The sequence below is a fragment of the Lynx rufus genome, unplaced genomic scaffold (assembly GCF_022079265.1).
Source record: "Lynx rufus isolate CCGP_SWC_20201006 ecotype Redwood Valley unplaced genomic scaffold, mLynRuf1.p SCAF_2, whole genome shotgun sequence".
NCBI classification, from domain to species: domain Eukaryota; kingdom Metazoa; phylum Chordata; class Mammalia; order Carnivora; family Felidae; genus Lynx; species Lynx rufus.
In genome coordinates, this window is record NW_025814834.1 from 128,548,581 (window position 1) to 128,609,528 (window position 60,948).

General features: G+C 54.2%; 2 protein-coding genes across 3 annotated transcripts; one reads left to right on the forward strand and one right to left on the reverse strand.

Annotated features, from left to right (window-relative positions):
- The first annotated feature begins 26,682 nt into the window (after positions 1 to 26,682).
- Positions 26,683 to 36,559, forward strand: ALX3 (ALX homeobox 3). Its single transcript, XM_047085820.1, has 4 exons — positions 26,683 to 26,959; positions 32,167 to 32,483; positions 35,411 to 35,539; positions 35,934 to 36,559. The coding sequence occupies exons 1-4, from the start codon at positions 26,683 to 26,685 to the stop codon at positions 36,240 to 36,242; spliced, it is 1,032 nt and encodes a 343-aa protein (XP_046941776.1). The 3' UTR covers positions 36,243 to 36,559.
- A 5,814-nt stretch (positions 36,560 to 42,373) lies between these two features.
- Positions 42,374 to 60,633, reverse strand: STRIP1 (striatin interacting protein 1). Of its 2 annotated transcripts, none has more exons than XM_047083702.1 (21): positions 60,416 to 60,633; positions 57,282 to 57,351; positions 56,489 to 56,563; positions 55,922 to 56,056; positions 55,723 to 55,843; positions 55,387 to 55,455; positions 54,363 to 54,469; positions 54,122 to 54,249; positions 52,844 to 53,026; positions 52,270 to 52,487; positions 51,028 to 51,093; positions 50,841 to 50,904; positions 49,479 to 49,550; positions 48,920 to 48,994; positions 48,613 to 48,710; positions 47,329 to 47,383; positions 46,945 to 47,045; positions 46,155 to 46,221; positions 45,502 to 45,606; positions 44,724 to 44,928; positions 42,374 to 43,343 (listed from the first exon to the last, which is right to left on the reverse strand). In XM_047083702.1, the coding sequence occupies exons 1-21, from the start codon at positions 60,593 to 60,595 to the stop codon at positions 43,096 to 43,098; spliced, it is 2,442 nt and encodes an 813-aa protein (XP_046939658.1). In that variant the 5' UTR covers positions 60,596 to 60,633; the 3' UTR covers positions 42,374 to 43,095. The 2 variants fall into 2 exon arrangements, with proteins under 2 accessions (XP_046939658.1, XP_046939657.1); XM_047083701.1 differs by having other exon boundaries at positions 47,257 to 47,383; positions 60,416 to 60,632.
- Positions 60,634 to 60,948: the final 315 nt, after the last annotated feature.

The following is a 60,948-nucleotide window of genomic DNA, read 5'->3' on the forward strand; positions in this document are numbered from 1 at the left end:
AACTCCAAGGCCAAGTGTTGAGAAGGGATGTCAGAGGAAGGGGTCAGCTGAGACAAGCAGATCCTGTCTTGTTTCCAGACTAGAGAGAATAAAGGCCTCTATTCGGAGCCCCTGCCCTCCCCCTCCCCGGCTGGCTGCTCCCAGAAGGGCCTCTTGCCTCCTCCCCACTCCGGGAAGGCCCTGAAGAACTTGCCCTTCCTCCTGACCCTGCCCTGGGAACCACAGCTAAATCTTGCCCCACGATTGTCCAGCCGCACCCCGCTTGGGCCCATGGCCTCCCAGCCCCTGGGGACTTCTCGGCGGGTACCTGGTCTGGCTCTCCCCGCTGGCACAGGGAAGAATGTGCTTCTGTCATCCTATCCTCCCTCCCCGACCCTAGCCCAGTGCAGAATTGGATTAAGAACAAAAATATGAGCTGTGTTTGTTTTAATCAGCTTCAAGACATGGGGGCTTTTAAAGGGAAGGAGAGCAGGCCGGAGCTGGCCTCGGGGCAGGCAGGCCGGGCGGTGATGCCATCCCAGGGTCAGGAGCGCGCCAAGCAGGAGTGCATCCGCAGGTCAGATCCTGGGGCAGATAAGGGCTGAGAGGAGGAGACCTGGGGGCCGAGGGCCGAGGGCTGGGGCTGAGGGAGGAAGAAAAAGATGGCAGGAGGGAGGGGAAACATAGGTTCCCCCCGCCCCGAGAGTGCTGGAGTGAGGTGGGAGAGGAGGGAAGGGGGAGGCCCCTGTGGAGAAGAGCAGCAGGGAGTAATTTTTTCCAGAGGAGGGGCTTCCTCGGGGTCTCTGGAATGAGGGATGACGGGAAGGAGGTGAGGGAGGGTCAGTGATGATCTCCATCACCCATTGCAGGAAGAACCCCCACCACAGTCTGCCACTGAGCCTGAGGAATGGTGCCTGGACCTGAACTTCATGCCCTGATGTGCCAGCACTAGGGGACACAGGTGCTAACCTTAAGTCAAACATGTGGAACCCAGTGGAAAACAGGAGGTGTCAGGGCCAGACTGAGGGAACAAAGGCCTGGTCTCTGGGCAGATGGCAGATTTGATGAAGACCTGGAGGCTGTGAGGTGTGGAGGAAGGGCTCTGAGGTGGGACCAGGAGCCTGGGTGCCCAGGGATCCTGGGATATTTAGCCTCTTCTTAAGAAGAAGCCCCTGTGGCCATACAATCAAACGCTTGCTATATGAATGGCTATACTCACATTAGCTCTGTGAGCCAAGGAAAGGGGCCCAGAGAGGTTCAGGGACTGGTCCAAGATCACACAGCCAATGAGAGTAAAAGCTGGTATAGTTACCTAACGTTCAGGATAACCGGCTGGCACTCTGACCCCTGTGGGTTGAACAGTCTCGACTTGTTCTGAGGTCGAAGCATCCAGATGGAAATAATGCTGTCTGATGTCAGACATTGAGGACAGAACTCTCAGAGGCCCTCCCCAGAACCCTCCTGCTCCCCAGCCACCAGGAGAAGGGTCTGGAAGGGCCCTGCCCACACTCCAGTGCTTTGGGCCACCCTTGCCTGGAAGCAACTGTGAGGTGATGGCTGGAGTCTGGGCCAGCCTTTAGACCAGAGCATGGGCTCCTGGGGACAGATCTGGGTCTTCTAATCTGGGTTCACAGAAGGGATCTGGTCCATGATGATGCTATTACCAGTTGGAGGTAAAGGAGAAAAACCAATAGTGAATTCTTTATGCGGTTACATTCAGTTAGCTTCTAGGTTAGAAATGATATCATCCTTTTTTCTGATTTGAAATGCTCTTCCTTTCTTGTCACAAAACATAATGAAAGTAGGACTTCTAGAAAGTCTATTCTCAGCAAAATAAAAATTGTCAAACCTTTTCCTCTTTTCAGTTAAGAGCAATTTTTAACCAACTGGTCCGTATAATCCCCAAGTTTGGGAACAGCTGTATTATTTATTTGGAGATGTTCTTACCTAGCCTGAGACACAGTCCAAAGCTCTGCATGCTACAAGTGTTTAATAAATGCAGCTCACAGGAATTCTCACAGTCTAGGTCAACAGGGACATGGGTGGGGAGGTTTGGGGTCTAGAACCTCAGATGGCTGTGCAGGCCTGGGCAAATTACTGCATTTCAGCCTCAGTTTCCTCTTCTGCAAAGAGGAGGAGACAGGACCATCTGGCGACCCTGAGATGAATTTCGGTGGCAACATTCCACAAGCCAAGGAGGGGCAAGTCTGAACTCCTGGAAAACAGACAGGGCCGGTCTCAAGCACGGTGTGTGCAGCTGTGGCCCAGGCAGAAGACTTGTGGGGGGACGACAAGGGGATGTACCTGTTCAGCTGAACCGTGTGAGAGAATCTCCAGGATCAGCAACAGAGGGGCTGCTAGCCCCAAGAAAAGAGTATAACTGGACATTAGCCAGGACTCAGGCCCAAACCAAATGAACGGCCCCTTGCCCACTGTCCCGAGCCTCTGGCTGCATCTCCCCGCCCCTCCAGGCTGGGACCGGTCTCAGAGCCTCCCCTCCACCATGAGTCATGCCACCTTCTATAGGTCAAGTCCATCTGATCCGGTGCAGCAAACCTCAGCTTAGCCCCTGCTCTGATGCCAAGTGCGGGGGGCACACGCATTATCCGGGAAAACGACGCACACAGTAGTGTTCCCTCATTTTGATTTAGGATGTAAGTGTCCATGCGGATCGACTAGTAGTCAAGTCTGCTAAGAGGCAATTGGACTAAATAAAATATGACCAGTCTCTGCCCTTGAGGACCAGCTTTTGAAAAACACCCCTACCGACCTGAAAGGAATACACAGGAGAGAGGAAACCCATTCCACCCCCAGGGAGCATTCTGGCTAACGGAGAAGGTGAGTGTTCGGCACAGACCCAGTAACAAGGTAAAACCAGAGGCAGAAGGCATGGGCTGTTGGCCATCAAAGGGGCCGGACGAAGATGTCTCTCTGAGTGCTGGAGCTAGGTTAGAATCGGGAGGGGAAGGGCCGAGGCCGCTCTGCTCCTCCCTGAAGCAGGGCCCTCACACCAACCGGGGGAGGAAGGGCCTGGCCTGTCTGGGACAGGCACTGTCTCCAGGGTGTGGGTGACATTTTCCAGCTTGGGTCTGGAAAGAAGCGTCTTGGCCAGGGTCCCTGGGTGCAGGGGAGAGGGCATGACTGCCTCCACAAAGTGTGGAAAGGACAGGGAGCTGTGGGGGGATGGGGGGGGCAGTTCTGCCCCTCGGGCAGCTCAGCTCTGCACAGTCTCAGCCCCATTCCCCAGACACCAGGGGGCACCCGCTGCTGACGCCATGGCATTGGGTTTCCCCTGGGCTGGCTCAGGCTACTGTCACCAGGCCTGCCGGGAAATTGCTGCTGACACTGGGAAAGAGCCTGGGGAGTGGGGGACCTGGTCTGCGCAGTCAGCGAGCTCTGAGCAGGCACGAGATGGGCTGGAGCAGGGGGACAGCTGTGGGCTGAGGGGGTTCTAGCAGCACGGAGCTGGGCCTGCGTCTCCATCCTGGTTCTGCTCCTCTTAAGCTGTCCCCAGGGAGGCTGGGGAGCTTTGGAGCTCATGGCCAACCTGGCTGCACGGGGTGAGAAAGGGAGAGGAAGAGGCAAGGACAAGAGGGTCACAGGACCCCCTCCACTTCCCCGCCTCAGCATCCCTCCAGGAAGAAAGCCACAGCTGTCCCACCCTCACCGGACCCATGCCTGCTGCCTCAAGGTGTCCCCCTACCAGCTTTAATCTGGATGGGGATCATGTCCCCCTCCTCGTGGGTTGTCCCCTGTGCTGCTGTCCCACTGGGTCCTAGACAGCCTGCTCTGCACCCTCCCCCCCCCCGTGCCATCCCTCTCTCTCTCCCTCCCCTGCTACCTCTCTCTTCTCTGCTGTTTATTAAAATAAAAACATGCATTAGCTCCCAGGTACTCCTAAGTATTTCAAAGACCTGGGCAGAAACTGAGGAGGGCTGGGGGTAAGCGGCAGGAGGGAGCCTCAGACTGGGAGTTGAGGTCCCCCAACTGTTACTGCCCCTCTGGGTTCTCCACCACAAAGTGTGTGGTTGTTGGGGATGGAATGACCAGGGACACACAGCACTCTGGGTTCTCAGGGGCAATACTTACAGGAGGCCGGGCCCAATCCCCGCCTGCAAAGAAACATCCGTGGACTTCTCTCCCCTTTGAACTGCACTGTCCCCCACCCCACCGGAGATGAAAGCACTCCGTCCTGGACCGTGACACCCCCCGTAGCTTTGGTCCTGGACTGCCCCGGCCTAGCCGCAGCCCCAGGAGGGAGGAAGCAGAGGGTGCAGAGTAGAAGTAGGCCCAGTGGAAGTTCAGGAAGGGGCAAGTCTGTTGGGAGAAAGCCACCAGGATGCCAGGGTAAGTGTGGGGACGGAGATGGGGCTGGGGGGAGGGCAGTGAGCATCCACTGTGAATACAGGGCAGGGGTGTACGAGTCCAGCCAGGGACCCCCAGGAGGCAACGGACAGTTGATGGTACCAGTCCGGCAGCCTGAGGCACTTGATCTCATGACCCCCGACTGGGCAGGCCTCTCCCCAGGAACTTCACAAGGGCAGGGATGGACCATTCACAGAGATGATCAATCCATCCACGTACCCACCAACAGGTGTAGGTTCATGCATACCCACCACAGACCCGACACTGTGACAAACGTGCAGAAGGCCCCAAAGGCCTACTTCTTCCTCGGTCTAGGAGACTCAGGAAGGCACTTCAGAATGGGGTGGGGTTGTTGGGGTAGGGAGAGACCATTAACTTGTTGGTTCCCAAATTTGGTATTAATAGACTGTCAAATTATAATGTTCTTACTTTTCATTTAATCACAAAAGAAAAGGATTTTAACATTTGTTTTGAAAGAAGTAAAGAGGATAGAATGAGAAACAGTCCTTTTCAATATCAACTAGAGATAAAGATTCAGCTAGGGGTAGCTTTGGGGGGAAACGACTGAAAGGGACACCAGGTGGCCTGGGAGGCATGGGTCAAGTGCAAGTCCCAGATCCGGGCAGCCATCACAGAGCTATGGTACACAGAGATGTTCACCGAGCTGTCCATCTGGGAGTAGTGCACGTGACCATGTAAGTCACCCCTAAATGAAGAAAGTAAATAAGGCACAAGTCAGACATTGAGCCCAAGGAAGCTTGTGCACTTGGGGGCCACACTTCACAAATTCAAATTCCAGCTCTAACCCTTGGTATCTTTGTGACTTTGAACAAAGTAGCCTCTCCGTACCTCGGTTTCCTCATCTCTGAAATGGGAATCATAATTACACTGACCTCAAAGAGTTCCTGTGAAGATTTAATGAGTTAATGCATGTGAAACCCATCAAATGGTATTTGCCCTGTAGTAATTACTCAGTGGTATTTGTTATTATTCCAGGAAAGTGCAGCTGCCAACTTTATGCTGAAATATAAAAATAGATTGGACAACTTTGCATCAAGGAAAGAAAACATAGTGACATTTTATAGGGTGAATCACATTATGTGATATTGCTCTCTTACACAAACTTATTAGAGGCTCTCTATATGATTACTCATTCATTATTCAACAAATATTTACTGAATGTCACTAGCTTCTGAGACTGTTCCAGAGAGTGGGAATAAAGCAGTGAATCAGACAAAGTCTCTGCCCTCATGAATTTACATTCTCCCGTGGGAGATAGTCAGTAAACAAATAAGCAAATAAATGTATAATGTTAGCAGAGAATACCAGTCAGGATAAATCCCCCCAAAATTCTACATGTAGATGTACCACATTCAAACTGCAGAAAATCAGTACAAAGAGCAAATCTTGAAAGAAGCCAGAAGGAAAAATGTGTTTTGCCTATAAAGAACGACAGTAAGAGTACATTGGACTTGTCTTCAGACGCCATGCAAGCGAGATCAAAGCGGAATGCAATATTTAAAATGTTGAAATTAAAAAAAAAAAACCCACCTAGAATTTCAGAGCAAGTGAAATTATCCTTCCGAAGTGAAAGAGAAATAAAGACTTTCTCAGACAAGCCATGTCAACAGTGGTAAGTGCTGTGAGGAAAAATAAAGCAGGGTAGGGGCGCCTGGCTGGCCCAGTGGGTAGAGCATCCGACTCTTGATCTTGGGGTCATGAGTTTGAGGCCCATGTTGGATGTAGAGATTACTTAATGAAAAAAAATAAATAAATAAATAAATAAATAAAGCAGGGTGAAGGGTTAGAGAATGGTGGGGGGAGATGCTCTCTTGGGGAGGCCAGGAGACCTCTCCAAGGGGGTGCCATTTCTGTGGAGACCTGAATGAAGTGAAGGTTTGAAGCAGGAGCCATGTGAGGATCAGGGAGAGAGAGCCCCTGGCACAGGGCACTGTAGGGGCAAAGGCCCTGAGGTGGGAGGGAGTGTTGGTGCAACACGAGGAAGCCATCACGGCGGGAGCATGGCCAGCCCAGGGCAGAGGGTGTGAAGAAGGAAAGGCACAGGGCCCATGTCATGGAAGGAGTCTGGAGTTTGTTCTGCGTGCCATGAGAAGCCATTGAAGAAATTTGAACTGAGAGGTGACACAACCTGATTTATATCTTCATAGCTCACTCTTGGCTTTGGCGTGTAGAGAACAGAGAGGAGCTGTAAAGCATTGTCCAGGCCAGAGATGGCGGGGCACGGACCAGGATAGTGTCAGAAGGCGGGAGGGGTGGGGTGTGACTGGATTCTGGATATTTTTGGAAGGTGGAGCCAATCAAACAATGAATGGACTGGATAAAGGGGCCAAGTGGATATTTTGGCCTTAGCAACTGGAGAGTAGCAGTGCCTGTGGCAGACATGGGGGACCTGGAACAGAAGCAGGTCTGGGGACGGGGGGTGGGGGTGGGGGTGGCAATCAAGAGTCCTGCCCTGTTCAGCCATGTTAAGTTTAAGATGTCTCTAAGGCCCGCAACTGGGCAGAACAACTGGACAGCTAGATGCACAAGTCTAGACCTCAAGGGAGCAGGCAGAGCTGAAAATATCATTTGGGAATTGTCATCAGCCGGGAGTGTAGCTCAAATGCCCTGCTGGTTCTCATGCTTGGGGTTTTCTCATAAGCATTACAAAAATTCCCTGTAGCTCTGCTAAGGAAAGTGCAAACAGTCTTTCTAGGGTCGTCTCATTAAAGTGGGGATATTCTGGGCAACATCAGAGGTGGCGAGACCAGCACCCCTTGTCTCCAGCAACTCTGTGGGTCCTCTCGCTGAGGCCTGAAGAACATGGCTCAGTGGAAAAGATGTCTGTAGTGGAGTTCTCTCGAAGGTGTGGTCCGAAACTAGCTGAGAGGGAGGCTTTAGGCCAATGGCCAGGGGACAATTTCTCCAGGGCAGGCGCACTCAGTGCCCCGGGTGGAACCTGCAATAATCCTAGATGGTGCTTGGAAGAAAGAGTGAGACCATCATCCCTCTCCAATTCCCTTTCATATCGGATTACAATGTGCCCTCTAAGTAGCAGGGGTATCTGGTCACCAACAATGTGGCCAACGGAGCTCTGATGCCCTCTAACACTTGCTAACATTCCTGCCATAGGAAAGAAAACAAACCTTGGATTCAAAGCCTTCTGTAGGCAACAATGGAATCTAGGCACAATGGAATCACACCGCTGTGCTTCTGTTTTATTTGTTTTTATGGCTACTCCCTGTTTATAACAAGTGCTACCAGTGTTCCATTTATGATACGGATGTAAAATTTCCTTTTAAAAGATACTCTCGTGTGTGCCTACGTACACATATGTGTGTAGTGAGTTAATTTAAAGAAAAATGCTAATGGCCCAAGTGGCATTCAAATGTGGCCAAAATCACGAAGGTGCTACTTACGTAACTAAAGTCTGAAGAAAACATGGCTATGTAAGATGCAGAAATGAAAACAGCAGCCCTGAGCCTCATATTCATATACAAGGTTATAATCGCCCAAGTCACCCCAAGATCAAGGGTGGGAACATTTTCCTTTCCCTCCATAGTCCCTGCAGGCCAGAAGTGGATAAGAGTCCCTCTTCCGTGTGGCTTTTGGTATTCTGCCACGAATGGATTTCACCAAAGGGGAAAATTCTCTAAACATACAATTTTCACCATCCCAAGGCCATAAAATGATGTTGTTATCAATGAGAGCCCCCCCAAGTGCTGCAAATTCATGAAATGGCCTTTGAATCAGCAAAGATTATGACATGCCCTTTAAGTAATGGCTGCATCTGGTCATACTTCTAACCCATGGAGACAGAAGTTCTGGACAATCACTTCTGTAAACAGTGCACTCTTGAAATTAAGAAGTGGGTCTGGGCACGATTCAGGGCCTTCCAGAGCCTGGCCCCAAGCAGACCTAGGGGCTCTCTGTGCCGTGTCAGATGATAGCAAACGTGTGGGGTCCACAGACCCAGGCAGAGAACAAGCTCAGAACGTGGATAGAAGATGCTCAGAAGCTAGTCCTGCTGACCTCTTGGGACCCTGTAGAAGCCGCCACGCCCCTTTCCTGGAGCCTTTTTGGTCCAGTGATATTATCCCGTAAGTAGGAAGCGTGGGTCCTGGGTTCTCAGTACCTCCAGCTGCGGCTGGGCTGAGGGAGGCACAGCTGTCTGGCCTGAGGCTGTGTCTCTTGTGAAGGAGAAACATCCGGCCAATTCCATCAAGAATGTCAGTCAAAATGCAGGGGAGTAATGGGTCAGTTCAGCCATCCTGTCCAACAGCACTTGTATTCAGAGAGCAGGCGCCTGGACCGTCCTCGGCCAGGGAGAGGCCCACCTCCTGAGGACCGTGGCCTGAGCAGCACCCTCGTCCCAACAGTCTGCTCCCACGTGGAGCCTCGGGCTGGTGGCCTACAGCCTGGGGGTGGCACAGGGACCCTCGGGTGTGACCCAGGATGTGGGGACCCAAAGACTCAGGGAAAGCTATGCAGAGGTGAAAGGGCAAACCTGTTTCCAGTCTCCTTATCAGGAACAGCCGAGTGAAGGGAAGTGGGCGGCCCTGGAGGTCAGGCTGGGGGCCATGGCGGGGGCAGGGCTGGGCCCAGGAGACCTGAGAGAGACCCGATGGGTGGGGGAGAAAGAGAAAGGCAGGACCAGGGAAGGACTGACTGCAAACCCTTTGCCAAGGGGAGGAGCAGCTAGGAGCATCCCGTTTTGCCTGGGGCTGAAGGGCTTCCTGTAACACAGGACTTCCAGGTTTAAGACCAGATGGATGGTCACCCCAGGAGCGGCCCTGGCTGGGGGACTGTCAGAATCCCCCACACTGTCCCAGGCTCGCCTCCCCCCCGTCCCAACCACCTTTACTCATCCAATACTAAGGGATGTCTCCTCTATGCCAGGCCTGCTGCCAAGCACTGGGGGGCCATCAGTGAAAGGACAGACTTGCCCCCTGCTGTCCAGAACTTGTCTCTTATGCCTCTCTCAAAGCCCAGGCGGATGGCTCACACCCACCACCACCACTGCCCAGTCGGCCCACTGCATCATGGTTCCAGGGCATGCTTCTGGGAAGCTCTTTTCTATCTACCCAACCCCCAGGGTGGGGACTACGTCTAGTTCATGGCTCTACCTCCCACTGTGCCCGACACAGGCCCCTGTGCGGGACAGGTGCTTAATACATGTCTTTGGATGGAGCGGCTAAAGTACTGAGGACGGCTGGAAGTGGGAACACCTCAGCGACCTGTGAATGCCCGCAGCCCACCACCAGCCCGCCCCACAAGCACACACACATGTGCACACGGGGCGCACTTAGTCTATGAGGACATTCTCCCCAACCCAGCACAGTGGGGCACCCACGCTTCTCAGCTGGGGAGTGAGAGGGGGAAACACAGCGAGCCTGAGGGCAGACCCAGCCCAGGTTGGGGGAGGGTGGGCCCCGAGATGAAAGGCGGGAGGACCAATGCTGGCTTTGCCCTAAGCTGAAAGGTGTTCCTCTTGGGCTCTGCCATCCTGTTCCCTTAGGGGTCCCACCTACAGGGAGCCCACAAGAGTCAACATGCCCCGTGTGTGTCCAGGGGCATCATGGGGAGGCAGAGCCCAAGAACGTACCCTTTGTGGGCCTTGGGCCTTGCGGCTGGAGAAGCCAGCAGGAACCCGGAGGGGAGGCTAGGCAGCTGGGGCTAGGACATCCAGGACTGCTGGGGGCGGGGGCGGGGGTGGTGGTGCTGGAAGAGGTTAGGAGTTCCAGCTACAGCTCCAACAGACTCAGCTGCCCACCTAAGGAGTAGGGAATTGAATCACTGAGGTCACCATGGAACTGTAAGCCTCTTGCAGGCAGGGGCAGGGGCTGTATGCATTCATCTTAGTCTTCCCTACAGGGCAGTGTTTAGAGCAAGCTCTCCACACTTTCTCTGCACTGTGCCAAAAACAAGCCTGGCCCGGGAGAACAGGACCCCACGTTTCTGTTCTGCCCCCTGGTGGCAGTTTGTTGTATGGCAACTCACAGGATCCAACAAGCTCCCAGAAGTGGGGGTTCTGACTGCCGCTGAGCTCAGCCCCCTGAGATGGTCTTGGGGTATCATTAGGATAGGGCCCCTGGGTGTTCTGGGAACAGCTGGAACTCAGTCACTACCAACCAGCTGGGGAGTGGGAGAAAAGAACAGGATGTGGGAAGACAAGGCTGGAGAAAAGAGCAGCCTGGGACCTGATGTGTGCTCTATCCACAGGCCACAGACAGGGACTGTACAGAAGGGACTTTGCAATTATTGTCACTGAAACTCAGGTGTCCAGGATTGGAGTATGGCTTAATCACCGTCTTTGGTTCCTGATGCACTCTTATGCTTTCATTATTCAATTAGCTATTTTTTCATAACGCCCAAGAACCTATGAACAAGGCGTTTTCTTTCTTTTAAAGCAGCAGAGCTCCCCCGCCTTTTATCCCAAAGGAAATTGCACATAGAACCCCAGTACGTAAAAAGTAGAACTGCTCTGGTTGCAGCAGGGGTGGGGGCTGGCCACTAATACCTTGGCTTCCCCCTTTCTCTGCCCAGCAGCCCCAAGTAGCCCCTTGGAATTCTGTAGAACGTGATCTATACCAACAATGTCCACGAGGGCAGGAACCTGTCTCCTCCATCACTGTGCCCCACTGTACAGCAGGTGTCCAATTTGGTGCCCCGTTTCCACACCAAGTGGGTGAAATGAATTGAATGAGATACATTTGTTCCAAAGGCTATCCAAGTCTGGTCTGGGGAGGCAGCACCAAAAAATGCCTCTGTACCCCAAAGTCTCCCCCATTCACCTATCACAGTGCCTACCGTTCCCCATTACCACACAGTCTAGCCCTGCATGTCCTCCAGAACCTAGAACAGATGCTACCTCCTCCATGAAGCCTTCCCAGAATGCTGAATGCTGAAGCCACTTCGTTACACCTCTCTTCTGCATTCTTTACATGCACTCAGCCTTCAGCTCGAGTTATGTGCACGCCAGTCTCATTTCCCCAGCAATGCAGATGCGGCACCTCTTTTGCGGCACCTCAGACTGCTAGTGGGGGGGAGGGGCAGAGAGAGAAGGAGACACAGAATGTGAAGCAGGCTCCAGGCTCCGAGCTGTCAGCACAGAGCCCAATGCAGGGCTCCAAACCACGAACCGCGAGATCATGACCTGAGCCGAAATCGGACACCCAACCGACTGAGCCACCCGGGCACCCTGCAGATGCTGCACCTCTTAAGGGCCAGACACGTTTGATTGCCTTCCGCACCCATCTCAGTGCCTTCACACAGTAATATTTAATAAATCTGCAGAAGAAGGAACGTCTCCTCATGCTCCTAAGGGTACCAGGTCTCCAGAAAGCCCTGTTAAAATTCTCCAGGAGGGGCACCTGGAATCAATTTGACCTACTAAGATATTAGCATGGAGTGCTTTATCCACTCCACAAACTGTCACCAAGCAGTGCGAGTAGAAGGGGATCTAGTATAGGGAAGTTTGGGTGGAAAAGAGGCACTTAGGGCCTCACTAGTGCCAGAGACGTGCACAGCGGATGCGTCCTTGGCCCCGAGAAGGATTCAGAGAGTGTGGCCAAGGAAGAGCTAGGGGTAGAGAAGAGGAGAGAAGGTCCCTGGCTCCCACACCAGAGTTTGCCTCCCCACGCCTGTCTCTGGGGCCTCGTAGGCTGGGACACAGGGGACTGGTTCCCTTTTTCTCCCACAGAACATCTGGGGCTGCATCAGACATAACCGTCTGGTAAAGAAAATTGTTATGGAAATATGTAACCGTGAGACGTTATCAAAGGCGTCTTTAAAGTCCCTCTTCAACCCCCAGCCGGTGGAGGGGACTGGAAATTGGAAAACTGGGAGACAATCACAGGACCATCAAAGTGGCCGAAATTCAATCCAATCTGCAGGGTTGAGGATGGCTAGCAGACCCCTGCCCCAGCCCAGAAGGCTGCAAACCCACTGTTTAAAAACCAAATCAACAGCATCATCAGATCCGGGTCTGGAGCAAACAAACGGCGCCCACAAAGGCTTCCCTGGATTTCCCTTGCGTTGGGGAAATCTGAGAAGCGAGGCCCTGGGGAGGCTCCCAGCTTGCAGGGTTTTCTATCTTCTCCTCCCCACCCACCCCACCCCCAGTCTGGGCTCTGGCTCTTTGTCTCCATCCCTCTTGATATCTTTCTTCTTCACGTCTTTTTGTGCGTCTTTCTCCTCCCATCTGTCTCTCTTCTCTATATCTCTTTCCACATTTCTTTTTCTGATAGTGTTCTCTCTTCTCTGCACATTTTCCTCTCACCATCCATCTTTTTGTGACACTTCCACTTGTTTTTTGTGAATTTCCATCCCTTTCGTGTCTTTCAGCACCAGATCTGTCTCTTTTCTTTCTTTCCTTTTTTCTTTTTCTCTTTTTCTTCTTTCTTTTCTTTCTCTTTCTTTCCTTTCTTTCTTCTCTCTTTCTTTTTTTTCTTTCTGTCTCTCTCTCTCCCTCTCCCCTTCCTTCCTTTCTTCCTTCCTTCCTTCCTTCCACAGCCACAACCTTGCTTCCTTGGCTTCTTTTTACTTTTTCTGCCCCTTTTTTCTGCTTATGAATTTCCTGCAATTTCAGACTATATATAAGATGAAATCCTCTTTAACTAGTTTGTTTAACAATGTGAGTCCTGGGTATTTCCCCCCAGCTCTGCAAACACAAATGGCCCTCCATGCATGCCCATCCCGGGACCCTTCTCCCAAAGTCCATCACCATGAACTGTCCATCCCTGCGATATAACTGTGCCAGCACACACAGGCACACCAAATAGACATGTGGTTTTACCTACGAGCTGGCTCTGCAGACATGGAAATTTATGTCTGGAGGGGTGGAATGCTACAGCACATAAAACTGATACACGCTGAGAACTTTCTTAATTTACAATTTTTTTTATGGGGGGTGAAAGAAAGAGACTGTAATTTTGCTACTAATAAAGTTCTCTATATTTATCATCAGGATGTGACAGTTTCTCTTCATTCACATTTCTCGTGGCCGTGACCTTAAAGGCTCTGTTGGATTGAAGGTTTGCGATTAGACAAGAGCTCAAGTCGCGCGCGTCTCACTGGAAACGCTCGGGAGTTTCACTCCTGCAAAATTTCCCAGTGACCACGAGAAGAAAGCTCCATTTTGAGTCACCCACCTTAGAAGAATCACTTCGGGAACGGAAAGGGAAACGCACACGTATGTTTATCGAAAGATGGAACTGAGAAAGGGCAGGAGAAAACGAAAGCAGAAGCCGGGCCTGACGCCGCCGCGGGAGCCCCGGGAAGGCGCGGGAGCCCGCACGGCAGGGCGCGGACAACCGACGGAACACGACGATTCTCTGCCCGGCCGCTCACCGCGGGCGGCCCGGGAGCTGCAGCAGCGGGGTCGGAGCAGGCGACACCCGGCCGCCTGTCCGGCAGCCCGTCGGGCCATCTGTCAGTCGCAGACCCCAGGAGCCACGCTCTTGGCTAGCGCGTTTCCTGGGCCCGTCGCCTCCCGTTCGGCTCCGGGCTAGCCTGGCCGCACCGCGGACAAGCTGTGGGCTGCTGTCAAAGCACCAGGCCTCAAGTTCACGGGCACCGCGTCCGTTCGCCCGCGTGCGCGCCCCGGCCCCGCGCGGGCCCCGGTGCTGGAGTCCGAGGCCCCGGCTGGAGAGAAGACCGCGCCGGGCGGCCTCGGGCTCCACCTTCGGGACTCTCCGAGCCCCAAGGCCCCCGGCCATCCGGGAAGAAACCAAGCGCCTGTTCCCTTTGATCTGGTTTTATAGAGATTCGATGTTGACATTAAACTTTGAGTGCTTTTATCTATTTCAATCTCTTATTCCCTTTTTGGGAGGGGACTCCTGGGCCGGAGCGGCAAACAATCTCCTCCCTCGAGCGAGCAGGACTCGCGGGCACCGGGATCGGCAGATCTGGAAGCTCGAGGGTGCGGGGGCGACGCTGGTCGCAGCACCCACCCACACGCACACGCAACTCGCCTGGCGTATCCCCCTTCCCCACCCGCTCGCCTGGCTACCCCCTTTCCCCCCTTGCGCACCAGGCCGCTCTCCGCAAGGCCGGCGCGGGAGGCGGGTCGCGGTGCAGGAGTGGCGGACAGACCAGGGCTCCGGGAGGCAGGCGCAAGGCGCGGAGCTGCACAGGAACTGGGCGCCGCCACCGCCGCGCCTCGGTCCTCCCTCCGCAGCCCCCATACCCATGCCGAGAGGCTGAATTACTTTCAGGTGTGGGCCACTTAATAAAATAAATCTTCTGGGGCAGGAGGCAAGTTTCCAGGGGCCCAACTCAAATCAGCAGACTTCACATTTAGAAAGAGGGGTTTCCCTAAAATCCCTTAGGGGTTTTGTGGAACAGGGGGAAAGGGGGTTCAGGAGCAACAGGGTGTCTCTTCCCCGGGATGAAACTGTCCTGGCGGGGGAGCCGAGAGCCTCTCTCTTTGTCTTTTTTGGTCTCTCCTTGGGCTCTGGCTCTGTTCTCCCTAGTTCAGAATGGAATCAACCGCTTTGGGGACCAGATCACTAGGAAACCCACCAGAGCCCTCCAGCCCAGTCCGGAGACCCAGTGGAAACAGAAAGCTGTGTTTCCCTCCTCTCCCTCACTTCTTCTCTCTCTTTTTCTCTTTTGTCTCCATCATCCATTGCCCAACGTTCTCTTGATCTGAGATTTCCAAATCCAGTTTTGCAACACTCCAGGGAAACTCCAATTATCTCTGGGGCTTTGTGAAATGCTCAAGACGAAATAAGTTTCAATTAACTTTAATTATTTAACTGCAGGTTATGGACCTCTCGGGCAGGAGAAAGCAGAGGACAATGTTGGTGAATCAGGCAAACCATCCCAGGGTGTCACAGCTCTCTGAAGGTGAGTAATGCCAGCTTCAGAAATTTCAGGGCTCGGGAAAGAATCCCGGATTCAGGCAAAGAAAATCAAGTCCCCGGGAGGTCAGGGCCTTAGTTTAGTAAGGTTTGGGGCCATGGAAGGCTCCCCACTCTCTTCCTAACCATCTCCAGCTAGGCGTTTGAAGGAGGAAGGGAGCGGGTTTCTCCCCCACTGCCCCATTCTACTTCCATCTAAAATTCTTCGCTAAAATGCAATTTACACTGAACACAGCAGTTCCTTCACTGTTTGAATTCAGACCACAACAGAATTTTTTGCATGAACTCCCCGGGAATTTGGGCTGAATGTAAACATACTATCTGTCACGGTTCTGCTCTTGTACAAGAGTAACTCACCCAGAAGTCTTGGAGAGCCCCTCACTCCTCCTCACACCTCCAGATCCAGAAAACTGCCCTTCTCCTGAGCTCAGGGATGAGAGCCCCAAGAGGTGACCAGATGGCTGTGGCGGAGGGCAGCTCACTCTCGCGGCGTCTGACAGGAGCCCACATGTTTCCCGTACAGAGAACAAATCTGCCCCATTAAAGCGTTACTCCGTTGGGGAAAACACTGAGGCAATATTGGAAACATGCTGGGCCCACTGCGAGAGCCGGAAGGAGAGGCAGGTCTTCTATGGAAGGCAGTGAAGGCCAGTAGGCGAAACTAATCCCACTACGTCCACCCTCACTAGGCCAGGCAGATTGAGGGAGGGATTATTGACCAAAACATCTGCACGGGGCGAGTCTGATGAGGCTGGTGGTGCAGTTACAGAGAGCACATCAGGGGACAGACAGGGAAAGAAGGTGCTGGTGACTTGGGGGGCAGCTGAGGGAACCCAGCCCGGCTTCCTGGGCTTGGGGCCCAACTGGAGAGTCTACTTCCCAGAGCCTGAACTTTATGGCAAATAACTCCATGGTTGGAACAGCAACACTGCTGACCTAAGTAGCTTATTAACAAATGGAAAATATATAAACACATAACAACTGCCTCTAAGAAAAAATGTATTAACCGCCCCCCCATGTTATTTGCAAAATAAATAGCTGAGAACATATGGGTGAGGAGGGAAGTGGCTGTGTCCTAATTAGCTATATGCTCTTGGCAAAAGTTTCCTCTCTAGGCCTCCCTTCCCTTATTTTAAAATGAAGATGACAGCCTAGATCAGCGGTGCTCAATCTTTAGACTGAGTATCACCCAATGATATCGGTATCACCCAGAAAAAAGTATTAAAGTTTTCTGGGCCCCACCCCCAAGACTTTCTGGCTTGGTAGGTCTGGGGTAGGACCAGTGATCTGCCTTTCTAACAAGTTCCTTGATGCTGCCGCTGTTGCTGGCCTGAGGCCCATCCTTTGAGAACCTTTGGACTAGATGATGTTCAGGTGATGCCTTTCCAGGTCTAGCATTCTATGCCCCTGTATTTCCCCCTCACCCCCTGAAGTGTTTGGAACCAAATATGAAAGGCTTGATGTTTCTATACTCAAGCTTGTAGCCCCTGTCATCAGTACAGAATAAATCTTTCAACTGGCCAACATGGGCCGACCATCCTGCCCCCCAAGGGATTCCTGACCCCTCAGTGCACGTATTCCAGTCTGAATTAACCCCAGCTGGCTGACTGCGGGGGCCTGAATCTCCAACAGTGGCTAACGCTGGTTTCCCTTTGTACCAAGCAAGGCTGGGCCTAATCCTAACTAAATCCCGAGCAGGCCTGTTGTGTAGAGGGCTGCCTTCAGAGGGATTGGCAGGAGCCCAGGGTACATCTCCAGGCCCCTCGATGTAGCCTAGTGTCTGCCAAACATTTGCCCCAACACACACACACGCACACGCACACACTTGGCCACACGCAGAACCCCCGGTCGTCAGGAGAACTAGTTTTACTTTGATGTACCTCTCGCTGCACATTTGTTTCAGCTCCTCTCCTGGAGCCACAGCCTTATTTATCTTCTTGGCATGGGTTCTTAGAATACTTCCATTCAGGCAGCAGCAAAATCACTCAGCTCCACTGTTTTATGAAGTTTATCAAACAGCAAAATATCCGGTCTCTTTGTCCGATGGATCTGGTGTGAATGTGCCTACAGAGCTGCTTTTCCCCAGACGTCCCGGGGTCTGTGTGTGGTTACGGATACCCTCCCCTGTATGCACCCCACCAAATCCAGGGCTTGCCTGCTTCAGCTGCAAGGCCCCCCACCCCGCCCCCCTGCAAAGCAGATGCAGGCTTTGAGGCTTCTCCCAAATCGGGAGACCCAGCTACACATACTCCACACATGCACACGCCATGTTCACACCCCGCTGACAGAGCCCGAGACTCCCACAGCAGACCGGCAACCCCTGATACCCCCACCGCAGAGCCCTGGCCTGGCGCAGCACCCCCACCCCCAAAGGCAAGAGCTGCTTCTGCGACCATCACTGTCCTCTGTCCTCTCAATCCCAAGGTTTGGGACCTCTGTGGAGAGAGCCATCTTCCCTGCAGCTCAGGGCTTAGGCTCTGCCCACCCATTTAAAGGGACCAAGTGTTGGACAGTCTACACAGGTCAGTTCAGAACAGCTGCAGGCCTGGTCTTCTCCAGCGTTCCTCATCCAGCACCCAAAGCATCCTGCTTGTTTCCCAGGAATCATGCCAACCCCAGGGCTGGGCTCTCTACCTCTCCGCCCCCACTCCCTCCGGAGGCTTCCCAGCCAGGCCCCATACTCCCTGAGGGGCAAGAGAGCCAGCTCTCAGCCCTGCTCTCACTCAGAACCTTGTATGCCCAGTGCTGGCACCAGAATGGCAGTGATCACAGGATTCCAGAGCCTGGCAAGTCCACTTGGAGCCTTCCTCCCTCTGCCCCAAAGTCCAGAGAGTATCCCTGACTTCGCAGCTGGCAATGTATACTGAGTGAAGGACCCCTTTCTGGATGGACATCTGCCTCAGAGGTTCAAAATGTCCCCTGAAGGCATATCCCTGTGCCCTGTCTCTGCAGGGCCCATTCTCTGGGCTGCTGGTCATCCATACACCACAACCCCCACCCCCCACCATGGCAATCAGTCTGTCGCTTCTTCCGACTAAATATCTCTTCCTTCCAACCATCCCTCATCATTCCCTCAGCCACACCCTAGGTTCAGGCTTTAGTCACGTCATCCAGGACCACTCTCTTACACACTGACTGTGTCCCCTTCTTCCATATCCCCTGGCTACCTGGGGCAAGTGACTCTCTCTGTGCTGTAGTTTCCTCATCTTTAAAATGGAGATAATGGCGGCGGGGGGTGGGGCACTTGGGCAGCTCATCGGTTAAGCATCCTACTTGGACTCAGTCTGCTACAGTTTGCGATTTCGATCTTCGAGAGTTCAAGCCCCACATCAGGCTTGCTGCTGTCAGCATGGAGCCTGCTTCATATCCTCTGTCCCTCTCTCTCTCTCTGCCCCTCCCTCACTTGCACGCTCTCTCTCTCTCCCAAAAATAAATAAACATTAAAAAATCATATATATATATATATATATATATATATATATATATATATATGCCTAGGCTCAGCCTTGGTCACTTGACCACTTGACCTAGGTAGACTCAGCAACTACCCTTTTCTCCATCTGTCATATTTTGCTGGCCCTTCACATCTTCTCAGACCACAGCTCAGACATCTCCAAGGACTCTCTGCAAGGGGCAATGGCCCTCAGCTTTGGTCCCCAGGGCTGTGCATCTGGGAGTCCAGCGATGGGTGCTGATATGCTCATGACCACCCGGCGGTTGTCTTCTCCACCTGGAGGGGACTTGGCATACACCATGCCTTCCTGCCTGTGTTTGTTCCTCAGCAACGGCGGCCTGTCTCACACTTAGCAAACATTCTCATTTCACTAGGCAATTGTTCACATGTCCACATCTTGTCTCCCCAGGAGGAAACAAAGTCTAGTAAGAAGGATCCACCCAGAATTTGGGTGCTAAAAATGCACCCCCACCCCAATTTCTGCCCAGCACCATCTCTGCCCCACCCAAGACTCAGATTCACTGAATGGCTGGGGGGAAAGCACAGCTCACATCCCCCAGGTCTGTCTGAAAAGACTCAAGGCGGCACGGTGCAAGCTGATCAGGCTGCCCGCCTGGAGGTCCATCCTGGTTCCATGTTTAGGAAGTATATGACACCCTGGACGACTTACTTCTCGGAGTTCTGTGTTATCATCTGTGAAGCAGAAATAACATCTACCTCCTGGGTGGGTTGTATGCCGTTTTAAAAAGTGGCGTGCCTAGTTCAGGCTGAACTCAGAGTGGACTCTCAACACAGCCCCCCTCCCGATCCCCCGTCACTCAGTTCAAGGCCTAAGGCCAGGGTTCCCTTTGCTAAGCTGACAGCAATGCATATAGCGGACTGTAGTATCCTGCTCAGGGAAAAGGTGAGTCGGCTTCCTTCCTCCACCCACATGGGTGAAGAGCCCCCGTGGAGCCCCGAGATCAGCTTGCTGTACTAAGGGAGCCCCTAGGAGTTCGTGTGCTATGACCGCTGAACACTCAGGGTATGGAAAAAAACAGGGCACACCTGTCCCCATTTCCGTACCTCCCCGGTCTTCCTCAAGACAGGCAGTGAGCATGGCTCTCACCGGCCACCAGGCTTTGCCGCTCACCTGCCAGCCTCCTCATCCTGCCCCTTCAGGGACTCTTCTGAACTCTTCAGTACAGCCAGTCTTTCTGAGCCAACATTTGGCATTAGAGCCTCTGGAGTCAGGCGCCTTGAGTGTGAATAGCTGCAGTACTTTGCAGCAGTGGGATATGGGCAGCTTTCTGACCCCAGTCTGGGTAGCCAGTCTCCACAATGGCCCCATGCTTGTGAGATCCCCTCCCACACTAAATCGGAACCAAGAAGAACTGTGTGGCCGGCACAATATGGCCACAGTAATGGTGTGTAAGTTCAGAGGCCAGGTCATAAACGGCACTGCACCTTCCACCGTGGTCTCTTGGATCATTCGCTGCGGGGGAAACCAGCCGCCCCGCCGTGAGGACACCCAAGCAGCCAGATGGAAAGGTCCACACGGGGAGGAACTGAGGCCTCCCATCAACAGCCAACATCAACTATGTGAGCGAACCGCCTTGGAAATCAATGCTCCAGCCCGCATCAAGCCTTCAGAGAACTGCAGCCCCCCAAGGCACACCACTCAGCCAAGCTGCTCCTGAATCCCTGGCCCACAGTCACTGACCACTGTTGCTTTAAGCCTACCAAGCGTTGGGGTGATGGGTTACTCAGTACTGGATGACTGACTATGGGGATATCAACGCCAACTTTGTAACAAGGTAAAGACAAAATGAGATGTTGTTTGCTTGGCGCATTGTAGGTGTTCTGTAACTGGGGGATATTATTATTATTATTATTATTATTACTATTACCTGGCCCACTACCTCTCCTGCCCTGGTGACCCCAGAGGAGGCCAGGCAGAGGCCCTTTTACCCTTGCCCACTTACTTTTCTCCCAGTCTCTCGTAAACTTCACTCTCTGCCTTCCTCCAGTGCAGGAGCAGGCAGCAGACTGGGGTGGATGTATATCTGTGGCAAGGTGGTGAGCGCCTTCTGGAACTCTGGGGTGCACCCCGCTCACAGAGCTGAGGGTGTTCGGTGGTGTGTGTTTGCATTTCCTTTGAAGGGCCCCAAATGTGATAATTACATACTTGTTAGCCCTATAAAACAACAAATCTGGAATCTACACTCTGGAACCAATGGATTTCCTGCTGGAATGAGTTCAAGAGGTGCCCCAGCCAGCATTCCCGGTAAGAGCCAAAACTCTGCTACAAAAGGCCTCCCAGATTGCCACACTTGGCCTGCATCACGCAGCCCCACTGCCCCTCCTCCAACCCTCCACTTCAGGCGCCCAGCAAACAGATGCACTTGGTTCTTCTTCTTCTCCACTTTTTCTCTTCATGTTATTTACTACCTGCCTGCTAGGTATGGGTCCTTATGCCCCCTGAAAGTCAGGGGACCGCTGGGCCACGGGGCTTGCTCCTCCTCATCTCCCACTTGCAAATCCGGTGCTTGAAGCTGGGCTTGGCATGAATGGATGCCCGTGGAACCGTCCTGCCCTCCCCCGGAGTCTCTTGATTCAGGTGGACGCCTCTGCCTTTGTCTCTCTTCCTCCCACTTCAGCAGGGACTCTTCCTGCCCTGGCCCCAGCAATTCAACAAATCCAAGTTCCCCAAACTTGGCTTCCTCTTTCCCCTCCTCTGAGCCGTTTTCTCTGGATGCCTTCTCTCCCTGCCCCCTCCATACCTCTTCCCCTCCTAAGCCCCACTCAGTTTTCTACCTGGAAGTGCTCCCTGACCAGCTGCCCCCAGCCCAAGGCCGGGACAGGTGCCTGTCTCACGGCCACCATGGCCCCTGTGATCTACATGCCCATTGCTCCGTGTCTCTCCTGCCAGCCCGGAAAAGCCGTGGGAGTAAGTGTTCTGTTTCCTGACTCAGTCCTCACTGTGCAGCCCCAATGTCTGGCACATGGCAGGCATTCAATAAATGCTGGATGAGGGGTGCCCGGGTGGCTCAGTGGGTTAAGCGTCCGACTTCGGCTCAGGTCATGATCTTGTGGTTCATGAGTTCGAGCCCCATGTCGGGCTCTGTGCTTACAGCTCAGGGCCTGGACCCTGCTTCGGATTCTGTGTCTCCCTCCCTCTCTCTGCCCCTGCCCCTCTTCTCAAAAATAAATAAACATTAAAAAAATTTTTAAATGCTGGATGAATACATGAATGCATGATATTAATTGATCAAAGTATTCGAACTGCCAAGAAGTCCAAACCTGCCTCCTTCTGTTTTACACCAAGAATGAGTTCATAGAAAACTCTCCCACAAAATCACTTCTCCTGGTCTGAGCTGGCCCTTGCCACAGAACTCATTTACCTTCACACAAAGGCAGTTAGGCAGACATCGGGCCACACCAGGCACTCAGGACACATCCCAGACCTAGCTCCGCCTCTCTGTTCACTGCCCCCATCCCGACCTGACCCCAGGGAGGCGGGCAGAGAGCAAAAGCAGGGAAATATAGGTTCAGGGTGGAGTCGGGCTCAAGAAACATCTGTATAAACACTGTTTTGTTCATTCTGGTGAAGCTGGCCTACAAAATCCTATCCCTCTCCTTTTCCAGGAGAGCAATGGAGGTACCGGCAGGTTAAGTGACTCTCCCAGCAAAACAGATCAAATGAACGGAAGAGAAAAAATAGTTCTGTAACTCCCCAGAAACTTCACCCTACAGCACAGACTACAGCCTGGATTGTCAGAATCACAGCCCAGGATTCTGGGTATATCCACAGCCCAAAGCTTCCCACCCCCTTCCTTCTTTCTTTTAAAAATCATGGGTAAGGAGGAAGCACCGGATCTGAGGGTTTATTTACCATTCCTTAGCCTGACCTTCCAGGAAGAATGTCACTAATGAGAAACAATCTACTTAGGCTCTCAAACCCAGAATTTTCATAGGGATCAATTTAGGATTTCAGAGTCTAAACAAGACAAGGGTAATACCAACTATCTTCCCTCGGAAGAAAAAAATACAAAGCAACGGAGTTTTTCCTGTCTGGAAGGAAGTTTCGTATGCGGCAGATCTGGGTTTACATCTTTCCCGCTGTTCCGGCCCCTTTTGGATAGCCACTGGGGACAAAGGGAAGAGCGTTCGCCTTCATGTGGAGCAGGCTGAGGGTGGTCCAAAACCAAAGAAAGCAGTAGTTGGGACCGGCTCCCTAATTCAAGAACTGACCTTACAGGTGAGGCTGGAAGCTAGGAACTCTGCTCTCGAGACCAGATCCCGTTCTAATTCACATCCAAATGATGCTTGTGTCAGCTGTGGGGGAGACACTTCCATTCCAGCAAAGTGTGTGCCTCATGAAGGCGGGAGTCACGTCTGTATGGCAGGGCCAACAAATGCCCGTCACATAGTGAGTCCTCCTATTGAATGAATGAATGAATGAATGAATGAATGAATGAATGAAACAATTAGCTAATGTAAAACAGCTGCATAGACATAGCCAGTAAGCATCATTTTTATTTTACTTTTTTAATGTTTATTTATTTATTTGGAGGGTGGGGGACAGAGAGAGAGAGAGAGAGAGAGAGAGAGAGAGAGAGAGAATCCCAGGCAGGCCCCTCGCTGTCAGCGCAGAGCCCAACGCGGGGTTCGAACTCACAAACCGTGAGATCATGATCTGAGTCAAAATCAAGAGTCGGGTGCTTAACCGACTAGCCACCCAGGCGCCCCAAATGACTCATTTTGATTTCAAAAGCAGTTTTTCTCAGCAGGTGGAAAGTTTTAGTTTTGGGGTGGTGGTTTTTGTTGTTTTGAGTTTTTTCATGATAGGACCTAGAATGATCTGGATCATCCCATCAGCTCATCTCACTTAGTCCGTGGATAATACAGCAGGGACAAACACTATTGTAACGGAACTGGTTATTATTAAGCAGCACAAAGGGGGAACTCGCAAATTCTCTTAAACCTCTGCCCCACATCTGGCTGTGTCAGTGGGTCGTAAAAACCTCTCAGGTGTTAGCCGCTGTGTTTCATTTGGTATCAGCTTAGCAGAAAACACCCTCCACCTACTATCCCAGCCACCACAGCTGGGTGAGGCATGTCTCAATAAACTGCCACTAGGTGATCAGGAAGGCAGTAGTGTGGCTCCACCTTGGGCCAACTCTGTCCCTGACCCCCTCTGGCCTCAACTTCCTTTTCAGGAAAAAGTCCCAACCTTCCTCCGGGAAAAGGAGGGTGTGCACTGAATCATTTCAGATTTGTCATGTTGGCTGAAGAAGGACTGATGGTCAGAGTCAGGTGGGAGACCGTGGATCTGGGCATAAGTTCTGGTTCTGCCACTACGTGGCTGTGTCCACTCTGGGCAAATGGCTCCTTCTGTGGCCTCAGGTCTTCTCTGTGAAATGGGGATAATAGTTGTGCCTACTTCATGGAGTTGTGAGAATTAAACAAACCGGTGTCTACAGGATACGTCAGACAGTGCCTGGCATGCTGCAAGATAAATCAGCTGTTGTTTTTATCTGTAAAATGAGGGCCCCTGTGGTACTCCAGGATCTCTCAGCCCTCCTAACAGAAAAACTAAGTATCTCTAAGAGTGCCATTTTTTTGTGTTTTCTATGCACCTCTGCCCCATCAAACTCTTTCCAGACTCATACAGATAAGCGTTTGCACTAGTGGTTTAAAAGGGGAACAGGAAAGCTGTACCCTGTCTTGCATGACCCTAGGAAAAAAGCCTCTCAGTAGGGCAACTCTATCTACGCATCCAATCTGAATGTCCGCTGGGGCTTTCTGCTGCCTCAGTTCAACTGGCAGCATGGAAATTGGTTCTGTTCAGAGAGTGGGGAATGGCAGGAGGGGCTTCTGCGCTTGGGCTGGGGTGTGAGTCCCTAGGTCTCTGATCGGCCCCAGCCTGTAGCCCATGCAGCCTGGGGCCAGGAGTCTTCCGCCAATTCAGTGATGGAACTCAGAACCCTGGGCTGCTGTTTCTGGGTGTTGTAATGGTAATAATGATCTCGTTAATGAACACAGTTCATCACGTCCATCAAAACAGAAGTGCTTCTCAAAAATCCTTCGTCCATCCCGCAAGCATGGCCCATTTTTATGACAAGACACCTGAGGCTGAGAAAGGTTACCACCTGAGGCAAAACACTTGGCATTTAAGCCAAGCTGCCTTGTTTAAATTGCTGGTGATATTTTTCTTGCGTCCTACTCGCATCGCTCACAATAAGCTGCTTGGTGATTTGTTGAACAGAAGCAGTGTTCTGAGTTGACGCTGACATCCTCCTAAAAAGTCGACAGTATCCACAGCCCTAGCCCCATAACTACTGAAAACCTTATTAACGAGCAAAAGTGGTCAATGCAAATGGATTGCCCAGAGCTGCGATCCACTGGATCCTAGAGAATGGATCTTCCTGGTGAGGTCAGAGAGGAAGCTTAATTCTTAGCTGAGCCTCCCTCGTGGCTGGAAATACCAGCCCCAGGTGCTCCCATCCCACCGCCCCAGCCTGCAGTCTGTGATTAGGGGCCCTAATGGCCATAATGCCTCCAATGTGGTGTTTAAACCAATAAGGCTTCAGAGAAGTTACGGTATGTTTAATAATGGCTTAATGACTACTTGTGAGATGCAAGGCTTCTGGTTCCTGTTTGGCCTTGATTTACAGCCCAACTCTGGCTGAGGACAGCCAAGAAACCCCCTTTAAGCCCCCAGCGGAAGAGGGAGGTGTTCACACCAGACCTCTTGGATTCCTTTAAAAATTGAGAATTCAAATGAAATACAAATGATATTTGACTCCCCACCCTTCTCACTAGTCCCTGGAAGTACTGAAAATAAAAAGCAGTGTAACCCAGACTTAGGAACCCCTCAATCCACACAAGTGAGCAGGGTTCCACGGTCCTCAGGACTTTCTTCCCAGGTCTTAGGGTGGGGATTGTTTCTCTTCTCAGAAATTCCAAGCTACTTCGCTAGTCCTATGCTTCCTTTTGGCTGGGAGGCTCAACTTCTAGGACATGCCACCCTACCCTCACCTCCCTGCAAAATGGCAGGCCTGGGGCAGCAGGGCCCTGAGGTCTGGGCTACCTACCACCAGCCTTTCCCCAGTGGATCCCCAGGCACTTCCAGATCATTTGAGAGGTATCCACTCCATGCCTCCTGTTCAAACCCCAAACCCTCTAGGTACTCCTCCACCTGCTCCAAAGTCAACCTCTGCTGAACCCTGTCCCTTCTGGCCCTGTCTCCGCTTCTCAGACCCACCAGGAATACACAGAAAAGCTCTAAGGATTGACTCAATCCAGCCTCCAGAGTCAGATGAGGACACTAGTGACAGTTCAAGGTCCCAGAGCTAATTAATGATAGTGCCCAGGCCCAAGCTTCCCAGCCCCCTTTCCCGGAGTAGTGCTGTTTCCACACATCTCTCTCAAGGGCTCCCGTCCCCGTGAGGAACAAGGGATCCCCAAGAGAGGTGTTTTTGCTGGAGGCAACGTTTTTCCAGCTCCTAGCAAAGGCTTGGGTTAAAGTCCCAGCCCGGCCCCTCCCCCACCCCACCCTGATCCCAGGTTTCTGTCAGGAGCCCAGGCCTAAAAGTGTTCCCTGGGAGCAGAGGCTCTCCCCCCAGGTGCCTCAAGCCCCTAGGGGCAAGAGCCTCCAGGCAGGGTATCAGGACCGGGGTTGCTGCTCTGAGCGAGGGACTCACCAAGGTGTGCAGACAAAGCGGACCCTGCCGTCGAGAGAAGGTGGCTTCCTCCCTGTGCTCGAACTGCCTCCGAATACGGGGGCTGGGGTGAAGCAGGGGGCTCCCGGGCTCCGAGGGGTTAACCCGCGCGGGGCTGCACGTGACGTGGATGGTTCCAGCATTAAGTCAGAGGCGCGGCCCCCTCCCCTGGTCCCCCTCCCCCCCGCGGCGCGCGCCGCTCCCGGGGGCTCCGCGCCCCCGAGCCCAGGTCCCTCCCCCTTGGCGGCCGCTCACAGGCCGCACGGGCAGCGCGAGGCCCGGAGCCCCGGCGGCCTGTGCGCCGGGAGCCGGCATGGACCCCGAGCGCTGCGCGCCTTTCGGCGTGGGGCCCGGGCCCGGCCCTTACGCGGCCTCGGGGGACGAGCCACCGGGCCCCCACGGGACCCCCGCCGGCGCGCCTCACCTGCACCCCGCGCCGCCCCGCGGCCCACGCCTGACCCGTTTTCCGGCCTGCGGACCCCTGGAGCCCTACCTCCCAGAGCCGGCCAAGCCGCCCGCCAAGTACCTGCAGGACCTCGGGCCCGGCCCGGCGCTCAACGGCAGCCACTTCTACGAGGGCCCCGCGGAAGGTAACGCGCGGCGCGGGCGTAGCGCTCAGCCCCGACCCGCTCACCCACCCTTCCCCGGCCCGCCCGGGCCTCCCTGCTTCCCTCGCCCGCTCGCCCAGCTCTCCACTGTTTTGACCCTCTAGCCCGTCGTCGCCACGGGTCCCTCACAAGGCCCACCGGCGCTGGTCCAGGCCGGGCAAAGCCAGCGCGGTGCGGGAGGCAGAGCCGCTCAAGCCTCCGGTGGCGGGAAAGGGAAGGGGGAGGTCGTTCGAGGGTGGAGCTGCGACGGCCCCCGGCCCAGTCGGGCCCGAAGGCGACCGGAGGCGGGAAAGAGAAATCCTGCTTGCCCGGAGTTAGCCTGGACCTGCCACTGACCCAGAAGCCGGGACCGGGCCCAGGGCCTGGGCCCCCGCACTGAGCCCGTGGTCCCGATGCGGGGAGAGAAGCTCGGTTTTTGTGTCTGGCGTCCGTTCAGGGTCCTGAGCTTGGGCCCCGACCTGGAGGGGCCAAGCAGGACACCAGGAGGCTGCGGCCTGGCCTCCACTGGCTTCTCCTCCCAGGCCCGGCCTCCGAAGGGAAGGCGCTGCCTGCGCTTTAGGCTTTGGGCGGCGCGGCCGCGGCTGTTCCCGGAGTGCCGGGGCCATTCTCGATACCGAATAACTGTGTTCTTATTTCTCAGACCAACCTGGCGTCCCCGTCGTTATGCACGGGGAGGGCTGCCCTTCTCGCAGTCTTGGGCTTCCTCGCACTGGATCGCCACCGCTGGGTCCGTCGAGAGTAGCCCGGCGGGCCTGTCCCCTGGGCTCCTCCGGCCCGGGCCGGTGCCCCATGCGCTGAGGCCAGGTGGACGCAGAACGCGCCTGACCGCCGGGGCCTGCAACGCGGGCCCGCAGCCCCGCCGACACCCGCTGCACCGACCTACCTGTACGAGTCTGGGCGCCCACCCATCTGCGCTGCCGCATCCCGCACCTTAGGCCCAGAGTTGAATCCTCTGAAGTCGGCCCCAATCCGCCTCCACCCCGCTGGCGCCTCGCGGGCCTCCACAGAGTGGTCAGGCAGCTCAGGCCTTCGCTCAGCCGGGGCAATGGGAATGTGTAGGGGAGGGCGGGGAGGTGTTTGGGGGTCAGCGGAGGAAATGAGCGAGTCCGCGGAGCTCCGTGTCTGTGCCCTTTGAAAGAGGCTCTCCTGATAAAAACCACAGTTGGGACTTAATGAGAAGCAGTTGGCCTGGCTCCTCTGATCCCAGCCAGACGGCGGCGGCCGCGCAGCTTCATGAGCACCGCCGGGGACAGGTACCCGGCCTGGCTGGGCGCGCGCGCGTCGGGGCGAGACCCACCCCGCGGGCCCGCGTCCCTGCTGGGCGCACCGGGTCCCTCACGCACCGCGGGGAAGCCAGGACGGGCAAAGTGCGGAGAGCGCTGGAGCTGAATGAGCGACAGGGCGTGGAGGGACCGGCCCAGCGACGGCGAGGGTGTCAACAACGAAATGCGTGGAAGTAAACCCGAAGAGTGTTAACAACAACCAAAAAGAGGGAACACTGAACAAAACAACGGAGGAGAGAGGCGAGAAGGAGAGGTCAACGAATGTCGGCAAGCAAGACAGAACATTAGGAAATACACGGAGAGAGAACAGAAAAAGAAGAAAAAGCAAGCGAAGGATCCAACGATCGAACGAAGTGGGTACATGGAGGAGGGAAAGGACAAAAAAGAGTAGAAGCAGGAAAAAAATGAAAGGAAAATAAAGGACATCCTAAAAGAGCAGCAAACAGCAAAATGAGATCAAGTGGGAGAAGAAAATTGACGATTCGAGTTGAGCGGACGACAGGCCAAACGAAAAACAGGCGCAGCGGGTGCGAGCCGAGCCTGGGACCTCGGCCGCCGCTCGCCTCCCGGGTGCCCAGGGCCGAAACTCGGCGGGCGCGGGCGGCTCGCGTCCCTGCGGAGGAGCGGGGCTGCTGGGGAGGGACAGCCGCGGGGGACTAGGGCCGCACGGTCTACGAGGTAGGAAGTGGTGGCAATGGGGGAACACACCTTATTTCCCGGCCTCTAACTTGACGGGCTGCGAGCGTTTCCAGCTCAGTCTAGTGAGCGCGCAGCTGCGCCCCATCTGCGGCGCGATCTTTGCCGAGGCCGGGCAGTCGCGCGCTCCAGAGTCTGGCGTTTCTCTCCCGCTCTTTGCGGCACCCTTGGCGGAGAGCGCCCAGCCCTGCCCTAGACCCCGGCCGCGTACTGGCGGTGCCAGCCACCCTTGGAGTCCGGTGCGCGCGGCTGCTCACAGGGCGGGAGCAGTGCCCGGCCGTTCCTTCCTGCTCCGCCGGGGCCGCCCGGGCCGCCCCTGGCTCGGCTCTCTGACCTGGGAACCACCGACTCGGAGGCCCCGAGCCGGGTAACTGGAGGGCCGCGCTCATCGGCCCGACTGCAGACCTCGAGGATTCCCAATCACTGGCCCTCGGCTGAGGCCCCTACGCCAAAGCTGGAAATTCTAGGGAGAGCGCCAAGGCCCGGCTAGAGTCCGGCGCACGGCGTTCTTGTCCGTAACGGTTTCGGGTTATCAGCCGGAGCTTCGAGAGCCCAGGCCTTGGCGAGCTCTGCGGATCGCGTGGGAAACGGTGCGGGCGCCGGCTCGGAGGAAGGCTCCCACGGAAGCTGAAAGCCGGATGGTTGGCCGTGCGGCCTCAGGGGACGCTCTCTGAGGGGGCAGTGGGGCTCCCGGTTGGCGTCCCAAGCGGTACTGCTCCCGAGCTGCTGCCCTGGCTTTGAGACAGCCTCTAGCAGGGGCTCTGGCGGACCCCGGGGTGGGGGAGAGCAGCGGGCGTGAGAGCAGAGTCAGGGACGCAGCACCGTCGCTGCCTCAGAGGTTTCCGTACGGGCTCCCGTCTTTCAGGCCCGACAGACTTCTGCTGTAGTGCTGTGGTCTTGCAGGCTGTGGACACCCTGGTGCTGAGCCCCAGGATGGATACCAGTCTCCACCATGAGCACTCCCCCTCAACCCCACGGTGTCCCCACCAGGTACAAATGAATCCTATACACAGCCTGCACACACCTTGAAAGTGCTGGGCGCTGTGGGGTGCATGCACCCTTCTCTTTACAAGCTCAGATGCAAACTGCTGGCTTGCCTAACTACTCTGCCTTTCCTTCCTTTCCTCCACCGCTGCCCTTCATTGATCCCACCTGCACCAGAGCACTGGGCTTTGCTCTTCTATGAGGTGTGCCCCTGTTCCCCCAAAGAGGGAGGAATGCCTGCTTTTCCCTGGAGCCCTCCAGGCAGATGGAGGTTTCAGGGCAATGGCAATGGGGACGGGAGAAGTGCTCCCATCCCTTGGGAGGGCTGTAGAATGGGCAGGCATGGGAGGCCAGCAGAGGCCAGCAGGCTTGGCCCCCTCTTCTGGTGGCTACTCTGAAAAGTCCTGCTGCCCGTTGTCTCTCTTGCTCTGGCAGCTCAGAGCCCAGAGCTAGTCCCTTCCTCTGGGCAGATCCTGTTAGGACAGCCACCGAAGGCTCAAGGGCCGGATCAGCAGGCCTCAGAGCTTTGGGGAGCCCTCTACAGTGACATCGGTGCTCCCCTGACCCCCATCCCTGAGCCACTCTCAGCCTTTTTTGCCTGGAGTCCAGCAGTGCCTCCCTCAGAACCCAGGACTCCCAAGACTCTACTTCTCAAAGCTGTTGTATGTGGGGTGCCCTCGAAAATTTTAGTCTCCCAGTCCCCCTGACCATTCAGTTATTTGGTTCCGTTCCCATGAGCCCTTATTCCTCAGCTGCTACCAGTGCACCTCCCTCTAGAACCAAAACATGTTGGCTAAGAATGGAAGTCAGTGGCTGGTGCCCTTTCTTCCCTATGCTCCACTTGAGTTGTGACCTGGCGCCTAGGCTGTTGCCGTGCACAGCCCCCGGGGGGCAGGCTCTCACAACATGGAGCTTACTGCCCAGCCTGGCTGGTCCAGGCAGGTCACCCACCACCTTCCAGCTGAGGGGGACCTTGCCCAACTTGTCCTCCGTAATGCAGCCAGGGAGCCAGAACCTGAAAATCCCATCTCTCTGGTCCCCTCCTTCCCTGATCACAGCTGTGATCCTGACACCAAGTCCCAAGGAAGAAACTGCCTCTTGGTGCCAGCTTGGTGGGCCTGCTGGGGCCCAGGCCCCTGCGGGGGATGGGCCAGGGCCAGGGCAGGGCTGCGTGAGTCAGTGGGGCGTCTTTGTGGCGGGAGCTCCTGGGAGGACTGTCGAGGAGAGATTTCATGGCGGCGCTGCTGGGGGGCCTCTCCAGAGGAGAGGGCGGAGCATCAGCAGTGACCTATTTTTCATCATGCCCCGGGGTTGTGACAGAGCTCCAAGCTTCCTTGAGGGCTAGCATGTCAGAGTGGGGCTGCTGGCAGCTGGGCCCAGCTGCAGCCAAGACCCCCCACCCCGCTGCTTGCTAATCAAGGGCAATGGGGGAGCCATCAGAAACTGCGCTGAGAAGGGAGGGGGCAGACAATAACCAGAATGATGGGGTTGGGGGCTGGATGCTGTTTTGACGCTGGTCCGCTGTCTCTCCTTCTCTGAGCATAGCCTGTCTCCGGCCTCTCTAACGCTGCAGCTCGAGTCCTTGCCCAAACATCACAGTTTTCAGAGGCATGAGACAATCTTTTTGGAAGCATCTTTATCCCATCTTGCCCTTCATACCCCAGGGCCGGGATTGTCCTGAGACTCGGGGTCCAGAGAATGAGGCACAGCCAGACCAGCCAACAGTGATCTGAGTGCCCCTGTCCATTGCCTGCCTGGACCTGGGACCCGATGCATGGGCGTGAGGACCTGGGAACCAAGGCCCACAGTCAGGGACAAGGAGGCACTTCCTGGCAGGGGCGGGAGATGTCGAACACCCCATCCTCGCCCCCTCCTCCCGCCCCTGCGCCTCTGTGCTGGGCCCTGCCACGGCGCCAATCCTGGCACCTCCACACCCTGTGGGATGCACCACCACAAAGCACTTCCCTGAAATGAACCCTCCTCCGGCCCCAGCAGATCCGCCCAGACCACAGAGCACATGGTTCCCTAGGGCCCCCTCCCCAGCTGGAGGCTCAGCAAGCAGGCCTCCGAATGCCAGGCTCCCATGGAGGGTGGCTGCTGGGACAAGGGAAGAGAAAGGAAGGGGGAGGCGGGGACTGAAGCGTCAACGTTCTTCCCCCTCCCCCAGTCCACCCACAAAACCTCCTGGTTCGGTTTCCATCCTCCTTTTTGTGTTTTCCATTGCAGCTGAGGAGAAGGCCTCCAAAGCTGCCAGCTTCCCCCAGCTGCCCTTGGACTGCCGAGGGGGCCCCAGGGACGGGCCCTCTAACTTGCAAGGCTCCCCAGGCCCTTGTCTGGCCAGCTTGCGTGTCCCTCTATCCCCGGGACTCCCTGACTCCATGGAGTTGGCCAAGAACAAGAGCAAGAAACGCCGTAACCGCACGACCTTCAGCACATTCCAGCTGGAGGAGCTGGAGAAAGTCTTCCAGAAAACCCACTACCCTGATGTGTATGCCCGGGAGCAGCTGGCTCTGCGCACGGACCTAACCGAGGCCCGGGTACAGGTGAGGGCGCTCCGGACATGGGCCTCTCTGGCCGCCTCTACCACCCCGACCACGGGCCCGGCCACGGGAGAGGTGGGCACTAGTGCCACACAGAGCTGCCTTTCCCAGGTGCCTGCCCCCAGCCTGCCTGCCCGCCCTGGGCTCCCCCTCCATGCCCAGCTCTGCTGCAGCCACAGGCTTGCAGTCCAAGTTGAGGCCTAGGCCTCATGGGAGTGGTAGCCTCTTGGAGCCCAAAGACCTGTCTGGGAGTCCTAGCTCTGCCATCTTCTAGCTGACCAGGTGACTGGGGGCATGCCATTGGATCGCTCAGCCTCACTTTCCCTACTTAGGGAGTCTTTGAGAACCACAGATGTGACAGCATTTTGGAAGCCACGAAATGCTGAACACATATCAGGGCTGCTCCTGAGGTAGCTGCTCAGAGTTGGAGGGTCCCCACTGGGCGGGGGGCGTCTCAGGCTCCATGATGCTCAAAGCCATCTTGAGCCGGCGACCGTCAGTCCTGCCAGCTCCCAGACCCTGGCCGGGACAGCCTGGCCAGGGACTCTTCCCCACCCCACAGACTCCCCAGCAGAGATCAGGCCCCATGGCTTCCCGGATGGGGCTGTGGCCAGCTTCAAGTGGGGCGGGGGCGGGGTGAGGAGATGGAGGGATGCTGGGAAGGGAACAGGGGAAAGGGAGAAGGGAAGCCCATGTCCAAGACATGTCAGAAGTGGGAAAGAACATGAAGGTGGACAGCAGGGGGTGGGAATGGGAAAGGAGGCTTCAGTCGAAGCCTGGCCCAAGAGGAAGATGGTGGTTGTTGCCTTGTTTTTAACTGGCATGATGCATGACAGGCTCCCCGAAACCAAGCAGGAGGCACTGGGAGAGGAGTGGGACTTGGGCTTCTCGGGAGAGGTGAGGAGGTCACCTCTAGGCGGAGGACATTCTCTCTCCCACCACAGGGGAGACTCAATAGGGGAAAAGCTCACGCCTAGCACACCCTGTATGGAGCCTCTCAGGACACTCTGTCTGAAGGTACTGGGGCAGGGGCCTGCTCTGGAAGAATGTGGGGGCCCGCAGGCCAGTCCACAGAGAGGCCAGCTGCCACCTGGCTGAGAAGGCCCTACAGCTGGATTCCGTGTAGGACCAGAGGGGCTTGGGCTGTTTCCCCTTCTCTGCTGGGTCCTCCTGCTTCCACTTTCCTCCCGAAACAGACTTTTAGGATGGTCCTCCCAGGGTTCCCAGGCCCTGAGGCCGTCAGGATGAGAGACCAAACATTCACAAGAGCCCATGAGATTCCATGAGCCGGGGACGTCCAGGGCATTGAGTCTCGGGCGCCTCAGCAAGCCTCTAGGGTAGGGTCTGCATAGCTGTTGCTGTGGAACTGCCGTGGAGAAGTGGAGCGCACCCTCCTGCTCCTCTTCCAGGACTCTTCAACCCTGAAGGGGTCGCATGGGTGGCCGCAGGCTCCCAGACCTAGTCCCAAAGAGTCCCGAGGGCTGAGGCCCTAGAGTAGGGCTCTTTTCTCTGATGGGAACGTGGCATCTACCCGTAGGCCCTGCCCCATGGACAGCAACAAACGACCACCCAGGACAATGCAGAGGGCACGGCCAGAGTGCAAGTGGACGTCTACAGTGGGGACTCTAGAGATAACGGCATGATGGGGAAGAGTTCCCAGTAAAGCAATCAGCTCACCAGCTCGACTCCTTCAGCTGCCTGCAAGGGAGGGAGAGTAGACAAAGAGAGGCCGGGCAGCTGGGCGGCTGGGATGGTGTGTCCCTGGCCTTGCCTCAGGTCTCCTCTGGGATCTCTGTATCTGGGGGTTAGGGGGCTGGGGGTATGCCGAGCTTTTGAACTGTCGTGGCTTCGCCCGCCTGCACGAATAGGAGTGTGAAGGGATCATGGGGGGAGTGTGAGGGGCTGGGGTGGGGTTGCATTCACACGTACACACACACGTACACACACACACACACACACACACACACACAGCTTCTCTCGTTGTGGTTCCCAGCTAGATCCCTGAAAAGCAAGAGGATGGCTTGGTTTCGTTTTGATATTGCCGACATCTAGCCCGGGGCCTGACACACAAATGTTTAGTGATAGAAATACAAAATGTACGCGCTGGTACACGTAAACGTAACGGTCATACGGCGTATGCCCAACAGCAGCTTCGTCACAGATATGTACACAGATGTGCACAGCACACAGGCTCCCCTGACCTGCCAAGAGCTCGCAAATAAGCAGGAGACGCAGATTACAAAATGGATAATGGCAATAGGGTGTGGTAAGTACGAGAGAGATGCCAGAGCACCACACCACACAGGTCCAGGGGAGATGTACGCGTGTGTTTGTGGCAGAAGAGTGGCGGGGGGAGGGGATGGGCAGCCCCGGCAGGGGAAGCCCGAGTGAAGACGGGGAGTAGCAAGGTAGCAGACTGTCTCAAAGGCAAGCTGGGATGGGAGGCAACTAGGAAGAACCAAGTGTTACTGCCCAGCCGGAGATGTGGCTGTGGAGAGGGGCCGGGCTCTGGGTTGAGGGTGAGAGGTGGGCAGACAGAAAGGAGAAGAGGCAGGGTGGGGCTAGAGCCTGGGCACCGGTACACCTCGGAAGTGCCCGGGCCTCTGAGGCCACACAGATCCCACAACACCCTGAGTGACATAACCCGGCTGGAGAACCAAGAGAGTGACTCAGCCTGGTGAGTGGGAGTGGGGGGTGGCCCAAGGGACCAGTAAGCCCCCTCTGAACTTGGGCCTGTTCTAGGCTCCATTCCAGGTTCTCCTGGCCCTGAGAACAACATGGATTTAGAAGTTCCCGCAGCTCAAGATCCCCCAGGCAGGAGCCAGCGCCCCACCCTGCAGGAGGACACACACCCTCAGCTCTCTCCCCAGCAGGCTCTGTTCCTCGGGACTGCTTTGTCACTCTCTCCCCCTCGCCCCTCTGTCCCCTAGGTCTGGTTCCAGAACCGCAGAGCGAAGTGGCGGAAGCGAGAGCGATACGGGAAGATCCAGGAGGGGCGGAACCCCTTCCCGTCTCCCTATGACATCTCTGTGTTGCCCCGAGCAGACAGCCACCCCCCGGTGAGACCCCTCTTCCCCTGAGGCAGGGCCTGGCCAAGTCCCGTGGGGGTAGCTCCGGCCCCAGGGAGACCTGAAGCAGCATTAGGGTTTTGTGTGACCGTGGGTAAAGCACTTCTGCTCTGCAAAATGGGGCTCTTCTGTCTCGTGAGTGGGGCATGCAGAGCAGCAGCTGGCACGAAGGAAGCACTGGAGAAAACCTCATCTGGAGGAGCCACGGCAGGGGTCTCCTGAGTATGCCATTTCGAGTCTTGGGGGTAGGAGGGAGCAGATTCTAGACCTGGGCCAAGTGGAGGTTTCCTGGTAGGTTTCTGGAGCCCCAGGAGCAAAGACAGAACCCTTAGGTGAGGGTGGCAGCCCCTGGGTTACTAACTCATGGGCCTCCTTCTCTTTTCAGCTGCAGAACTCCCTGTGGCCCAGTCCAGGGTCTGGGAGCCCCGCGGGACCCTGCCTCGTGTCTCCGGAGGGCATGCCCTCCCCGTGCATGTCTCCATACTCCCACACTCATGGGAATGTGGCCGGCTTCATGGGGGTGCCGGCCTCCCCCGGAGCCCATCCTGGCATCTACTCCATCCATGGCTTTTCCCCTGCCCTGGGGACCCACAGCTTTGAGTCTTCCCCAGATGGCGACTATAAGTCTCCAAGCCTCATCTCGCTCAGGGTGAAATCCAAGGAGCCACCCAGCCTACTGAACTGGACCACGTGATCGGTTGCATGGACATACAGACTAAGCTGCCCATCCCCTTTTCTGTTCCCAGCTGCTCCCACCCCACCCCAGCCTGGATGTCAGAGAGGACACACCTCTGCCTCCAAATCCCAGATGGTTCTCGGAGGCCCAGGCAGAGCAGCTGGGATCCTCAGCCTCCCGCAGGGAATAAGCTAGAGTTTTGTTTTTTGTTTTTTTTTTTTCTTAGAATAAGATGGAGCTGCCCAGGAGAAGGTGGGGTTCAAAGCAGGTAGGATTCTTCCTATTACACATTAGGTCCCTTCATCCAACTCTGGGCTGGAGGAAGACACTGCCCTGCTTCCTTCAGATGTTGTCCAAGTTTAACTGTCATCCCTCCAGCTGAAATGGCTGAATTGGCTCCTCATTCAGGGAACCCCGTAAAATAAAAGGAGGAGGATGCTGGTTGAACCAGAAGAAGCTCTTTGTGACTTAGGGGAAACCAGTCTTGCATGACCATCTAGGGCCAGCCTTACTTCCCCCTCCCGCCACCAGGGGGCGAGCGCTCAGCGTCTGGAGCTCACGAGGGCCTAGAAGCCAGCAGTCCAGTCGGTGTAAACGGTGCCCGCAGCCTCTGCGGAGCCATCCCTCATCCCTTGCTCTGGCCCTGTGCCCCTCCCCCAACATGCCATGGAGTCCTCTTCCCCTCCAAGGGGATGGAAATTTGGATTCTCTTCTATGGAATCAGGCCAGAGCAGGCTTCCTTGGTTTACTCATTGGATGTTGGTAAGAATAAAACAAATTTCCACAGATTTGAAGCCCTTGAGATCTCAACCCAGACTCTGGTTAAAAAAAAAAAAAAAAAGGCGTGCTGCCCAACATGATGATAAAGATGGCAAGTGTTTCCTAGACCAGGCGATTGTGCATCCTCAGGGTTTGGCACTCGGTTACGCTAGAGCTGGTCGGTGCCCAGGGTTCAGGCTCAGCCAGGCCCTCCTGAGGGGCCAGCAGGGATCCTGGGAGCTAGGGGAAGGTAGGCTGCAGCAGAGCCCTCAAGGCTGATACATGCCATGCCTGGCCCCGTCACCTACCCAGGACCTCTGTGGCTTCAGCTAGTGCGTGCAGGTGGTAGGAAGAGCCCCACTCTAGAGTCAAAAGGGAAAGGGGCAATCGGGGCCTGAGGGTCGGAAGGCCAGTGGGAAAGTGGAGATAAGCTTGTGGCTGAACTGGCAGCGGAAGGGAGGTGGAATGAAAGATGGGGGCCCACTGAGAGCTCTGAGCTCCCCTGGGCCAGAACCCCAGAGCAGTGGGGGTGGGGCAGCCTCTTGCTCCCAGATGCCCCAGGAGCGAGTCTGAGCTGTGGGGCAGAGACGAAAGCCAGGACTCTTTCTTGTGGTTTCAGAGTATTAGCCATTCTATCCTTCACCCCCACTTTCTGCCTTATCTCCACAGCCGGGAAAGCAGGAAAAAAGCAGGCCTGGCCTCCCACCCTCCCAGTAAACACAACCACATTGCTCAGAGGAGCTCAGCCTCAGCCAGCAGCCCAGCCACCCCGCCCCGTGCCTCCTCTTCCAGGCACAGAGAAGCCCAAGCACACAAAGACACCAGGGCTGTGCTTATTCCCAAAGAGGGAGCACGTCCCCCAGCAGGTCAGATTTTCCTGCCAAGACTGTCACTGTGACTAGGCTCAAGCATCGCCCAGAAGAAACCAGTCTTCCTTCCCCTCCCTTGAGGGCCTGGCTTCTGGTGATTTCTCTCTGTACTGACACTGGCTCTGAGGTCCAGGTGTGAGCCCTGAGAGCCCGAGCAGTAGGGAGAGGCAGCCCCGGCACCTCGGATGAACACAACCCCCTTCGTACTGCTGGCCAATAGTGAACTGGGGCTCAAATCCAAATTTCTAACTCAGGGCTAAGAGCCCTGCACTAGAAGTTTCTTCACTCAAGGAGCGACCGGCAAGATTTCGAGTTCTGTTGTCAAAAAGTCAGAGATGCAGAAAGACTAGTTTGTGCTACAGATATTTATTGAAGGCCCACTCTGTGCCAGGCATCGTGCTGGGTGTCAGGGACAGAATGACGGTCAAGAAAAACACAATTCCCTCTCTCACACAGCTTGGGGGCGGTGGGGGGTGGGGGAGAGAGGAAAGGATCTATGAAAGCAAAGGAAGCAGAAGTGGGAAAGAGACAGACTAGAGAAGACAGTAAAGCCAAGCCAGAGATCCATGCAGCAAGAGTGGGAGAGGCAGGCAGAGGCTGGAAGCGAACCGGAGGGAGGGAGGCCCTGGTGGGGGAGGGCACAGGGAGGCCAGAGACCAGCTACTGGCTCTCATCCAGGGGCATCTGCCCACAGCTCATATTTTTCTGTCCAGTGACAGCTAAATGAAGAGAAAGCGAACTTTACAACCGCCCACTTCACACATAATGAATATGAATGGGCATCCCGGAGCCTGTTCCCTGGGATTATCTGTGAGCTGATGGTTTCTCCCACTGACTGGGCCATCCCAGCCGGCCTGTCCCCTGGCTGGGACACAGGCAGCCCTTCCACCTGCTTCCCATTAGCCGTCCTCCCGTCCTCCCCTCCTCCTCCACACCCTAGGCGTCTCACCCCTAAGACACAGTGCCCAGGTCTTCAGGCGCCCCTGCCCCCAGCCTCACTCCAAAGGTGACCTCAGCCCTCAGCCTAGGTCCCAGGTTTCCCCAAAGCCAGGTTGGGGCGATGCTCACCCCTTCTGGAAAAGGAAATGGTTAGTGGCCCCACCTGCAATCCCAAATTTAAGAGATGCTAGGCTCAGTGTCCCTTTGCTAGGGCTCCTCTGCCCCAGTGAGGCCCACCCAGAGAAGCCCTAAATCTTCATCCCGGCCAGGGCACAGACCCCAGGCCCAGGGTGGAGAGCCCTAGCTGCTAGCAGGCCCTTCAGTCCAGGTTTCTGGTCTCAGGCCGGCATGGGGAAATGCTTCTCATTAGAGGCATTCAATCTTCCTTCCCCACCTCCCCCCAAGCATTTACACATCAACCTGAATTACAACCCTGAAGTGCAGACCTTCTGCAGCCCCAGACAGGAACAGAGCCCAGCATTGCCAGAACTGGGCATTTCCTGTCTCAGGCAGAGGGAGCACATACCTCCCTCCCGCCCCAGGCTCATCCCAGCCATTTCAGCAGGGGCAATGAGCATAAAGTACCTGCTCTCAGAGCCCAGATGCCCGAGCCCCCTCCCTTCCCCATCGACAATGGCAGGCATCCCACCCAGGCTCTTCTCCAGGAGGGCACCGGCTGGGACCAGGGGGACCCATGTGGCCCTGCAGACGTCCTCCTCGGTGCCGACCACATTACTGCCCTCACTTGCTGTTGTAGCCATCTGTCCATCGACTGAGAGCCTGTCAAGGAAAGTGAGAGTGTGGTACTCTGTTTAGCTGGATGCCCAGGGCACCCGGAACGGGGCCTGGTCCAGAAGAGGCCTTCAAAGGATGACGGCAGAGTTGCTAGGTGAGTGGCTGACTTTGAAAGCCGCCTCTATCTAGAGCAGTGAGCTCAGGATGAGGGATATAAGGAGGCCTAAGACATGGTTCTGGTCCTCGAAGGGGGGTCTCCTTTCCAGGGGCCTCGGGAAATGGATGCAAATTCTCATCGGCTGGAGGGGGAAGGGCCATTAGCAGGACTAATAGCTGCCATTAGTTAGCAGTGCTCTTCCTCATGAGCCAGGTATGTAGGTCTCCGTTACCCGTTGTCTTATTCGTGACCACCGTGCTATTTTTACACTGATTTTTATAGATAAGCCAACTGAGGCTTGGAGCTGGAGGAACTCAAGGCCCTTTAGTGTGTAAATGGGAGAGCCTGCAGCCTGACGCTGACCGTGCCAAGTGCCAAATGAATGGCACAGCTACTGCATCCCCGAGCAGGCAGTTCAGTAGGGGACAGACGGGAAGCCGGCCTCCTGGGAGAGAAGCCTAGCAGGTCTGGTGGGGCAGCCACACGAGTCCTCTGGGGCCCAGGAGAGAAAGACATTTAAGCTCAGGCTGAAAAGGAAAGTAGCAGCGACAGCCCCCAAATTACCTTGACAGGGGCACATGTGGGACATACCAGAGGCCGGGCCAAGGCCTCGCTGACGTTTGCTCAGAATCTTCTTGCCAAGGACTGTATTTGAGCAAATACTAAGTACAGACTAAAGTGACTAAAAGAGAAAATGAATGCACTGGTGGTAGGTGCTTGGGAATAAAAATGATTCATTAGAGAAAGAGCACAGTGGAAGGGGTGGGGAACGGGGCATACATACTTTGCAAACAGAGTCCTGGGTTGGCATCCAGGCTTTGGCTCTCGTTATTTTGTGACCTTGGGCAAGTTCTTTATCCTTTCTGTGCCAGTTTCTCATGTGCAAAATAAGCACTATAATGGTACTACTTTTCAGGGTTATTATAAGCAAGAAGCTATTACATATAAAGTGCTCAGAGTAGTGACCGGCACATAGTAAGCACTAAACATTTGCTAGCTCCTGTGTGGAAAATGAACTTTCAAGAAGCATCAATATTGGGCCTGGTACCTAACTGGCCCTCAGTAAGTGGTAACTCTTGATTAACAGGGGACAGTTCCCTCAGGTGATAAAGCCACGGGGTAACTCATCCCTCAGTGGATTGAAGGAGCACTGGACCTCGAGCCTGGTTGGCAATAATCAACATTTTATATAACTCAACCATTTACAAAGGGTCTTCACATACCTTGCCCGTCTCAGGACCCATATGAGAAACGAAGCCAGAGATTGTGGGTGGCCACTTGCTCCAAAAGATATTTCTGTACAAAAGCTTGGATTTGAAAGGCCAATCTACCACTAGCACATTCTGCAGCTGTGATAAGGCTCTTGCTCTCCTAGGCCAGGCCCTGGGCCTACAGATGTGTGGATCCTCCCACGCACCCGGGTTTTATGGACCTTGCAGCTTTGATATCCCGTGTTCTTTTTGCACAAATTTTTATATAGACATTTATAGACCTTTGCAACCCAAGAGGAAAAAATGGCAACTCTGGTTAAGGGAAGCTTCAGAGAATGGGGAAATCAAAAAAGGGGAAGGAAGCAAAGCTGTCAGACAAGCTGGCTCAGTGAGCCAGGCTACCTGGTGGAGTATGAATGTGAAAATCTATCTTACCCAAACTAAAATCTCACGATGCATACTTCCTATTGGTCCTGGCATGAAACAGCACAAAATGCATCACGCACACACGAATTGTGTCAAACTCCCTTGTCCTGTGCAAGTTGCTTAGGGGCAAAAAGTCGATCAGTCACAGGGAATTCCTACCTCAGAGGCTGTGTGACTTACAGAAAAAATACAGTGCTCGCTTCCCCTCTGCTGCTCCTAACCACGCTGGCACATCAGGCTTCTCTTGGAAGCCCAGCTTGGGGCCTGCACTGAGGCTCAGTCAAAACCCAGGCCAAGCAGGCACTGAACAGAAGAACCCACGGGAGGGAGATTTTCCCCAGAATACATTTCCTATATAAGTCAAGAGACTTAAGATCCCGTACACATGGCCTAAAGGTAAGACAAGGGACCTTTTAAGTCACTCTGGAAAGGAAACAGTACTTTCATAAGCATCAGAAACAAAGCCTCAAGATCAAACTAGGTGGAAGCAGACGTGCCCGGATCACAAGGCCAGGTGCAGGTTCCAGGGTCTGCAAACCAACACCTCCCGGAGATGGTCCTTGCCTCTTCCCCCAGCGAGGTGGGCTCCTGAGCCCTCGGACACACTCCTTCCCACTGTGAGGCTGACTCCAGATGGTCTGCTTCCCCAGGCTCTGGGCAAAGAAGTTTCCTCTCAGTCCCAACCACCTACCCTTGAGAGGGCCCAGAGCAGCCAACCTAGCCCCTCCCCCTCCCTAGCACTGAAACTGGTTTGGCTAAGGCCCCCTCAGGAGAGCGATCCGGAGATGCCTGGGGCTCCTACTGCAACTCTATCAAACACAGGGGTACAGGACAACTTATCACCTCAGCAGCCCAGAGCCCTGAGCTGGGCTGGAACAATCCTAGATTGACTCTGGATAAATGCCAACTCCCCCAGTACCTCCCCCTCAGGTGGCAAAGGCAGGCAGCCTGGCAGGGAACAAGTGGGTGACCTATCAATGCTGGCAGGAAAACCCATTTTCTAGACTCATAGATACTCAGGGACCGTATTTCCTGCAGACAAGGCAATGGGGGTCATTTTTGCTTCCTTTTAATGTAAACAGAATACACAAACACGTTAAAAACCCCAACGTGACACAAGAGAATACACAGAGATTTATATATAGGTATTTACAGACCCCTGCAAGCCAAGAGGAAAAATGGCACCTCTGATTAAGGACAGCTTCCGTTCCTACCCCCCAAACCTGTCCAAAACCAAAGTACTGAGGCAGCTGTAGGAGCCTCTGCAATTGCCTTGGGACGAAAGCAGGAGGCTGGAGTGACATCAGAAACCCCCCAAAGCAAAACCAAAATTCCGACTTTCTGACCCTGGCCTAATGCTAAGCCCTCCTCCCCGGCCGGCTGAGACTCTAAGGATGTGTGTGTCTCAGGAAGAGCCTCAGTGTGGCCCCTGCAACTCAGATGCAATGGCTTCCCAGCCTATCTAGGCTTTTCCCAGCCTTGGGCTGACTGAGAAATGAGCCGCAACCGACCACGTCCAAGAGAAGAGGGTGGGGATGAGTGAAGAAGATAGGATCCCACGCAGAGAGCTCGCTGCTCTGAGCAGGACGCTGGGAATGAATGAAGGGCCAAATCTGACTCACCCACAAGCCCAGCGGGGCCTAGGGAGGGCACAGTGGGGCTGTGCTGCCACCTGGAGGGAGGTGGGAGCACTGCGGCAATGAACTGGGACAGCCCCTGGGGCCCCTCCAGATCACCCCTTCTTTCCTTTGCAGTCAGTCCCCTGCCCAGGAGCCTCACTGCAGCAGCTCCTCCCAGGAAATGGGCTTGGAGAAGACCTCCCTTTCTAACCAGAGGTCGTAGTTCATCTGGAAGTCCTCAGGGAGGTCCACTCGCTGGCCCAGGACACTCTGCAGGCAGTTGTCCACAGGTAGGAAGTCCGGGTTGCTATGGGCTCGGTCATACCGCCGGGCGTTGAAGCGTTCGATATTGGCACGGAGGGCGCATTCCTCTGCCTGGAAGTCCCAGGGCCGCGCATCAAGATCTGAGACAAAGCAGGAAGACACGTTCAGGGGCCAAGCCCTCATGGCAGCTCCCCCTGGGTTCACTAGAGCTTGGGGCCAGGCTGGCCCTGGCCTGAAATGTTGATTGTCAACTGGGAGCCAGAGACCTCCAATCTCTATCCTCAGGAAGACTGACGGGGCTTTTTCCTTAGACACAAAGGAAACTCAGGTAAAAAGAGAAAAGCCAGATCTACAGGGAAAGGGGCCACACTGCAGTTTAGGGGGACCCAGCCAGGGAGAGCCATGGAATGACATACTTCTCTGAAAGTTACACTCTCCTGGCTCTCTGAGATCAATGGCAGGAAACTGCAGATTCCCTCATTTGCTCATTCCCTCAGTTCCCTGACCAGGGACTGGGGGCCACGCTGGGTCTACACAAATTCAGGGCATCGGGGTACAGATGTGGTCACCTGGACATGGGGCTGTGGGCTAGAATGGTATGGTGCGGCAGCACACTCAGGAAAGCCAGGGAAGAACCACTCTGCCTGGAGGCTGAGGGAGCCCCCCAGATGGGAGGGACACATACAGATACCGAACAGTGAGGCGTATGAGGGAGGCTTCCTGCCAGGGGCAAGAAAAGTGGGGGACAACGTGGTTAATGTGCCAAGATCCCTGTGTGCGACAGAGGCTGGGCTGGAGAGAAGCTGGATCAGATTATGAAGGAGGGGAAGGGAGGCTGGGCAAGCCTCACGTGCCTTAAGAGTGTGGCTCAAATTCTAAGGGAAATCAGAAGCTAACAAAGGATTTCACTCGGGGAGTTAGCCCCACAGGATATGCTTTTTAAAAAGATCACTGGGGCGGGGCGCCTCGGTGGCTCAGTCAGTTGAACATCTGACTTCAGCTCAGGTCATGCATGACCTCACAGTTTGTGAGTTCAGGCCCTGCATGGGGCTCTGTGCTGACAGCTCAGAGCCTGGAGCCTGCTTGGGATTCTGTGTCTCCGTTTCTCTCTGCCCCTCCCCAACTCTTGCTCTCTCTCTGCCTCTCAAAAATAAAGAAAAAAAAAATTTAAAAAGATCACTGGGGCACACTTTGAGGCACCGATGAAGAAACTGGGGGCAAGGAAGCCATCAGGCTCTGTGGGAATTTCAGTGGCCAGAACTAAGGCAGTTGTAGTGAGGAGAGAAAAGATGGGAGAGCGTCTTGTGAGAGTTTCTGGAAAAGGAACTAGTTCAGGGGGAGGAAGAGAGGACTGGGGGATGATCACAGGCACCAAGTCAAGGCAGCTTCTCAAAGTCCTTCCTGGAGCTCCTATCCTGAGGCCACAAAAGCAGGAACTAGATTCTTCGGGGTTCTGGAAAGCTGTCACCCCTACCCCCCCCCACCCCCCTGGCCCGGCCCAGCTTGTGCCAGAGCCTTACCGTTGCCGTATGCCCAGTCGTCATTCAGCCGATGCCGCACCTTCTGGTAGATGGCGGACATGGTCTTCATGTTGCTCTTCCGCCACTGCCGTCCCAGATACTTGGTTTGCACCTTGAGCAGCTTCAGCACGTAGAGCTGCATCATGGCCTGTTTCACCTTCAAGGCCCGCTTCAAGATGGGGGCCGACTTGAACACCACTAGCATCTGGGAAGAGGCACGAGGACCAGGCTGAGGGCAGAGAAAAACTCCTGCACTACCACCTTCTAGGGTTAAGGGTAACCAACCATCCCAGTTTTCCCCAGACTGAGAGGGCTTCCCGGGCATGGACGCCCCACTGCCCAAATCACAGGTCATTGTGAAATCCGAGGAAAGCCGTGAAGTCTCTCACTGTGAACGTTCCTATGTGCATGTATGTAAAATCTCCGAGGATTCATGGACCTCCCTACCCCAAAGGCGTCCTCAGACTCAAGGTTAAGGGAAACTCCTAGAACCCTGGTTGTGTTACTGATGGAGATTAAGAGAATGTAGTAAAATCCCTTCTCTAAGTGTCGATTCGTTTCAGGCCATGACCGAGCCTCTTCTAGCTTCTAGTTCAACTCAGCAAGGGGCCAGGCATCAGCCATTAACATGCAAGGATGTGGCTACAGGAAGAGTCCAGTGAGAAGGGTATAGGGCAGCAGCAAGCCTGCTCCACGGACGTCCTGGGAGGGGACAGCACGAAGTGTGGCCCTCTGCCTTGAGCTCCGAGTTGTGTGCCTGCTGACTGTACTAGCTCACCATCGTCCTCGAATGCTTCCATTTTGTCAGCTTGTTCAAGATCCGAAGCAGATTGATGCAAGAAAAGAGGTTCCTCCAGCAAAACTGGTTATTGTCACCTGCTTCCTGCAGGGAAAAGCCAGGAATGCCTGTAACTCTCACAGCTGCAGGGTGCTCAGTGGTTTCCAAGGCCCTCACACCTCTCTCGGAACTGCCAGCTCTCTCCTCGTCTATAGCAGCAGCCCTCTCCTCTCCTCAGCCCAAGGTACTTCCATCCCAGAGCTTGGCAGGGATAAGGGAGTCCCCTAGAATTTTTCTGCAGGAAACATGGAGCATGATTTGAGGGGGCTGTGCCATCAGCCTCCACACCCGGGGCACCCACACCCAGGCTCCCTCAGAGCTGTGCCCCACAGAGATCCAGTGTGGGAGAGGGAAACCACTCGACCAGGTGAGCTCTGGGTCAGCAGCCCCTGAACACCACACTCCTGATAAACTACTCCCTGTATCCAAATCTTGCCACTCTGCAAGGTCCCTCCTCCGGCCCTTCTGTGCAATTACACTGCTTTAAAAGCCAGCACCCAACGGGTGACCTCATCTGTGAGCCCCTCTATCTCTGTATCGGGGGAGGCAGGCCCTCCAACACCCCCCTCACGCCAAAGAACAGCATGACTCACCAGACTCTCAGCAGTCAGTTCCGGCAGCTCATGTACCACGCAGTGAGGGTAATCCAGGACAGAGATGCTGCAGGGAGAAAGAGAAGCCGGGCGACCACCGTGAGCAAAGCTAGGGGCTGGAGAGACAGCTGGGACGTGGCTGGCTCCCAGCCTTCCTCCTTACTTGCTGGGAGTGGAAGCAGGACCGCCTAGCCTGCATTCCCCTCATTTCCCCAGCTAGAGGATGATGAAATCCCCGTTTCAAGAGAACTTATATGGTCCCTCTATGACCAGAGACCAGCCTGTCATCTTGTAAGGTTCAGAGAGACTGCTTTCCCAACAGCAATGAGTCTGGGGCTGGGGCAGAAGATTTCTCTAGGCAATTAATGTATGCCAAGCCCCTAAAGGAGACGGCGTCTGGCCCACAGCTCACTCAGCGGTGTACCGTCAAATACAGCTGGTACCAGGCGATGGGGACAGGGGTAGAGTCAGCAGATGGGTCCTTATGGTGAACACGGCAGAGCTCCGTAGAGAACAGGAGGCCCGGCCAGTGTCCTCGAAGAAGCACACAACAGTGAGAGGGCCCAGGATGAGAACCCTCCCACCCAGGCACAGACTGAGTCACCTGTCACTAGACTAGCTGGACTCAGACCTGACACACTGGCATTTTCCAGAGCAGAGACCATGACTCGTCCATCTTTGTGTCCTGACGTCTGGCAGAGTGCTGGCTTGTAGGTGCTGAATGAGCTCAGGAGAGGCCAGCCGGGCCTCTGGCCATCCCTACCCCTTCCTGATCCCTCATCCTTATCACCTGTTCTTGGCGGTGATGTAGGACATAATGTTTTGATTGAAGAACTTTAGGATCAAAGGGATGCAATTGGCAAACACCAGGTGCTGGGCCATGTATTCAAACTGAAACCAACAGAAAAAAATAAGCATGCCCTTTAGGACCTCACCCTCCTCCCTCCAGTGATAAAAGGCCTTAGTTGGAGGACTGGATCTTAAAACATTCATGCAGAGCTCAAGGGGGTTTGAAGGGCAAGGCCTCCGTTCTTCGGGGCTAGAGGAGCAGCGCTGCCTGAGGCCCTGGCCCAGTGAACAGAAAGGAAGGCCCCGCAGGTACCTGGTAGACGTGGTTCAACTTAAAATGCTTGAGCAGCAACAGCAGGACAGCAGAAATGGCCTTAACAATGACCTCTTTGTGGCGGTTCACATCCACCCCCAGCTTCATGCTCTGCAACACAGTGGTGCTGGAAACACAATTTCCGGGTGAGCCACCAGCATGGGCAGCGCTACCCTTTGGGCACTCGCAGGAGAGATGGGATTCCTGAGCTTTCCCCAGGCAAAGCCTTCCACCTCACCACCCACCCTGTGGACATCTCTGCGATCAGGGCCAGGGCTCCTCCCACCCACCTCAACAAGCAATCCAGCTCAGCACAATTTGCTTCCTGGGGGGCCTCAAACACGTTCTTAGCCTATTGCCCTGCTTTTCCTCCCAAAATGAACTTCTCCTTTTCAAGATCTTCCTACACTTTTGCCATGAGATGAACTTGGGTTCCTCAAAGTGTATTCTGGGGAACGCTAGCACACTGAGATGTTTCAGGCATTGGAGAAAAAAGGGCTTTGGAGTCAGATAAATGGAAGAAGCACTGAGTTAAATCGGTTTCTTAATTCAGAACTTCTCACTGTAAATCTAAGAGGAGATTTAATATTTGACTCTGGGACCCTTCTTCCAAGGACCATCATGATGGCTTAGTGTTCTGGGACACTCCCTTTGGTAGTAGCCAATCCCTGCCTCCTCCCTCACGCAGCTATCACTGCCAGACTCAAGGGGCCCAGCCCCCAAGCCCCCAGGGAGCCGGGCTCAGAGCTGGCACGCAGGAAGGAGGTCAGATCAAAGCCCAGGTCCTTCTCAAAGCAGAAAATGATCTTGTTTTGTACTCTTACATCAAAGCGATGAGGTCAGTGCCTCAGGGAAAAAGAACCCCTAAGGATTTCACTATCAGCCAGAGATATCCGCAAATACTCCACATGCCAAATCGCCAGCCAATAGGAAAGAATCCTACACCCAGCTCAGGTTCAGCTGCTGGCTGGTAAACTTTCCAGAAGCTAAACCTACAGGTCCTGGGTGTGTTGCTCAGACAGCTTTCGAGGGAAGGTTTTAGGATATGTCGAACACAGCCTGATTCATTTTATAGAGGAGAAAACGACTTTTCCCTAGTTCACTCAGCGGCAAAGTCTACACTAGAATCCAGGCCAACCACACTAAGCCACTTCCCCAACCAGTAAAACCAAATATTTAATCCAATAGATACATTTTCTTTCTTCTAAGTCAGGAACACCCTAAACTTAACCTACAGAGAAGTTGAGCCAAAAAAAGAAAACAACTGAGCAAGAGTGGGACCGAGAGGAAACCGCTTCCCCTGGCTCCTCTACTTGGCGGCCCCTAGCCTGCTCCATTCACAGGAATACTACTCACGGCATCTCCTCAGGCAGGACGTCTGCTAAGATGTTGATTGAGTCTGTTTTGGCTTTCGAGGTGGGGGCGGCAGCCAGCAGGATCTTCAGCAGCGCGATCTGGGGAGCAGCAGACCGAAGGCCTGAGAAGTGGTCCTTCGGGAGGTGTTCGGGCAGGCGGCAGGAGGGGCTGACACCGGCAGGGCATCCTCTCAAGGCCAGTGTAGCAGGGAGGGCGGTCCCATGGCAGGTACTGATGGGCACTGGAGAGGTCCAGACCCAGAGCACTCACGAAGAGGAGGCGACACCTCAATAGCAGGAGCACTTACCATGTACTGGGGCAGGCTGGGAAGCAAGCCTTGGTAAAGGGTTTCCGCGGGTACCTGCTCCACTTCCTCTTCTCCCTTGTAACACAACAGGTACAAATACAAAACCCCAGTCCCGACTCTGCTCTCCTGAGCCAGCTTGCTAGCTGGCTGGAGGAGAATCTATTAAGTATTGATGTAAATGATGATGTCGGTAACAATGGCAAACCTTGAAGAATACACGTGCTACACGTGCCAGGTACCATACTTGTAATAACTCACTTCAACTTTACTACAGCTCTATGGAGGAGGGACTATCATCATTCCCATTCTACAGGCAAGGAAACTAAAGCACAGAGAGATTTGGTAACTTGCCTAAGTTGCCACCTACTGAGTGGTGGAGCCGGGAGTCAGAGGCAGGTGACTGTGCTCTTGACCCCCACCCTAGACATACGCCAGCCCTGGTGTGGGAGTGAGACTGGGAGTTTTTTGAAGATGGGGCCTGGAGCAGCTCGGTAGTCTGGGCCCAGCAGTGCCTGGGAGCTGCTGGCAGTCCAGTGGCTGAAGAAGGCCTCAGACTCACCCCCGAGAGAGGAGAGCGAAGGTACTCCTCCTCCATCTGTGCCTGTACCTCTGCAATCGACGTGTACTTGTGCTGGAGAGAAAGAGGGAACGCCTCTCAGTCTCTGGCCAGAGCCCTGCACCCTGGCAAAGACCCCAGGCAACTTTCCTCAAACCCGAGCTTTTCAAAGAGGGCTAAGTCACCACAAAGATCCCTAACTCAAATCCTGAAATATTTTCTAAGTGGGCACATACTTAAAACCAGTCTAAAAGCACACGTTAGACACAAACTAAGGGAAAGGGGTTTTTCAGATAGCTATAAAGACAGAAGAAAAAACTATTAAAGGGAGAATCAAGTACTCAGGAGCAAGTACTCAAGTACTCAGAAGCTAGTACTCAAAAGCCTAGCCACACAAGGCCCACTTCGTACTACAAATCTCAAACACACACTTCAAAAACATACCGACATTCACACGCCGACATGTTGTCAGGGAAGACATCCTTTCCCCACTCTTGATGCCTCCTCCCATGTGGAGAGACATGTGTGTGTAAAAACTCCTGGCCTCCCTGCTTCTTCCCACACGCTCTTTCCTCACTTTGCTGACTGGCAGGTATGGGAGGAGGAATAGGACTTTCTGAGCCCAACCTCCTTCTCTCTTCTCTTTAGAAAAAAAGAAAAAAAGCCTGGGCTCTCTTCTGCTCCTCAACCAGGCTTAGCGTAGTTCCAGCCCTGCCTGGCCCTGGCTGCCTAATTTTGGAAGTAAAGCATTGGGATGCATATCATTACCATGTTCTTATGGCTCACTCTCCAGTAGCTCTATCAGCAGTAAAGCTGGTGTTTTGATCTCCATCTGCCCACTTCTCGATCTTGAATGCTTTAGAACTAAGGCTAGGAAAACTCAGGCCCCTTAAAACTCCAACTATCAAACATATCTTTTTTTTTTTAATTTTTTTAAATGTTTATTTATTATTGAGAGACAGAGAGAGACAGAGCATGAGCATGGGAGGGGCAGAGAGAGGCGGAGACACAGAATCCGAAGCAGGCTCCAGACTGAGCTGTCAGCACAGAGCCTGATGTGGGGTTGAACTCACAAACTGCAAGATCATGACCTGAGTCGAAGTTGGACACTTAACCGACTGAGCCACCCAGGCGCCCCTCAAGTATATCTTTAATAATGGCCCAGTTAAGTCCCCAACAAGAACTCAGCTAAAATAAGTAAAACTTACAAAGAGCTGTGTTAAAGGTATGGCTGTGGTCCACCCATTCCCCCGCCCCAGGCTCCTTCAGGCAGACAACCATCTCAAAAGGTTTAGCCCAACAGGCTGTTCTCACTTTACTCACTTGGGACCAAAGTAGGCCAAAAGCTCACCCAAGGCCACCTACCTGTTTCAGAGTCTTAATGCTTTCGTGGATTGGCCTGGGCAGCCCCACCACTGTGTTCGTGTCACTGCAGAATAAAGAAAGCCCTGTGTTGAGCTGGGACATCAACTCGCCTTGATCCACAAACACCAGAGGCCAGGAGAGTGCACTCCCGCTACCTTCCTTCAAAAGGAACTCAGATCACACTCACCTGCCTAGAGTGTAACCAATAAACTTGCTACGGCTGGACTCGAGGAACATCTCAATGTCTTTCTCTCTGCCAAAGAGAACAAAGTTTTTATTAAAAGTTATTTCAAGGTGTCATGGTTAATAAAGCATAGAAGCTTCAGAAACTGCAAAGCCAGAAGAAAAGGTCTCCCACCACTTTTTTTTTTTTAAGTTTTCATTTTTCAGAGAGAGAGACAGAACATGAGCAGGGGAGGGGCAGAGAGAGAGAGAGGGAGACACAGAATCCGAAGCAGGCTCCAGACTCTGAGCTGTCAGCACAGAGTCCGATGCGGGGCTTGAACCCATGAACCAAAAGATCATGACTTGAGCCGAAGTCAGACACTTAACCGACTAAGCCACCCAGGCGCCTCCACTGTTTTTCTTTTTAGTAAAAAAAAGAAAAAAGAAAATCTTCACACTGTCTTAATGTCCTTCATAACGTTGTTGGGTCAATAACCTGAAAGTGTATTATGTGTATGTAACCAGTTTACCCGTAAAATTAAGGTGACACATCAAACTTAAAGCACATGTCATTCAGATACCAATAACAAGTTTGTCAAAAGAATTTCTCAAATATGTAAAGTTTTTTTACAACTGGATCTATACGCTTCTGATATTTTCATATGAATCCTGTTCTCCTGCCTCAGACAAGTAGCACATGTCACGTTTTCTGAAGACTTGCGTTGTAATCCCATCCACAGATCACTGAAAACTGGGGTTTCAGATGGAAAAAGTGACTTCTGCATTGCCCTTTCACATACTCACCTATTTCTTAAGTTGGTGACTTTTTAAACAGAAACCACTCATATCCAGGTACCTTCCCACCTGATTTATGCATACATATCTTAAACACCTTACCTAGGATTCTAAAGCTCTTCCTTAGTCTTTAATTTTTCTGTTAAAAACCACATACAACCCCAGGGTGAGTGGAGATGGGTTAAGTGTCCTTGTTCTCATTTTTCCCTATTCCCCCTTCATTAATATGGCTAACCAAGAGCTAATTCATATTACTGATTCAAGAGCCATACACGGGTCTCTCTGCCCAAGGCTGGCACCCTGAGGCCTCTAGGCCAACACAAGGTACTTTAAGAGAGCTTCATCCCAGAGCCAAGATCAGCCTGGCCCTGCAGAGGACCTCGTGTGGTGACTCAGGCCTGGGGCAGGCTTAGGGGTGGAAGGCCTCTGGTTTCAAGAGCCAGGAGTGTTCCAGGTGTCTGAGGCTCACCTGACCTTGGGAGCCCATGGAAGCCCCTTTGGGCAGGTAAGCCTGTCAGTCTGAGGGTGCTGCAGTGGGGGAGGCATCACTTCATCCCGCTCAAGGGGGAATGTCTCCCCCTCCAAGCTGTTGTCATCATCATTCTCCTCTTCCTCTTCTCGAGAGTCATCAGCCTTGTAAGGATCCCGCTCGTTGAAGGCATCCAAGTTGTCCTGTTTTATCAGTGCCTGAAAACAGAGGGAAGGGGAATCGGACAAGTGCCAAGCAAGGAACCATAAGAGGGCAAGGAGGCTAGACAAGCCATAACACACAAAGGTGGAAGGCAGAGCCAAGGGCAGTGGAAAAACCAGAGAGGAAGTCAAGGTTGGGCCCAGAGGACAAATCCTCTCTTGCCGCAGTGCCTCAAGAGTGCCATGTGGTGAGTGTCCACTCAGAGACACAGCGTCCCCCAGCCTGGAGGCCTTCATTTGGATTAGCTGCTCAGAGAGGACTTCCAACAACCCCACTCACCCAGGGATCAGGCTGCCACGCGATGTGCACCTTCAGACCCTCAGGAGTCACCGGGGACACCGGTCACCCTCACCTTGTGCTCCCGACGGCCCCGCTTCTGCTGCTGCTCAATCAGGTCTGAGGCAGACGCCGGCGGGGAGGCGGCCCTCATGTTGCGGATCACCTTGATGCTGTCCTCAGGCAGCGGGGGAAGGCCCAGGACAGTGCGCTTCTCGGCCTTCATGCTCTGCAGCTCCTCGAAGCCGCCCAGTGTGCACTGCATCGTGGATGAGGGGCGGGGCCGGGGTCACACATCTACAAATGGGTCCCTCAGCCCCGCGTCAGGCTTGAAAGCATGCGTGACACCATGACCTGCATCAATCTCTGAACCAGGGACTAAACCCACTCACATGAGAATTCAGCGACACCAACGTGGGAGTGGAGAAAACAGACCAAGGGAAGGAGATATGCGGGCTGACTGAGCCGGCACACACGGGTTTAGCTCTGCACGTAGGATATATACTCTTCGTGCCAAAAAAGCAAACTCAGGAGCCTATCCTTTCAGATTTCTAGAAAAGCCTGTGACTCACATGCTTCCAAAGCTGTACCTACCAGTCTTTCAAATTCAATTTGGGAATACATCATCAGATACTCCAACATCCCCCTAGAAGCCAAAACCCCAGTGGTATTCAGCTTTTGTCTCTGGCTTCAGCGAGGCTTTGTGAGGAACCAAGAGGATGTCTCACCAAAATATAATGTGCACACCACTCTAAAGAGATCCTAAACTCACGAGCCTGGCTCTGCAGAGTTGGCCTGCTCTGGAAAGAGGGAGGTGAGCCCCAGGGGGAGGAGGAGTCCCGACGGCAGCTCCACTCTCTGCTGAGGTCTCTCGTCCAGGTGGGAAAGGCGGCGAGCTCGGCTGCTGACAACGGCCCCAAGCCGAGGGTGCTGGCCATTCTTTCCCTAGCCAGAAACAGGCTCCACACCACACCCCGAGGAAGACGGCGCTAGCCCAGGGCTCGCTCTTGCTTCCTTCAAGTGACCTCTGACTGAGGGGACCCAGTTACACCAGCTCTAATTCTGCCTCCAATCACTTCACTGACTCCAGGTTCAGAAGCAGCATGTCTGGCGGGGGGAAGGTGTTTTATGACTCCAGGAGTCAGGGAGCCAACAATCTATTTTGACTCAAGGGCCAAGTCCTCTTTGCCTGCAGTGAGTCAAGCGTGCTATCTTGTTTTAAACCAAAGCAGTTAATTACATGTTAATTTATATACAGATTTTCATACAATTCAACATTTAAAAGGATATACAGTGAAGTCTCTCTCCCGCCCCAAGCCCTAGCAGCTGAGTTCCCCTTCAAGGGGGTACTCACCAACACTGTCTTCCAGAGAAGTAAGAGAACTTTCTTCATGGGGAAGTGAGGGGCATGACCGCTGCAAAATTTGGTCACCATCCCAAACAGCATGATGGCAAATGGTTCGTTGTTGTACAGGGGGGAACCTAGAGGCAACACAAAGTGATCAGGGCCACCAGCAGGAACAGGACCCTCCCATAGGCCAGCAGCCTCAGCTCCCGGGCAGAGCCTCAAGACGCCAGGATCTCCAGGGCCCTACCCAGCTCAGCCCTGAAGGTCTGTCGCATGGTCCTCCACTCGGCCTTATCGCCCTCACACTCCTGGTGAACGGTCTCCACAATCAGGTACATGATGTTGAGCAGTACCCTGGGAACAAAAGCCAGTCATAATGGTGAAGAATGGGGAATCAAGGGGCGTCCTGGCTTCCTCACATTCCAGCTGACATGAGGAAAGCTCGTGCACAAAGGCTAGTTGGTGGCGGACGGCTGTGACACGGGGAGAACTGAGAGTCTCACAGGGCCCCTCTTGGTGTGCCCTTCTCACCCAAGTGCTAAGGTTACAACCAGATCTTACCCTGCTTTGTATTCTGGCACTGAGCTAAGTGCTCACTCAAAGCAGGTGCTTAATAAATAAATGGTTGCTGAAAGCATTAATATGAACAAGAACGGCCATAAGCATTTACTGCCCTAAGCTTCCTGGAGCAGGAAAAACACAGAGGTGGGCACGAGCTGTGGAAGTAGCTGCCGGATCAGAAGAAGCAACGCAGGGTCAAGGCAACAAGAAGCAAGGGTTACCACACTGGTGCGGGAATCGGGAGCGAGCGGGCGGTGCCCCAACTACTGTGGGGAACACCACAAACAGCCAGTCTGAAAACTCCCACGGAAATGGGAAGGTGATCTTACTGTTTAGCAGCCACTATTACTTCCCGTGCGGCCACAAAACGCCACAAAGGAGGTGGGGGTCGAGCTACCCACGGAAGGCGGAGCCCAAGGAACCACGTCGTGTGTTTCACCAAACACAAAATACCACACCGCCAAGGTCTCGGCAGCAGCGCGGGCGGGAGGCCGCCCCTCGCCACGGCTCTAGTAAGCAGCTTCACCCGACGTTTCCTTTAGGAGTCTCCTCCGAGCCCCCCCTAGGGAGGGCCCTCAGCAGGGCCGCCACGGGCCACACTGAGTCAGCATGTGCAGAAGGAGTGCACACGTGGCGAGGACACCTGAGGATGCCCTCCTGCCCCTGCTCCGATCTCATCCTCGGGGAGCCCAGGCTCGCTGCCTGCTCACCTCAGGTCTGTGCTGTCAGCCAGGGAGATGGCCGGCTTCCTCACCGCACTGCTGCAGGCGGCACTGTTGCTGCAGGAGAGATTGGGGAGTCAGGCCCTCCTCCAGGAAGGAAGATGAAAAGTTCCCCTGACAAGTGCTGGGGAACAAAACGTTTTATCGTGTGTTACGACTGCCCAAGAGGCCACAGTTCAACGTGACCAGAAGAGAGCTGGGACCGCCCCCCCCGCCCCGCCCCATGTGGCCCACTCGCCCTTCTCAAAAGCAGTTGGTTCTGCAAGCTCTGTCCCCTCATCCCCTGCCTCCCCTTCCCTACTCAAGCTCCCCAGAAGAACTCACTCTATCTCCATATTCAGAAGCTCCACCAAAGCATTGAACGTGCCCACCTCCAGGAGCAGAAAGATGTTGTAGCGCATCCAGGACTGCACCTCTGCCTCTGAGCTACACTCCCCAAAGGTGCCTGCGAACACGGGGCACAGCTGAGTCCCTCCCTGTATCCGACAGGGCGGTGCCGGGGTGCCTGGGGCCCACTCGGTACCTTGGGCAACGTAGAGGATTGCTCGAGCCACCTTGAGTCTTTTTTCCCTGGCAGTGACTTCCAAGCCATCCAGGAGCCTCATGGCATGCGTACGGTGCTGGTTGGTGTCCAGCTCGGTCCATTTCTTGTCTGTTACTGCAGGGCAAGAGACCACTTACACGGGAGCCCAGAAAAATCCTCGCAATGGAATGCGTACAATGTTAACTTCCCGAATTCAGGCCTGCCACAAGATCAGAAAACTCAGAAAGATAAGTTACTCTCTTACAGCAGCGTAGGGCCACACTGCTGCTCTATGCATCTGAGTTTTCAGACTGAAACACTGCTATTTTTGGTGCAATTTCAATCACATAAAAAGTTATTTCCCCCCAATACTCACACTCTGAAAAGCCACCACCAGAGCACCAGCAGGCCCACCCTGAAGGTCACATGTGGCTTTGAACAACTGTGGTTCAGCAGGTTTCTTAGGTCAGTCCAGGGTGACTCCAGTCACTCAGATGACTAAGAGAAACCCTGTGGCCCTCATGGTGCTGGGTCAAAGGAACCAAGAAGTGAGGGGAATCCTCTCACCATGGATCCGGAAGTCTTCCTCAAAGCATTTGCGATTCATCAGGAATTCCGGCCCTTCCGTGTAGCTGTAAAGCTCTGTCAAGAACAAAGCCCCATCAGCTCCATGTCCACGTTCTGTAGGGGCCTCATATGTAGCAGAGAACGTAAGGCATTTGTTTCTAAGCCCCATTCTGTCCCTCGGTCACAGTGACTCCGGGCCTGTCCAGTTACTAAGGGGGTCTTAGTGCTCTGACGGGCCCGACAGAGAGAGTGCCGACTTCCCCTGTAGCAGATAATCAGAGTGCCAGTTACGGACAAATCCAGGCATTTCCAGTCCAGTGCACATCGATCCTGCCACGCCACAGGCTGACTGCCACCATGGACACGTGTCTCTCCAGTGGCTACTATGAAGCAGCTCAGGCTAGCTCACGTTACACATGAGCGGCAGCGACAGATGTGCACAGATGCAGGCACGCTTGTCGGCACGCCCCATGACCTGCCGCCCTAAGAGACACCACCGCCAGGCAGGCAGCGGATGGCCGAGGAGCATGACCATCTGTGATTGGGCCATGGTCAACTGACCTGACCGCACAGAGGTGCTTTGCCAAAGTAAGGGGAAAGCCAAAGTTATGAGCTATACAAGGCTTGAATCCCATAATTAACATGTTTTATCTATCTATCTATCTATCTATCTATCTCATTACTAGGCTAGCCAGGGGGGAAAATGAACTCCAAAATGACATTCACTCTTAATTGTATTAAAGACCAATATGGGAAAAAACACCCCCAAATAACATGAAGGTCTATGCTTTACCTGAGAGCTCTGCAGCCCACTTGTCCGTGTCAGCATATTCAAACTCGAGATCTGGAGACTCGGAGTAGCCCTTTTCAGAAAAGGAGAGTAACGCAAAAGACCATTGTGAGTATTTTCCAAAGGAAGAAACACATATGCGTCCAGAGACACTGCTGGGTTACAAGACACCACCGCCTCCACTCCTTTGAGGTTTTATCACATTTCGCCTCCTGGGCTAGCTCAGGCCTCCCGATTAAGACCTTGCACAGCACCTTCCACTTTTCCTTAGAGCGCTTACAACTGACCATTATATACCGGCACGTGTATTTGTTTTGTGTCTGCCCCTCCACGAGAGTGCAAGTTCCCTGAGAGTGAGAACTCTGTCCACCAGTCTGCTCACCAATGATTCCACAATGTCCAGCACACTACCTGGCCTGAATGAGGGCATGAATGACGAGTTTATAGTCAAATAAATTCTCATTACATGAATGAACACAAAGCTTCTATGTGTTCTGTGCAGTGAATGTACCATTCCACATGGTGCTAAGATTCCGGAAGCCTCACTTCTTTCTGACTAGTAGGCCATCAACAGCTCAGGACAAAATGCGTATTGACGCTCTCAGCTTTCCTGCCCTTCTCTCAAATTTCAGTGAGACAGAGAAGGTAGCAGCCTAACAGAATGGTCTCCCTCCCACACACAGGAGAGAATCTGACAAAGAGAATCTTTTCACTGACAGGGATAGGTGATCACCGAGGAGGAGAAACACCATCTGGGAAGCCTGGTGCTCGAAAGATAGAAGAGGTGATGAACAGGTAGAGCCCTCAGGCTTAATTACAAGCTACTTGGGAAGACAAAGACCACCCACAAAGTGACATAACAAACCCACAGAAACTGGAAAAAAAAAAAATGAAGAACTCTACTCCATCAGAGGCAACAGAAGGTACACTTTCACAAGTTACTGAGCTTCAGTTTCTTCATTTATGGAATGGGAATGACAAAAATCTATCTTCAAGGTGTTTTTTTGTTTTTTTTTAATGTTTATTTTTGAAGGAGACAGACAGAGCATGAGTCAGGGAGGGGCAGAGAGAGAGGGAGACACAGAGTCCAAAGCAGGCTCCAGGCTGTGAGCTGTTAGCACAGAGCCCGACGCGGGGCTCGAACCCACGAACCACGAGATCATGACCTGAACCGAAGTCGGACGCTTAATTGACTGAGCCACCCAGGCGCCCCAATCTTCAAAGTTGTTAAGGCCGAATCAAAATTATGTAGCACACATTGGGCGCTCATCAGGTGTCAACCTCCCTGTCCTCCAGGCATTGCTCAGGCTCCCAGCCCACAGATTCCAGCTGTGCCCCAAAGAGCTGAGTACAGCACCAGGATCTCTAAGAAAACGAACTGAAACAGGCCTCTCAGACTGAACGTGTTCACTGACTGGCCTTTCATGTGTTTAGTCTCTATGGAAATTAAAGGGTAGAAAGAGACATTTAAATGCACCGAAGGGTATTTATCTGATCATTTGTGGCTACTTAGGAAAACTTATCACTAGTTTTATTTATTTATTTTTATTTTTGAGAGCAAGCAAGGGAGAGGGGCAGAGAGAGAGAAAGAAAGAGAATCTTAAGCAGGCTCCACACTCACCATGGAGCTGGACATGGGGCTCAATCCCACAACCCTGGGATCATGACCTGAGCCAAAACCAAGAGTCATTGCTCAACCAGCAGTCACCAGGCACCTCCACGGCTAGTTTTAAACTAAAACTCCTCTTCTTGGGACGCCTGGGTGGCTCTGTCGGTTAAGCGTCGACTTGGGCTCAGGTCATGATCTCGCGGTTCGTGAGTTCGAGCCTGGCTTCAGGCTCTGTGCTGACAGCTCAGAGCCTGGAGCCTGCTTCCGATTCGGTGTCTCCCTCTCTCTCTGATCCTTCCCCATTCGTGCTCTGTCTCTCAAAAATAAACAAACATTAAACTAAAACTCCTCTTCTGATGAAGGCAGGTTCACCCCCACCACTTTCATAATCCTGTATCACCCCACAATGCAAAGGCTTCTAAAAAGTCAGATTCATTGCTTTTTCAAATAATTCGCTTCAAACTTAAAGTACCTCTATTTTGGACTTGGCAAATTCTGACACATTTTACCAGAGGTTTGCACTCGCCAACAAAATACAAAAGCTTGAGAGGAACTGATTTCACCTATCTAAAGATGGTATCCTCCGCCTATGGTAGGACCTGGGACACTGCGCTTGGACAAGGAGGAATTCCCCATCACTAATAAGCGCCTCACTGCTGACCAGCCCGAGTTATCTCAGGTGGAGACCTCACGGTAAAAACTCTGGGAACGTGCTGATTAAGAAGCCCTAAAGTGCTGTGACGCGTGTGTCTTCATTCATGAAATCTACAATGGGAGGCAGTGGGAGGAATTCTTTAACTCCGGGTGAGGTGACTAGTCAGCTCCAGACTACGGTGTCTCCGGAACCAGAGGAACAGCCCACTAGCAAGAGAGGGAATGCTGAGCTCTAATGCATGTTTACAATGTATATTTATGACTGTTAACAGTTCAGCATCGGACGCATCAGGCACTGTCAAACTAGGGCCAGGACCTGTACTAGCTAAGGTCAGAGTGAATAGGCAATGTTACCCCTCCTACACTCGAAAACGCCGGGCGCGTAGTACCATTAGTGATAATTGGCTCCGTCCGGTTTTGAGCTCCCTTCCCAGCCCACACACGCCGCCCACCGCGCGCTGCAAAGCCCACAGGTCCAGCGGACAGAGATGATTAGGGGTCGGGATGCAGCCGCCCGCCCCCTGGAGCGCACGCAGACCACTGACTCCTCATCTCCGAACTGGGACCGGGAGCGGCTTCCCCAGGGGCTGGGGCCCCGAGGCCGCACCCTCAGCCCCCGCCCCAGAGGAACAAACGAGCAGTCGCCGGCTTCGGGAGGTTCTCCCGAGCGGCGGAGCTCGGGGATGGGACCCCGGCTTCACGCCCCCGGCTCCGGGGGTGCCAGCCTTGCTTCCTGCTCCTTTCTCTGTAAAATGACAACTCCTCCGCCGGGCCATGTCCAACCCTCTGGGAAGCCCAGCTGGAACCCGAAAGCAGCCCCGGGCCCCTCGCAACCGCCCGCCCGGTGCCGTCCTCGCCCCCCGAAGCTCCTGACCTCCGAGTCTTTGCGCTGGTTGCGGTTGAACTCCCGAGCTTTGCCCCCGGGCAGGAGGCCTCCGCCGGCCCGCGGGGCTCCGGGTGGAGGCTGCGCGGTTGCCGGTGGCGGAGGTGGTGGCGGCTGGGGCTGTTTGTTGTTCATGATCAGCGGGCCGGGGCCGCCGGCTGCCGGCTCCATCTTGGCTGCTCCACACCCCCGGCTCAATTCACGGACTGTAGGCGTGCTACAACTCTCGCGTGATTTCCCCCAGGAACCTTCCCCGATCGCCATATTAAGTGTGGCGGCAAGTGCTGGAAGCCATCTTGGCTGCCCAATATCTCGCGAGATTGCCTCTGCCGCGACTCTTCTCTCTCTCCAGTCTTTTTGGTTCTCACCTCTTTCAGTCCCGGTTTAGGTGCAGTTTTATCTGTGAGTACTCCCGTAGCTCCCTCGGTCAGTTTAGTTGCCCCTGCCCTTCTTTAACATAGCTTTGCACTTGTCACTGCTATAGCTCTGTTCCAAACGTTAGGAGATATAATAGTGAACAAAAT

What these genes read in the sequence shown, in the direction of transcription:
- STRIP1 (XM_047083701.1), bottom strand. Translation starts at nt 60,595, where the DNA reads ATGGAGCCGGCAGCCGGCGGCCCCGGCCCGCTGATCATGAACAACAAA. An exon ending in GACCTTCAGGGCTGAGCTGG is followed by an intron (nt 54,250 to 54,362) that starts GTAGGGCCCTGG and finishes TGTTGCCTCTAG; the next exon opens with GTTCCCCCCTGTACAACAAC. An exon ending in CCAGCCTGCCCCAGTACATG is followed by an intron (nt 48,711 to 48,919) that starts GTAAGTGCTCCT and finishes GCTGCTCCCCAG; the next exon opens with ATCGCGCTGCTGAAGATCCT.
- ALX3 (XM_047085820.1), top strand. Translation starts at nt 26,683, where the DNA reads ATGGACCCCGAGCGCTGCGCGCCTTTCGGCGTGGGGCCCGGGCCCGGC. An exon ending in TAACCGAGGCCCGGGTACAG is followed by an intron (nt 32,484 to 35,410) that starts GTGAGGGCGCTC and finishes TCTGTCCCCTAG; the next exon opens with GTCTGGTTCCAGAACCGCAG. An exon ending in GAGCAGACAGCCACCCCCCG is followed by an intron (nt 35,540 to 35,933) that starts GTGAGACCCCTC and finishes TTCTCTTTTCAG; the next exon opens with CTGCAGAACTCCCTGTGGCC.